At 39.8% G+C, this 72,089-nt stretch overlaps 1 protein-coding gene across 2 annotated transcripts; it reads left to right on the top strand.

The window, feature by feature from the left end:
* The first annotated feature begins 25,320 nt into the window (after positions 1-25,320).
* eya1 (EYA transcriptional coactivator and phosphatase 1) lies at positions 25,321-71,392 on the top strand. Of its 2 annotated transcripts, XM_087788965.1 has the most exons (18): positions 25,321-25,608; positions 31,595-31,722; positions 32,833-32,898; positions 34,078-34,155; positions 36,238-36,304; positions 36,559-36,704; positions 37,753-37,875; positions 42,868-42,950; positions 43,337-43,523; positions 44,741-44,883; positions 45,468-45,551; positions 51,912-52,001; positions 63,783-63,841; positions 63,906-64,066; positions 64,226-64,340; positions 65,245-65,366; positions 66,021-66,121; positions 69,590-71,392. In XM_087788965.1, exons 2-18 carry the CDS (start codon positions 31,599-31,601, stop codon positions 69,668-69,670), a joined length of 1,830 nt encoding a protein of 609 aa, XP_087645091.1. In that variant the 5' UTR covers positions 25,321-25,608; positions 31,595-31,598; the 3' UTR covers positions 69,671-71,392. The 2 variants fall into 2 exon arrangements, with proteins under 2 accessions (XP_087645091.1, XP_087645092.1); XM_087788966.1 differs by lacking the exons at positions 25,321-25,608; positions 32,833-32,898 and adding an exon at positions 30,312-30,463.
* The last annotated feature ends 697 nt before the right edge of the window (positions 71,393-72,089 follow it).

Below are 72,089 nucleotides of genomic sequence, written 5' to 3'. Positions count from 1 at the left end.
CGGAAAATGCACCTGTAAGTATATTAATATATATGCATTTATATATGACGTAACTTTCGTTTAAAACGTCATTAAGATGGCTGCCGTTTAGGGTGGTTAGTGTCCATCGAACCATGCTCAGTTTTGTGGGCGTGTTAGTACGCCAATTTAGTGTGCATGGCGCACTAAATTTCGCATACTAAGAATTGAGACGCACTAACGCACTAACAATACTAACTTTTAGTACGCAAGTATGCGATTTGAGACACAGCACAGGTGTTTGACGACTGAAATCATTTGATTGACAGTCAGGTGCTGCTTGATTTAGCCAACGCTCTGATTCATCAGCTCAGGTGAGCTTGACTGGTTGTAATGAAACACTTAGAAATCTTTGATTGGTTTGACCAAACCCAGGTGGAATATCTGACTGGAGGAGAGACTTGGAAAAAAGGATAATATATAAATCAGATCAGCTGAAGAATATTCCAATTAATATTGATTTTTTTTTTTTCTTAATTTAAAGGGAAAATTCATCCAAAATTAAAATTTCACTCATCTTCTTCTCACTCTAATGTCACAGGGTTCGATTTATTTTTAGAGTAATAGATAAAAATGCATGTTCATTTTTGTGTAGCGACTGGAGCTCAATGGTCATCATTAAAAAATACCAACTTAATAACATCCAAATACCTTGATGGTGATCGTCTGTAATGTTAATGTTTAAAGCGAAGCCTCGACATGAGCAATTGTTCTGGAAAACCTTTTAAAAAGTCTATAATTTAAGCTTGTTTAGAAGGTTTAAGGCTAACATGCGACACAGACGGAAAATATTTAGGGTAAACATTGCGAGTATTTTTAGTGTAGACAGTAGATAATGTGTAAAATGAATGGTTTATTTTAACATATAACTCTAAAAAGGAACGGATTACTCTGAAAATAATCCCAACCCTTAGTCGACATGAGGGTGAGTAGAAAATGAGTGACGTTTGAAACTATCAGCTGTTTGTTTCAACCCTTGTGTTGGTGTGTGACTGACAAATAGAGACTCTCTTCTTCTTTACGATGCCACGGGCAAAGTGCCCCCCCCACCCACCCTCTCCACATAAGGTCACCCGGAGCAGCGTCTGCATCTTTTTCTCATTATTTAAGTCCCAGAATGACGAGCCCAGCCTCATGTGGTCCTGGTTGATATCATTATTGTTATCATTTCCAAACTGCAGCTCCCCTCTAAGAATAGGTGGTTAATTTTAACTGCAAAAATAAGATCCAATTACTCAGGCGGCGGCTTGTGGTCGTCCTGAGACTTGCTGCGGGGAAATAAATCCGCCGGCCCTGATGAAGTACCTGACAATAGAGTTAACACTGCGCTAAAGGTTTATAGGAACATGGCGGACATGGACAATTAGGCCCTGGGAGTAATTTACAGTACGACTTGCAGGTGGCGACCCGGATTGAGCGGCGGACCACCGCTGACACGCATTAGACGGCGTGAGCAACGAGAGCAGCAGCTCTGAAGCTTTTCCAAACAAAGCAAAGCAATCAAAGATCATAAAAAAAAACTCACTTTTTAAAAATGTGTTATGATTCTTGTGCCGCGTGTGAAGCATGACATATGGCTCCGGGGTTTTTTTTTTCATCGTGAGGAATGAAAAATCAGGTTTATGCGATGTTGATCTTTTTACGTCAGCGTGTTCTCGCCACGACCTGTTCATGATGAAATACTGGAGGTGCTGCCCGTTTTCTTTTTTACGGCTTCTTCCTGCTGGACTCGCCGAGGACCGTTCTTTAAACGTGCGCATTAAAGTATGCGATTTGGGGTGAAACGTTCTTCGCCATGATGTCATCAGAAATGCTCAGCCCGAAGGAAAATAAGGGATTTCACACGCTATAATAGCAGCGGCTGTTTTTATTTAAGCGCAAAATGACAAAACAAGTAAGTAAGAAAGTAAGTAATTAGTATTTATTAGAGCGCTTTTCCAGACCAGGGTCACAAAGCGCTTAAACGATCAAAAAATACCCAATAAAATAAATACTTATTTTATTATTATTATTATTATTTTATATTTTATGGGATCAATAAAGTTCTACCTTACCTTACCTTACTTTAAAAGTATAATGACGTTCTATTCTATGTTAGTCTTTGTATCCTTTGTCTTTGTTATTTCTCTTTGATCGATGTTCTTTATCTTTATCTTTAGACTTAGATTGTATCATCTTGTTCTTTCTCTTCATTTCTCTTTTTTCTTGTTCTTATTTTATTTATTTTTTATGAAAAATTTCTGTATTGCTGTGGCTAATTGGAAAAAAAAAACAATTTCCTGAAGGAGACCTCCTGAGGGATCAATAATAAAGTTCTACCGACTAAAGAAACAAACACAATAGTCTCAGAAAGTCCGACATTCATCATTCAAACATTTGATTGTTTCATCCACTGATGATGAGGGGATGTCAATGCTGCTCGTCCTGATGGAGATAAAAAGCAACAATCTTGACAAACTATTTAAAGACTATTCATTTATTTGTTTATGTAAACAAAAGCCGCAGCGTTCCAAGTGGCTGATCTCGGACAATCTTGTACTAACACATGTGTGGTGTGTCTGAAATCACGCACCTCTGCTCTTACACTTAATATTTTGAGTGTTGAACATAAATGTATGTGTATTTTTATCCCTCCTTCCAACGCCCATAATGTCGACTCCAATCATTTATCGTCCGTGTCTAATTAATGGCCCCAAAAAATCTATTTACTGAAACGTCATCTCTGATGCCTTTCGTTGGTCGTCTAGCTTTTCCTCGGGCGAACACCTCGGACACCTCACGGCGCGATGACCGGATCAAGACAACTCGTCTGTCGTCGTGTGAGAGCGGTGGCTCGACGCCCGTGCCACCCAATCCCAAACCAGCCTGAAGATAAAAATAATGTTGGCGGCTTGCGCCCCGCGATCTTGTTCTTCCAGTCACTACCGACACGTTGGAAACTTGTTTTTTTCTAAAAGTCATCTCGTCGTCGGACGAGGTTATCTGGAGCAGTTTTAATGACGAAAGAATCCATCCGTTCCTCTCCAGGACTTGCAGTACCGTCTTCTGCCTGCAGGTCTTTAGTCGTGAGGCTCCACAGATTGAAGGATACGTTTAGGTTTTTTCCTGTAGTTTACAGTGTGGACACTGGAGGTCTCTGCTCCGGGCCTGTCAGCCGACTGTGTTTCAGCTGACCTCTGGAATAACTCTGACCAACATGATCCTCGCTGTCAACACCATTGCCTCGGTATAAGCCAAAATCATCCAGGTCAGCATTGGCTCCTACCCCCCTCCCCTCCCTCCCCCCAACTGTGATGACCACTGCTGGACAGAATGCTCTTGAGTTTTGGTTTTTACAATAAAGCAAAATCATATTTACCCTGTGAAAATTGGAGCAGAGTTTAGTGATGTCACTGATTCGTCTGATGAATGCAAGTTTGAGGAATCAACCCTGCATCATGTCTTAGTGGGGTGGTTGGGGGTCTTGAGTGACAGGCACAGGACAGCACATCCCTTATGTAAACCCACTTCTCCCGCCACCAAATTAGAGTGGCTGTTGCTAGCGCTGCTGCTGCTTCTTTTCGCAAATGAGAAAGTAAGCGCTGCGGTTCAGAAGTTCGCAGTTTGGATCCGTGCCGGAACTACTTAAGGCCGGTGCCGTTTTTTTTTTTTTTTTTTCTTTTTTTAATTCCCCCCTCAGGAGTAACAGGTGGTCCGGGTGACATAATTCTGGCTCGGCAATGGGATGTATAGAAGTTGAAGCTCATTACTGAAGACTATGTTCCACATGTTTGAGCAGTTTTATGAGCCTAATCTGAGCGGGAAGTGTGAGAATATGGTGAGGATGAAATGGCGGCAGCCATTTACCTGCTTCATAGACATAAAGTTACAAGTGTGTGTGTGTGTGTAGAGGTGTGTGTCAGCGAGTGTGTGTGAACTCATCCTCTGGACTTGTCTCAAGGCCTGACGGCGGAAGCTATTTATTCATAACTACTGGCATGTACGTGTTGGCGAGGAATGCCATTCAGAATGCAGAAAATATATTTAGTTCTTGCCAACAGACAGCAGAAGGCACCAGCGGGTCTAGCCCCCCGTGTGAGAACGGTTATTCCTGTCGCTGCATGGACTTTCAATTACTTTAATGTGCTTCTCCACTCCTTCCAGAATATGGAGGCTGATCAAGTAGGTTGGGAAAAGATTTATGTTCGTACACGATTATTCCCTTTGAAACTATCCTGAGTGATAACTTTTTAATTATAGCTTTAAACTAGAAACATGTATTCTTAACTGTGTAATATCAACAATAAATAAAAATTAAAAATTCCCAATAAAGATAATTGTTTGTCTATTTTTTCAAGAAAATAATATTATGGCAACTTTTGATTTAAGTTAGCGATCAGTTTCTTTTTATTTTATTTTTTAATAGCAATTGTAAGAATATTTTTCCATTATTATATTACTTTAATTGTAAATGTAGTTTTTATTAAACTTAGATATACATTGTTTATTTAATTTGAGCTAAATATATTGCTTGTTTTGACGTTTATTTATTGATAATAACATTACTTGTTTTTATCATTGCAATAATATGTTTTATCACAGATGGATATGAATTATGTTTTTTTTTATTATTTAATAACAGTTGTGAAACTCTCTGAAATTCATTGTTTTGGGTTTTTTTCTACTACTGCTTACAAAATATGTCATTTTTAAATCTTCCTCCTCAATAAAAAATACCTAGAATAGAATAATCGAATTAATATATTAATCATTTTAGTAATTTTTTAATTTTTTAATTTGAGTCGTTATACAAACAACTATCAATAATAATAATATTGTTTAGTTTCTTTAAGCAAAAAAAACATGTTAAAATATTTTCATTGATTTAATATTAGATTATATCTTTATGCAAGAATCCATTCAAAGCACTTTTCTTATTATGCAGCTGAAGTCATGTCCAACTGTAATTTAAATAACATTTACTGCATTTTACTACATAAAACATATTCAGCAAAAGTTTTTTGTCGATAATTTTGTTATTAATTTTCATGACGGTAAAAAATAGAATGGATTTATTTACATTAAAATTATTTTGAAAGAATAAATCAATACATTAAATTTCATCAGTGAGTAAGTGTCATTATTCAAGGATCAAACCTAAATATAATAATACTAATAAGCGTGATAAGTATTAAGAGTTGCTGGTGCCACTAATGGGAAGGTGCTTGAGTGGAAATACCCCACAGCTGCAGTCAAACTGTTGCTCCGTGTTTGATCCTCCTGTCAAACGTTCAGACCTCACTACTGTGCAGACGCTTCTCACATGGCTGCAGACCAGACGTCAGCTGAAGTTTACAATCGTGCCAGACGCTCGGAGAATGTGCTTATTGTTCAATTAGCACGTCGTAAATGCACGATGAGCTCTCGCGTCCGCAGTTTAGAAAATTATATAGATTTATTCATTGAGCTGATCCTCGCACGGTGCTCGAAGTACTCTGAGAATATGTTAGTAACGTTTTATTACTTTTTAAAGAGTCTACAGGTCAGATGGTTTTTTCTCAGCGCTGATGAAAACCTGTCGACCAACCCGGTCCACTAGTAGTTCAAGTTAATATGAATGTAACGATAATGATTAGTTATTTGACTTATACTCTTAATTCATGCTTGTTATAGAGTTAGCTCACTATTTCTGTAAATATATTAAATTATTACATTACACTTTCTCCTTTATATTTCAATTTAGTTTTACTATTGTCATGCAATATTTTAAAATTATTATTATTTATTATTATTATTATTATTTATTGAATTTATTCAATAATAATTCTTCAATTTAGCGTCTTGACACCTATTTTAAATGTTCAAACTCGACGTGAAGTCCCTCCTCAGCACAAACTGTGCAGCGAGAATTCTGAGCTGCTCTAGTAGAAGAACTCACATTTCCCTGATCCTTAAAACTCTTCACTGGCTGCCTGTTTCTTTTAAGATCAATTTTAAAATTCTGGTTCTTACTTTCTGATCTGATCCAGCCTTACACCCCAGCTCGGGCTCTGAGGTCTGTGGATCAGAATCCTCTCCCTCTGTGTTTGATGATCTACTGACTCCTTCAAGAAACATCTTAAGACCTTTTTATTTGTGAATGCGTTTCCCTGATTTTCTGGGGCTCCTGTGTTTGTCTTATATGTCTTGATCTTTTAAAGTATATATTTTAACTGTGTATTGTTTTTGATTGTTAAAGCACTTTGTGACTCTGGTCTAGAATTTGCTTTACAGATAACCTTTACTTACTTACCTACAGTCGTGGTGGCAGGTTTACCTTAATCTGGACCGGTCTAATGGAAAAGCTGCTTGTTTCAGCAGGATGATCCGAGAACAATGCGCCGTGATTTACCAGGTAGACACTGAGAGATTGTGTCCACAAGCCGGATTGTTGTTTGCATTAGCAGACGGTCGGCCTCAGCCCCTGCAGACGGGACTCATCCGGTTTAATTTGGTGTTTAATTCCAACAGTATTGTCGTGTGTGTGTGTTTCTGCTGCCTTGTGTAAACAAACTCAGGCCAGTGTGAAAGGTCAGTGTGTGGTTAAGTGGGGACTTCTCTACAATCACAATTGATGTGTGGCTGGATTTTCAACTATGTAGGGACTTGATTACTACGAGCTTCGTTATAATTAATTGTGAATAAAGTACCCTAGAATAAATAGATTATAATCGGTTATAAACTAGTTGAAATTGTTGTCGTGTGACACTGATGTTTGTTTTGATTCCTTATTTGGTAGTTTTGATTTGTCACATATTTTTCATTATTTTCTTTTCAAAAATTCTTATTTTTTAGCTCAAATATGTGATCCATGGAGAAATTAGTGAGCTCCGTAGAAAGATCAGATCAAGATATTGTTGTGTTTGTTGTTTTAAAAATGCCCAGTTATTTATTTATTTTTTATTTTGGAAGAAGTAGCATGAGGCACATCTCAACAATTAACTAAAAAGGTTGCGTATTTGTACATGGAAAACAACTTTTAATACGAGAGAAAACATGTCACACTTTCAGAGATTGTTTTTATATACATATGTAAATGGACTAAATGAAACGCCTATAGAAAACAATAATTTATAATCAATGAAAAAATCATAATGATAATGAAATAAATGCAGTATAAAAGGAGGAAAAAATTGAAAACATTTAGTAGAATAATATTGTGGAACAAAATAATGCCTGAATAAAAATGGAAAAAAGAACAATGTTGTGCAAAACTTTTTGAAAAAAAAAAAACCCCATAAAATATTACAATAAATAGACAGGATAAAAACTGAAATACCAAAATAAAGTAAACTATAAACAAAATAGATAAAATCTGAAATATACAGACTTGTATATAATATACAGAATATACAGAAAGTAAGATAACTAAAAAAAGCGAATAAAAAAAAACCCTTAAGATGGCGAATATAAAATCCGAAATATACAGAGAGTAAGATATGTAAAATAAATGATAAACACAATATAAAATGACAGAAAGCAAAAGTGAAATATACAGATACTCAGACATGTTAAATAAACTGTAGGATATGTATAATTTATAATATTATAATCTGAATAAATGGATTATAAACATCGAAGAAGTATTTAAGTGATCAACAATAATGACAGTAATGTTGTGGTCGACCTAAACCTAAACACATCTTCAACACATTTTCCTCTCAGGAGTCCGACGCTCACGTGGGAACAACAATAATCATTCACGAGAAATGATTAAAGACGAGTTTATTGCAGCCGAGGATCCGGTTTCATTAATGTAATTAAACGTATTTAATAACAGACGTGCGGCTCAACCGTGCATCACCACTCAGGTAAAATAAAAGATGTTGAAGATGCTCTTCGAGACGTTCCACGTCCTGGTCGACTTCCCAAACCTGCCCGAGGTCTCTGACGAAGGCTTTACCTCGCAGTATATTTCTCCAAATGACAGTAATTTACATATGATGCATTTAGAGACGAGGGGGGCAGCTTAATTCTATTTGGAGGTTTTCCTTTGTTTTAGGAGTCATTAGCAGCTGGCTCAAATCTAATTTGGACAATTTCATCAGGCCATCTTGGAGAGCCTCTGTGAGCTCATCAGAGAGGAGCATTTATTGCTAAGTGTTCTCTATTGCATTAGCACACAATAAAGTGGCCGGGGACTGCTACAGACGTTTATGTGGAATCTAGTTAACACTCCGACAATTCCTTTTTTATTGGGACACAATCAATTTTTATTCATTTTAAAGCCAGAATGCGTTCTTTCATTGTGTGCCCACTCCAGATTATTATGCCCTAAACTAATTACTCGGTTGTTTTCACAAAATGCAAATGTTTGTGTTGAAGCTTTCCTTATTGCAGTGAACCGACCAGATGTTTGTGCAGCGATGCTTGATTGTAGGTTTTCTTTTACTCCAATGTAACTTTTATAGAGTCAACGAAAAACACTTGTTAACATTGCCTCTGCCAAGGAGGTTAAGGACTGAATGAATTTCAATGAAGTAGGTTTCAAATTAGATAATTAAAACCAATGTAGGCCTAATACTATTTGGTTAAAAACAAAACATTTTTTAAATGAGCAACACGTTCCAAAATGCACTACATTAGTGAGGTTTTAATTTTTTTAATCGATTAAAAATTACTGAACATACTGAAAATTTCAATATAAAAAGAACTTTCTGTATTTCTACGAGTGGAACTTGGTAACTATTGTCAAATATAACAAGACAAGCTTTTAAACCTGAATACTCTACAGAGAAACTACGGAGGCTCAGAAAGTTTTTCAAATATATTTACAAACTATTGAAACAAATGAAGAAACGGTAGAAATATTCATGAGCAAAAACAAACACAAACTCATAAGCAGATTTACAAACCATCTAATAAATAAACAGTGAAACAAATGTGGAAATTCTGAAGTTTTTTACCAACCATTGATCAAATTTAGAAACCTAAAAATATACTTGCAAGCCAGAATTCAGAATTCAAGCAAAAAAAAATTTGAAACAATTATAAAACTTTGCAAACTATGTGAATTTGCTTCAATGGTTTTAAATGGTCATCATTCAAGCACATTTAGAAATCATTGAAGCAAATTTACAAATTCTGAAAGAAAATGTACAAACCATTGGATTAAATGTATAAATCATTGGAACACATTTACAAACCATTGTGACCAATTGCCATACCATTGGTACACATTTACAAACCATTGGTACACATTTACAAACCATTGGTACACATTTGCAAACCATTGGTACACATTTACAAACCATTGGAACACATTTACATACCATTGGTACACATTTACAAACCATTGGTACACATTTACAAACCATTGTGACAAATGTAGACACGATTGGATCACATTTTTAAACCAATGGAAAAATTTAAAAACCACTGAAACACATTTACAAACCGCTGGAACACATTTACAAACCATTAGAACACATTTACAAACATTTGGAACACATTTATAAACTATTGGAACAAATATAAAAACGATAAGTCACCGTATAATACTGTTTAAAGCACCAAAATTTTAAATAAAATGCTGTATTTAATTTCCTTTCTTGGAGTTTCCTTGACAATATGAAAAAACACAGAGTTCTTCAACTAATTAAGAAGTGATGAGTGGATCCCAGCTGTTGGAAGCGGAAGCGTCTCTGTGTCAACTGGATGGCTGCATCTTCAATGTGGTGTGATAATTACAGCGCTTAAGTGCTCCTGGATCCAAGACCAGCCCAGATACCCTCTTTCCTCTTCCTCTCCTTCTCTAAGTAGCTCTTTAATGGCTCCTATTTAAACATGATATCATGCATTGTTTGGTATCAGATGTTCACCTGCTACCCTTCAGGATCCGCAGCAGCGGCGACAGACCTGTTGTTTCCTGTTGCTGTTTCACCTCCAAATCGTTGTCAGTCCAACAGTCACGTGACGCGGTGTCTGGTTCCACCGTCCACCGACCTGCGATCTTGTATTGGTGACATGGATCATCTCGGCCTTCGTGTTTCTCCGACTCTCCCCTGCCCGGGATCCTAAAACGCTTCCAAGACCTTGACAAGATGACAAGTTAGCATTGATCCATCGTTACTTAGTGGGAAGCTTTAAATAATATATGGACCTGGGAGCACTAACAGTGCACTCGGCTATCAGAGGTGGAGGGCACCGGGCCCTCGTGGCTCCAGACCCTCCGAGGTCCTCTGGGTTCCATTTAATTAAATGATCCCATAATGAAAACTCCATAATGGAATTAATTTTAATTATTAATCAGCGGCCGATTTAAGCTGGAGTCGGCATGAATTATAGATAAGAGTTTTTCAGCGTTAATTAAAGGTGCAAATATATGAAGGATTCTGCAGGTGCTGCTGGTGCAGATCAATGGATCCACAGGGTTCTGTGACAAACACATTGAGACATTATTTAAAAAGTATGTTTATTAAAAATGTACCCAATTGATTTAGAAGTGTGTCTATCTACATGGTGCATCTTGAGCTGTGACAATAAAGACTGCATAAGTAACGTGTTAAAAACAATACAGTCGTATTTATGATTTTTATGAATATATATGTATTATGTGTCATGAATCCGGCATTAGAACTCCAAATGTATTGGTTATGAGCCTTCAAACAATATGAACTTAAAGTTTGTAAATTTACTTCAGTGATTTGTAAAAATGTGTTGTAATGGTGTGTACATTTGTTTTCAAGTTTTTAAATATGCTTTAATAGTTTGAAAGAAATGAACAAGAGATTTGGAAAAAAATATATATATATTTGCTTGTGTAGTTTGTAAATGTGTTTCATGGTTGGTAAATTTGTTTTAGACTTTTTAGGTTTGTTTTCATGGTTTGTAAAATTGTTTCAATGATTGAAAATAATTTTTTTAATGTAAAGCTTGAATAGTTTGTAAATGTGTTTAAGACTTTTTTTTTTAATTAATTTCAATGGTTTGTAAATTTGTTTCCAAGTTTTTTTATTTTCTTGGATAGTTTGTAAATGTGTTCTAGTGGTTTGTACATTTGTTTTAGAGTTTTTTTAATTTGCTTGGATCGTTTGTAAATGTGTTTCAATGGTTTGTACATTTGTTTCTGACTTTTTTAATTTGCTTTGATTGTTTTGTTAATGTTTTTTGTACATTTCTTTCATCCGTTTTACAGCATCTGGAGATGGCGTTTGCATTAATTTCCACAATGGCTGAAGTACTGAGAACTTTTACAATCTCAAATCGCCTTTCTCTCATTTTGTAAACAAAACCAGAGTTCAAGACTGTTCTAACACCAGGGGGAGCCAGAAATAAATTAGTTGAATCCACTTTAATAGTTGATTCAAACCTTAAGCTATTGGTTATTTCCTCTTTGTCATTTTATTGCTAATACAGAGTTTATTGTGACGAATGAGAAAGAGTGAAAAAGTGACGGACCATAAAACTGGAGAAATGTTTTTCTGGATTGGTTTTATATTATGAACATACACATCCCTGATCAGGTTTGTTTGCTAATTATCTTCTGATGTTTGTATTTCTGCAGCGAGGTGCCAACTCAATTCCTAAGGTGTTTCCAGTAGAAGATTTTGGTGGCAGGCCAGTGAATTTAGGGAAGATTGTTGGCGCAAAGTGGATCAAAGTTTGTTCATATTTTGGTTCAAATTGATATTTTTAATTTACTTTTAACTTAATTGCAGTGGAAGTGGCCGGGGGTCAAGAATGTCACGGCGACGCTGAGCCGAGTACATTTATCAGGCTTCATCAATAGCGGATTAATAATTCAGGTGTAGTCTGGGGCTTCTTTAGGGCAGGGTTTCAGCAAGCTTGTAATTTTGTAAATTGCATTGTCATCATGCGATGGATGGGTCGCATTCTTTTAGAGTCACGGCTATTTCCGTTCAGTCTCCGGGGTAATAATGCAGAGTGCTGTAAGGAACATACAGTCGCAGCGTATTGTTTGAAGGTGATCACGGGTCATTGTTGTTGGTCTAATTCTGGGCGGAACACTTGCTTCAAAACATAGTGAGACTCTGTGTTTTTTTTTCTCTTTTATCACACACCTGAGACCATAAATCATGAGACACACTTGTGTATATCAAATATGTACATACAGTATATCCTTGACTATAAAAGTTAGTGCAGATCAATAAAACAGGATCATTTTTTTACTCTTAAAGTTAAAATCATAATGAAACTCAGGGTCAAGGTGACCCAAAGGCCTGAAAATAAGTGTATTTTTTATCCCTTGGGTTGTCTCTGGGTCAAGTCAAGGTCAGGTGAACGACCTCCCTGTCTTCCATAAAAACATATGCAATTGTGGAGGTCGTTCATCTTGATCCAGAGACAACACAAGGGATACCACAAGCACATTCGTTTTCAGACCTTCGGGTCATCTTAACCCTGAGATAACACAAGGGTTAAGAGGCAGACAAAGAAAAATTGTAGAGCAATGAAAGATAATAAAATATGATTGTCACGCAAACTTTAAAACAGAACTTGTTCAAGAGAAAAAACTAGGAATGCACCAAATTAAAGTTCTTGTCTGAAACTGTCTTGAAATGGGGTCCATTGAAACTGCTGCATCACAGAAAGAATCAACAATGCAATTGACGTGTGAATATTTGTGTGGCACTGATATTCATGTTAATGTGTATTAATGTCACGGTGAACTTATATTTATTTCTGTTGTTTCTAATATTTAAGGCCAAAATGTTTGCGTGCACAAGGTCAGGAGTTCTGTTGCAGGCTGGGAATCACTGCCATGAATATATATAAAAAATTCATGTAGAATATTGTTTGTTCTTTTTGTAGAAATGACACTGAAACTGTATGAATGAACCACGATCTGCATCGCTTTTCTGTTCGGTAATGTCACCTGTGCCATTATGGTGGTGAGTAATGGTACTTAAGGGTACACAAGGGCAGCTCACCAACGCATTAAATAAAAGGTTTTTATCACTTAAATGTGAAAAGAGAGATATAACCATTCAAGTTGAAGTTATTTTATTGTCAAATACGCATGTATTAAGACATACAGCATAAATGAAATCGTTGTCCTCTCTGACCCACGATGCAAAACATGAAAACTTAACAACAGACATTAAACACTTAAAACAATTAAAGACTTAACCGTTTAAGACTTAAACAGACATTAATTAATAAAGACATTCAAGAAAATAGGTTAAAAAAAAATAAATGAAATAAATAATCAACAAACTTAATTAATCAACTAATAAACTATAAAGTTGATGCTGTAGTTTTGTCTATAAACTGTTTGGGGGAAAAGTCAAATTGACATTTCAATTCATTTATTGTCTTCACTGAGTCAGAATTCTAAGGAAGTGAAAACATAAATGATTCACACTCGCTCCATACATCTTCTCTCTCCATGCAGGAGCGGATCCTCGTACCGAGGTGTTTATTTTGGATATAGAGGCGATGCCCTGGATGACTGGAATTTCTTTGTTGTGGTTTCCTGTCCTTTTTCTTTTTTTTTGCAAAGATGAGTCGAGCTGCTGGTATTGATGAATCACGCGTTGATCATCAGAGGTCCTCGACAGTTCACTGTCGTTTCCTTCATCTGGAGGTTTTATCACAGAATCTTCCTGAGCTCGGTGATCATTTATCTCTGAGTTGAGGAAATACATTATTCATCAAAAAGTGTCAGGAGTTCTTGAGGAAATTTCCCTTTGAGCATTTGGCAGAAAGTACAAAGTACAAAGAAATACAAATATATTCTTTTTATCTCTAGAAAATAAGAGTTTTCATATAAAAAAAAGGTTCACTTTTTGTATGTTTAATCAGTATTTATATGCTTCTATACTTCGACTTCCAAAGGGTGTTGTTTATCATTACATGTTGTATTTGTATCAAACATGTGGAAATAAAAAAATAGATGTAATGTAATGTACTGTAACTTCAGGCCCAACTCATTTGTAAGCAGCCCATAAGAAATAAAAACACGTTTTACACAATATAGAATTGTTTAAAAATAAATATTATGTACTTACCATCCACTACCTCTTGTTAAACACAGTTTTAGAGGGTTTCTATTAATAAAGTCTGTCAAAAGTATTTTTAAATGTAGCTTTAAAGAGCAACTCATTTGAAAACACAACTTCCCTGACTCTCTGACGTGTTTCAAATGTTTGATTCTTCCTCTTCAAGATACAGTAAGTCTCTCATCAGAACCATGTTTTGAACGTATTACTTTTTAAAGTTCTCCCCCGTCCCAATCTCAGCGAACAAGAGGTTATGAGAGCGGAGTCCATTATGACCTAATAATGGCTTCACTCCTCTTCCAACCAGCTGTAATCACGCCTGCTTTGTTTATACAACGAATCCCTTGGAGGTGGAGACTTCTGGGGGATTGATGACACGGTCATCGGTGACAAACCCCACTGCTTAACCAATCACAGCAGAGTGGGCGTGGTTATTGCAAGCATGATATAATCTCCAGAAAAACAGGTTTTCAGTGGGCGGGGCTTAAAAACCTCTTTTTTTTAATGTAATTATCTCAATGAAAATATATTTTTGTACAAACAATAGAGTCCAAGATCAATTTAAGAGACAATTAAATCAGCACATTAGTTGATCTTTAAGTGTGTGTTGGAGTTCTGGAGTTTTAAGAGGTTGACAAAAAAAAAATTGGGTGAAACTTCTACTGTAGAGATTTTTTAGTTAACGCTCAGATATCAAGTTTAAATTGCAAATGTAAAAACAATGATGGAATAATCTCCTGGAAAACTAGATATTTTCCAATCTGGTGGTGAACGTATCGAACCATCAACGTCAGTGTTAGCTGATCGATATGATTCAACTTGTTTGTTGTGTTTGTTTATATTACCTTTTATTAACAACTGCAGTCATCAAGGACATCGTCAGCCACAGCAGATATGAAGAGATGGAGAAGTCTATGTCCGGTGCAAGAGGTAGAAGTTGTCTTTGAAGTTTGTTTTCGAAGACATGAAATAGGAAATCTGAAACGGAATATAACAATATTCTGCTCATGTCTGCGGTCCTGGTGCAGCCTTGGACACGAGTGTAACAAGGCCATGACAAGCCCAGTGTTAAGAGCTTTTTTGGACTGTCTCGAGACCACGGACACTGTTTTCATACTTAATATCTGTCCAGTAAAAACATACATGGAAAAACAAACAGATGAGACTAACATCTCTAACGAATAACCATTACAAATAATTATTAATAATTAGACATTGATATGAGCTGGATTTGAAGCCTTTAAACCCCTGAACAGATATTTATAACCTGTGATCCTCTCATTACAAATTCAACTTCCTGACTGAGGAAGTCGACTTTTGTTGGTTTCTCTTCTGCTCTGAAAACATAAAGACGACATTAAAAGTTCACTGTGTTTTTTTAACTTCTGCAGTGTATAAAAATGTTCTGCTCATATTCTTAGAGGGTTTGAAAAATAATGAATTCAGGTTTACATCCATCTAATCAGTGTTATAGTTGTTGTTTCCTCCGGATCACTCGGTTCGTTCGCTTTGCTTGTTATTACACATTCTTTGCTTTCGTAGCATGTAGAATCAATTAGACACTCTTCCTGTGCTGCAGTATTGTCCTAGTAAAACAATCAACTCAGCGCTGTCTCCTTCCTACATGCTGATCTCAGTGACAAACACCAGACTCGCGCTGAAGTCACCAGACATTATATTGCACCGAGTCCTGAACTCTGATTATCCCGCGAGCCTCGAGTGCGTTCACCACCAACACCGATGCTGCAGCGACGAGTTTGTCGGAACCTGCTTTAAAGGTTGTTTAGAAGTGAGTCCGTCTGCAACTTGCTGCTCTCTTTGCTCTCAAATGAGCTTCAAATGACACTTGTTAGAACAGCAAAAATATATGTTTTTTTCTTAATAGTTATACACAAAAAAACACAAATAAACCTGATAATGTTATATTCTTATTAGAAAAAGTGCATTAAATAATATTGATAACATCATGACTTTCTACCAAATTCATTTTGATTATTTCCCTTTTAGATCTTTTAGGAAACAAATGCCACTCTTCACATTACTCCAAAATGGGTATTTCATGTCACTTTTTTTGTCAAATAATTTAATATCATTTAAAAAAAATGCATTACATAATTGTTTTTTTTTGTTTTTTTTTAAGTTTTTAAGGCAAACATTTATTTTTAGTTTATTTTATCTTTAGCTGTAAGAAAATGTAGAAAGTTCAAATAATCTGTAATTATATCTTATTTAAAAGAAAGAATTTCCCGAAGTAGACCTCCTAAGGGATCAATAAAGTTCTACCTAACCTAACCTAAAAGTATATTCTGGACGATAGAATCAGGACAAATTATTGACAAACATTATTTGTTTATAATTTTCATTTTGTAAGAAGAAAGCATCAGATTTCTATGTATTTATTCAACAAGTACTCAAGGGATGTGTTAATATGAGTGTTTTTTTTAACCACATCCTCCATTTTTTAATGAATAATCACTTTTTTAAGTTTCTGCTAATATTTCAGTCACTTACAATGGTTCATTTTATTCATAACAATGGTGAGAGGCCACATGATTATTGTATGGATGAATCTTGTCTCTATGCTGGTGCCACACTCTGGTCTGCAGGAGGTGTCACCACTGAGCTTCCTCGACTCCATCACTGGCTCCGACCCAAACTAAGTGGCTTTCATCCGGCCAATTCAAACAGACGTTTGACCCCAGACATTTGCCTAATGTGTTTTTCTTGCCTGGACTCCTGGCTTCACAAATGTCTCGGTGGCTGGCATGGTGGGGGTTTAGCGACTTCAGCGTTGATGATGGGATACACGGGGGGCGGGGGGGTGCAGCAGCCGAGCCCCCAAGAGCTCCTCTGACCCAGGGACCCAACTGGACGGGCAGCTGTGTACGAGACAGGGAGTGCCACATTTCTGAATCAGAGGCCGGACTCAGACAGTTGGAGCTGACAAATGCTGCCATTAGAGCGGTGCTGACAATTTATTACCAAACGTATTGGTATTTCAGGGAGCAGCCCCGTTAGGATTTACGGCGGACGCTTGTTGAGACTCTGTCATTAGAGCAGGGAAACCAACCTGTGGAGACTCTGACACTTGCAGTGTCACTTTCCACACGAGTGTCATTTGAATTTTAAAATAAAGTCAACCACGAACCAATTACGATGAGAAGAGACACAGAAGTGCAAATACTATCTTTACATTAGTATTCATTTTTTTATTAGTATTTTAATTGAATCTGCTGGAGTGTGTTTTTAATCCTTTATTAAGCAAAATAAAATAGTAATATTAATAGTTTCAGTGTCTTACAAGGGGTTGAGAAAACATCCATATAGTTTATTCATTCAAATCGAATTGTTACTTCCCTAAGACCCTGGCTCCTGCAATGGTTAATTGACGTCATTTTCTGTCTGATAGGTGACTTATAGAAACAGTTTCTTTGTAATAGCCAGACATGTAAGCAGTACAGGGTGATATGTAACACTGGGCCTTTTTTATATTGTCCATCCATCCATCCATCCATCCATCCATCCATCCATCCATCCATCCATCCATCCATCCATCCATCCATCCATCCATCCATCCATCCATCCATCCATCCATCCATCCATCCATCCATCCATCCATCCATCCATCCATCCATCCATCCATCCATCCATCCATCCATCCATCCATCCATCCATCCATCCATCCATCCATCCATCCATCCATCCATCCATCCATCCATCCATCCATCCATCCATCCATCCATCCATCCATCCATCCATCCATCCATCCATCCATCCATCCATCCATCCATCCATCCATCCATCCATCCATCCATCCATCCATCCATCCATCCATCCATCCATCCATCCATCCATCCATCCATCCATCCATCCATCCATCCATCCATCCATCCATCCATCCATCCATCCATCCATCCATCCATCCATCCATCCATCCATCCATCCATCCATCCATCCATCCATCCATCCATCCATCCATCCATCCATCCATCCATCCATCCATCCATCCATCCATCCATCCATCCATCCATCCATCCATCCATCCATCCATCCATCCATCCATCCATCCATCCATCCATCCATCCATCCATCCATCCATCCATCCATCCATCCATCCATCCATCCATCCATCCATCCATCCATCCATCCATCCATCCATCCATCCATCCATCCATCCATCCATCCATCCATCCATCCATCCATCCATCCATCCATCCATCCATCCATCCATCCATCCATCCATCCATCCTTTCACGACATTAAAACAAGATGTAGTCGTCACTGTTGTGTGTTTGCAGTGAGTCTTTCAGAGTCGTGTTAGTCAAACAAGTCTCATAATGCAAACGTTTCTTTCAAATCGTCCATGAAAAAGACTTGAAATATGGTGTTTGTTCTTCTCCTCCGTTGTGACTGTTAACCGAGCGTATATTCTGCACCTAATGTCCGCGCTGGTGCTTCCTGCTGTACACACTCTGACTAATAGGTCTCTTAAGTGTGCTTGTTTAGCCTCGCTGGGGCCAATGGAGAGCTGTAAAGCATGGCAGTCAGGATGCTTGAGGTCTTCATAGACTGTCCCCAGGTGTGCCTGTCCGACCGTGAATCAAAACTTCTGCTCGTGACGGAAGTTCCCAGCAGTGATTGTGACATCATGTTTACATTCCTAGTTGACCGCTTTTTTTTTTCTTCTGTCCTTTTGTTCGAGAACATTTTGTCTTTGTTTAGTTTCGGTTGTTCCACTTCCATTTGGGTTAACCATGTGCTTTGTTGCTCGGTCCAAAGAGGAAAAGCTCTGGTGTTGGTCGAGATTCTGTGTTTACTGTGATCACTGCTGCTCCTCGGATCTCATGTTTACGTTCGCTCTTCACTCAGAACTTTCATTCACCACTTGAAAGCACTTGACACGCTACTAATTTACCTTTACTGCTTTCAAATGGTCTGTCTACGCTGTCAGAACATGTGTGTGTGTTTATACATATATTATGTGTGTGTTTTGGAAGCTTCTCATTAAATATCCTCAATGATAGTCAATGATAGAATAGATGAGGAAGTGTTAGATTCTTCAGGTCCTGCATAAATAAATCATCGCTGTTGTCCGTGTGACGGCCTGGTTTAAAGGTCACCACAATAAAACAACAATTAAAAAATGACTCATTCATTAAACTCATTTTCTACTCACCCTCATGGATCTTCTGCTACAAACAAACTTAGATATAGAATTGTTTAATTTTTCTCCTTGTTTCGAAGCTTCAATACAAGATGGACGTTACAGACGAGCCGTATGAAGGTATTTGGATGAATTTAAGCATTTTTTTGGACAAAGACATAGACGGAGACTACTGAGCTCCAGTTGCTACATTAAAATGAACAAACATTTTTGTCTATTACTCTATAAAGTAACAGATTACTATGAAAATAATCCGAACCCTTAGTCATCATGAGGGTGAGTAGAAAATGAGTTAAGTTTAGATTTTGGGTGAACTATCACTTTGGGTTTGTCGCTGATTTTGGACCAGCAAGTGGACGACACACATGTTCTATGTGTTCCCTCAAATTTGACAAAAAATGGATTGATTATCTTTAGCTTTTGTTGTTGTATCTCCTACCTATTATTTATTCATTCACCTTTCATCTATTATATGTTTTTGTCCAACATGTAACTTTTAGGATTCAGTCGAATCGATGACACAGCAGGTGGCAGGAGCATTCTGGGTACTTTTGACAACACCCCTAGTGATAAGTGAGCAAAAAAATTGTCCAGAAAAAACGACGGTTTCTTCATCTCATCTGTTTTTAAAGAATGTTTCTAAAAGACAGACGAACAGAGACGACCACAGACCTTCCTTGAAGAAGATGAATAAATAAATAAACCAAAAGCAACCTCTGGATTGTGAAGGTTAACCAAGATAAATGTAAAACCTTTACTTATTTAAATTATAAAACTATGATGTTTAATAAAGATTAGATAAAGAAAAAGTATTGAATTAAAAACAAAAAAACACATACGACCGACTCTGATATTTCTCACTTACTTTATGTATTTATTGTATTATGACTACTTTCATTCATTTAAATTTGACTATCATCTTATCCTGAGTCTGACTTTTTCTCTTTTAAATCAATCAGTTGAATAAAATGACGTCTTATTAATATTTGCAGTTTATATAGAAATAATAATGTTGATTTTTAACTTAATCTATCACTTATCTTCTATTAACATCACACTTTCTATTGATCGAGATGTTGGGCAAACACGAGGTGAAGTGAGCGACAGCCAGGTTTGTATTTTCCTGGTTGAGACGTGTCACTTACTAACGCCTGTACAAATATATGAAAGCTGTTATTGTACCACGAGTTGTCGCAGCTTCGGTTTCTTAACGCCAAACGAGTAACTCGACCCCTTCGCTGCTCCTGATGTGTGACGCTGTCTAAACAAGCTGCTAGTTTAAAATCCAACCCATTTTTCTCGGGAAAAAACATAAGAAAACAAGTGTTTTGTTTCCACCGGTCGATCCCGATCTCGGCTCCTTCTTCTTCACCAGTTAACGTTAACTCGAACTTGTCGCTGTGGAAACAACAGGCGGAGACGTTTCTGATTTGACAGATTCCACATACTAAGATTCCGGCGGGATGTAGAGCCGCCCTCGTTATCTCAAACGGGAATGAGCCATTTAAGAGCGGGTCTATTTTCACGTGGGCCGGAGTCCGAGCGGATAACCTGTTGGCAGGAGGACGCTGCGGATCTCTCCTCACTCTAAATTGCAGGCCCGGCATCCCTGCCACCCCAGCATGGAGACCATGGAGTCCCGTCCAGATAATCCTTAATAAAGAACGGCTTCGCGGTTAATCTTAGCTCTCGGCTCCGATTTCTCACTTGATATAGTTTTGGGCGAGTGCAGTTTTAGCGCTGATGTCAGTCGAGCATCTTTTGTTGAGCTTCCATTTGGCTCTACGAGGAACTGCGAGTGCTCAGGATTTGATGGACATGGATGATTATTTCTAGACGGATCAAGTATTAACAACTGATTTTCTATGTTAGTCACCTGCGGAACCAACAGTACTTTAAAAAGTATTTATAAACTATTAAGCGGCCTCATCACATTGATTAAAGGGTGATATGTCAATCAAACTAACTGTAATAGTTACTGTACCTCTTTGGGTTCCCAAATAATTCTAAATCTAGTGAGTAGCGATGTTTTTAGGATCATCTACCCCTCCTTTAGAGAACCATGTTGTTCTGGTCTGGTTGGATTACATGTTGTGTAGGTATACTGTATGGACCAATAAGTGTTTGGTTCAAGAGTTCCTCAAGATGTTTAACCATGAAGATCCAATGCAGATTTTGCTTTACTATAACTAACTTTTCGTTAAAAAATCTAGCCATAATTCAGCTTAACCACTGGAGGGATACCACCAACACATCTAGTTTACCTTGACCCAGAGAAAACACAAAGGTTAAAGCAAAAGAAATGTCTTGTTTTTTTTGCTTTCTTTCATGAACAAATAGTGACATTGATGTTACACATGGACAGGAAGGAGAGTCTTACTAAGAAGTTCAAACTATTAAGTAGATCAGTTTGACTAACATGGAATCCATCTTTGTTAGAGACTCAGTAACACGCTTCAGTATTTAGCCGTTACCATAGCGTCGCTCTTCTATTCCATAGAATTTTTGAAACCTTCTTTCTTCAATGTCGCCGGTGAGACGTGAGGCTGTGGGACGTTTCTAAACCCTTGTGTTATCTCAGGGTCAAGGTGACCCGAAGGCCCAAAAGCAAATGTGTTGGTGGTATCCCTTGTTTTGCCTCGGTGTCAAGGTGAAAGACCTCCACCACTGCCTATGTGTTTCTGGAAGTCAGGGAGGTCGTTGACCTTGACCTAGAGGCAATTTTTGTTGGGCCTCCTGGTCACTTTGAACCAGACACAACACAAGGGATACCCCAAACACATTTGTTTTTAAAGGCCCTCGGGTCACTTTGAACCAGACACAACACAAGGGATACCAAAAACACATTTGTTTTAGGGCCATTGGGTCACCTTGACCCAGAGACAGCACGAGGCATACCACAAACAATTATTTTGTTTATTTTTTTGGGGGAGGGACATTCCAGTCACTTTGACCCAGAGAAAACACAAGGGATACCACAAACACATTTGTTTTCAGGCCTTCAGGTCAATTTGACCCAGATACAAGACAATGGATACCAGAAACACATTTGTTTTCGGGCCTTTGTGTCACTTTGACCCAGATAGAACATCAGGGAAACCACAAACACATTTGTTTATTTTTATAACAAATAAAGTACAAACTTTTTAAAATAGAAAATACATGAGATGCAAGGATTGGAGAAAAAAAAAAGAATTTGACTCCAGAAGTAACATTTCTTATCTATCGCCGGGTCCGCCCCGTGGTGCCCTCTTACCTGGACAACACATGTGAGTAATTACAGTTTAGTAACGTGTCACTTGAGCGGTGTGAGTGACTAACTTAACCACTTATTGTGCTGCGTATGTCACGGCCGCGCATTGAAACTGGAGCTCACAGATTTACCTGCCGGATCGTAAACGCTTGTATTTCCAGCCTGTTGGCATCATGGCTGGAGTTCAGTCCGGGCTGAGCAGCTCCTCGCGGGCACAGGACGCCGAAGACCCCGGAGACCCCCCTCCATTCATCTCAGGCCATGTGACGAAAACAATGAAAATTCTATTATGTTTTACAAAGCAAATGCCTTTTTATTGAAAACTCGTCGCTTACTGACTTCACATGTGCAGAGTTTTGTGTTTCTTGTCCATTGTCTTTGTGCTGTCAGCGGCTCCTCACCGGCCTTCTCTTTTGTTTTGACACGTCATATGGAGACTATAAATGTTCCCGAGATCGACGCGTACGATTTCACATTTTAAATAAGATAAAAAATGTCTTAAAAAAACATTTATGAATTAAACTAAAGTTTTGATTTTTTCCATTTAAAGTAATGTATTTATGTGGGATCCTACACCACTTCAAAGCCTCTAAAGCCTTTGTAATATAACAGAAATAGCCAAGGGCTAAATGCTACAGCTAGCAGTGCTAATACTTTAAATATATGTTCTAGGATCTCTGTGTACATTTTCATGGCTGCACTTTTATTATTTATATATTAATAATAATATAATACTACGACTACTATTATTCAAACAGCTTTAAATTAGTTATTTGCGGTCTATCCTATTTAAAAACATAATCGAAGTTGGGTTTATGATGACAAAGGTCCAGAATAACTAGAAGGTATTTCTTATTTCCAGGTTTTGCCTGTTTGCAGTTTTCTATTTTTTCATTCTAATACATACAGTATTGCAATTTTTTTCAATATTTAAAATGTTTCTGCTTTTGATCCCAGTGAGCGTTTTTACAAGTTCTGGACAAATATTTCTCAGCTGAATATATGGTTGGCAGTACATGGAATCGTCTGTTCTTAACCCTGTGAAATACTTGTAAGTACATAAAAAGTATTTCTTGTTCAGTGTCAGTGGTGGACGTGAGTTTCCATCATATTAGAAGCTGGAGGAACAAAACTGAAATATGTCCATGAAAGAGGAGGATACCTTCTTACATTTAGAATACAAACCTTGGCACTTATTTTTCTCTGATAAAACTACACTTTAATTAACATCTATACTTAGCTATAGTTTTAATGATCAACTATTTTAGTTTCTGTCATCTTTATAATTCCCTGAATACATCTTCATATTTTTCTGTCTTATCTTTTTGTCAAGTAGGTTTTCCCTCTTCATGTTTTTATTCCCTTCATGGTGTCACAGAAGGCAGAAGGTTTGACCATCAGTGTTGTGGGACACCCTGGAAAGGTTGCTAGTCCATCACATGCAGATGTACACACTTTGACCCTTGTGTTATCTCAGGGTCAAAGTGACCTGAAGGCAACAAATGTGTTTGTGGTATCCCTTGTGTCACCTCTGGGTCAACGTGACCTGAAGGCAACAAATGTGTTTGTGGTATCCCTTGTGTTACCTCAGGGTCACGTGAAGGCAACAATTGTGTTTGTGGTATCCCTTGTGTCACCTCTGGGTCAACGTGACCTGAAGGCAACAAATGTGTTTGTGGTATCCCTTGTGTTACCTCAGGGTCACGTGAAGGCAACAATTGTGTTTGTGGTATCCCTTGTGTCACCTCTGGGTCAACGTGACCTGAAGGCAACAAATGTGTTTGTGGTATCCCTTGTGTTACCTCATGGTCACGTGAAGGCAACAATTGTGTTTGTGGTATCCCTTGTGTCACCTCTGGGTCAAGGTGACCTGAAGGCAACAAATGTGTTTGTGGTATCCCTTGTGTCACCTCTGGGTCAACGTGACCTGAAGGCAACAAATGTGTTTGTGGTATCCCTTGTGTTACCTCAGGGTCACGTGAAGGCAACAATTGTGTTTGTGGTATCCCTTGTGTCACCTCTGGGTCAAGGTGACCTGAAGGCAACAGATGTGTTTGTGGTATCCCTTGTGTCACCTCTGGGTCAAGGTGACCTGAAGGCAACAAATGTGTTTGTGGTATCCCTTGTGTTGTCTCTGGGTCAAATTGACCTGAAGGCAACACTTGTGTTTTTGGTATCCCTCGTGTTACCCCAGGGTCAAGGTGACCTGAAGGCAACACATTTGTCTGTGGTATCCCTTGTGATGCGATAGGGTCAAGGTGAACGGCCTCCCTGGCTTCACACAGGCAACACAAGGGATACTACAAACACATTTGGATTTGGGGCCTTCAGGTCACCTTGACCCTGAGATAACAACAAGGGTTAAAGTTGCCAAACTACCCTCGTGATTCGTTTATTATTTTCTCCTGGTGCTGAGAGATGTCGAGTCAAGTCTCCACCGGCGTCTCACACTTGGAACGATAACCTGGAGCAGATAAAAGTCATCGACTCGTTGAAGGACGACGACGAGTCCAAACTTTCGTCGGGAAAGTTAAACTCTGCGTTACCTCCGCGGTAACTCTCTCTGACCTGGAGTCACACGAGAGAAGTTGTGGTCTGTGGCGAAGAAGTTGATCGAAAGAAAGAAAGAAAGCAGAGCGCGAGGGCCCCGAGGGGCCGAGGCTGTGTGATCTGCTGCTTCATTGTCTTCGCTGATACGATCTGTTGCCAGGATTGCTTAAAGCTGTGACTGACTGACATATCTGAGCGTGGAGCCGGACTCACCCCCCTGCATCCTCCACCAGCTAAACTCTTCCTGTGAGAGCAACTTCTCAGTCTCTCCCTCCCTCAGCTCACCGACTTTCCCTCCCTCCCTCGCTCCGGCTCCCTCACTCTCTCTCTCTCTCTTTCTCTCTCTCCTTTTTTTCCCTCTTCCTCAGACACACACTGGTCACAGCCTGAAGCAGTAATCGGACAACTCTCTTTCTCACTCGGACCGGGGGTCTCCTGAGATAGCGCGCCCGGCTCCATGGGTTCCACCACATAAAATGAAAAAGAAGAATAGCTTTGATTTGCTGCGCGAGAGAGTCTTCCACCCCTGAAGACCACTTTGACAAAGTTAGCGGTCCATTTGTTTGGACTTCATCTCTGACAAGAAGATATTTTGAGAAGATAAAAGCCGGGATAAACACGGACATTCAGCCATAATTGTAGTGAGTATGACTTTTGTGAGGTTTTTGATGTTTGCTGCGTGAAAGAGCGTTTGTGTCTCTTTGACTTTATTGTGAAATTGAAAAGTAGCAGAAAACCATGTTTTTATGAGGTATTACAACAAGTGACACTTGCTATTAGAATTATGAAATACTCTCTGTTTAAAGTACAATAGCAGGAAATTAGAAACTGAGTATTTACTATTTAGTTTAATGAAAAAAAAAGGTCTTTAGTGAAATATATGTATTTTTAAATGTTATTTAAGTTTTTGTCTTTGGTAAATGTTTTTCATCTGATTGTTGAATTTTAATTATCTTTGCGTATTTGCAACCAAAATGTCAAAATTACTTATTGTGTATTTAGGTCATAATTTAGTTTCTATAATAAATATGCAGTATAATTAAATTATCTCATATATATTTTTATTTTATTTACTAATTTAAAAGCTAAACAAACAAAGTATAATAAACAAGCTTTTCAATTTTAATTTAAAAATCTAAATCTGTTATATCTAAAAAGTAAAATGAATTTAAATTGGACACAAATCTGAATTTCTTAATGTATTTTAAATTGTATTTACTCGTTCTTATTTTATATAATGTATTTGAATTAACGGGCAAATAGCAAAATCAAAAATGGGATTAAAATACAGGAGAAAATGTTTTAATTAATATTTAAATGATTCTCTTAAGATATTTTTTTAGTATGACACGAGAAATACAGAAAGACAATTGAACACGAAATGTAGTTTTAGCATCTTAGCTCACAAACACTTGATCAGAATATTTCCTGATCTGAAAGCGTCAGGAGTTGTTTCTAGTGGCGGAACAAACAAAAACAGTTAAAGCAGTTGACGTCTGCTGCCATCTGCTGCGGTCAGGAATGCCGCGAGGAGACTCCGGGGCTCCCTGAACCCGAGAGAGACAACAGGCCGCGGCGCCCCGGGAACCCCGAGCGTCTCCCCGCTCGCTTTACTTTCACGTGCAAGTGAAGATGAACGACTCCCCTGTAATCACTCGCCCCCTCTCATTTGGAAAAGGCTGTTTAATATCGCCCGCCTGATGACAGACGTCACATGTGCAATGGAGGGAAAAAAAAAGTGTTTTATCCTCTAATTGCTGTCAATTTCCACACACGGCGGTGGATTAAAGCGAGGCAGACTTCTGACGGAGCAGATCTCTAGACAAACACCGGGGGTGTGTGTGTGTGTGTGTGTGTGCGAGCGCCTGCTTCCACCATTCACACACACAATAACCGTATTTATCCAATTAACAGAGAATACTCCGAGCCATTCGAGGGTTGTTTGCCGGCTTTATTTGCTTTCCACAGGGAGAGCACAAGCCCGGTCGCTCTGCATGAGGAGCCATGGCTTGCATTGTTTGCCTAAGGCCTGATGCCTAATGTGAGGAGCCCTCGGCCTCTTCCCCAGTGAAAGACACACTGCTAATTGATCCGGCCTCAATCAGCTATTTGTTCACCGAACAGGGGGGGGGGGGAGGAAATGGGGGACCTACTATTAAGTAGCTTATTAGTGGGCAGGGACTGTTTAGTAAATACCACAGGGTGTTATTTTGTTAACACATCAGTGTTTGGATCTTCAATCTGCAAACCGAGGGAAGACATTTTCAGCACAATCCCTGTTTGTATGTAAATACCTCAAAATCCCTTTCCTCAAAATAAAAATAAATGAAACTTTTGAAAAAAATAAAGTCGTCGTGTTGTCGGACAAGACTCGGGTGGGTTTTTTTTAACCTTAAATCTTTGTGTCTCCGAGGCTTCTGGGAGTCATCGTGAAGGTTGAAGAGCAAGGCATTAACAGGTTTAATGTAGCTGTTGAGGGACTCGCTGGATTATCATGTCATGCGCGGCGGTGGGAGTAGAAACGCCGTCAGGAAGTGTCGAATTAAAGTTTTAATCGATAACATTGACGCGCAGTTTTTAAAAAAGAAAATGTTTTTTTTTTTTTTTTAAACTCACACACTCAACGCTATAATTCCACCAACAAAAGCACCGGTGGACTCTGAGGAGTCACTCACACGCCGCCATCTCCACCGCCAACATGTACTCAGATATAAGAGCAGTATTTTCTAAACTCACATCTGCGTCGAGTTGTTTGTCTCTTTCTGCATTCTTTAGGAGTGGATTTATTTTTCCTGGGCCACCATGTGGATTCAGCTGAGCAGCTTTAAGGATTAGATGTTTTAAAAGAGAGATTGTAATTAAAGATATACATTTTCTGCTATTATCTCCTAAAACAAAGTGTTAATTAAATATATTATCTCTAGTTTCAGGTCCATTAGAGTAAGAAAATATGTGTAATATTCAACTTAGTCTTGGAATAAAAGTTAAATAAATAAAATAAATGTAAATCAAAATAATTAATTATCCACCTTAGAGTCTAATAAAGTAAAAATAAAGCATTTTAAAAGTAGTGTAGAAAAAAATGGTTTAACTTGAACTCTGTCTCGTCTTCACCTGGTTGTGTCACCTGCTGCCGCCTCAACACTTTTCACCAGAGTCGACGCCGGTGACTTCAATCATTTGTAAAGGTCACAAACCAAGTTGAGCTTTAATGTGCTTTAACCTGAAGTCGGCAGAAAAAAAACCAAACAACAACGTAAAATAAAGGATGTAATCCGAGTCACCACAGCGTCGACCACTAGATAACGAGACATTTGTGGAATAAAGAGCTCAACCGTGATATTTAACCCCTCGACATCACTGACATAAGAGCTACATTTAGCTACGTTGGAGAAGCTGCATGATGATAAGATGAATATCTTTATTATTAGAACATAATAACTTAATTTGAGCTCATCAAACAAGATTGTAATTACAAAACAAATCACCTTGTTAGACAGTAAATGTCTGTACACACATATATATTATTATTTTTAATTTAAATAAAGTTAATTCAGTTCTATCAGTCAATGATGTGATGCCTACTGTTTCCTGTCAATTCTTATAATTATTGATTAAATAATAGATTATAAAAATCTAGCATCAATCTTTTTTATAACATCTTTCCCATATATTCAGCCAGTCTAACTTATTTTTCATCACTTTTATGAAGTGTCAAAACGTCACATTGGGTGACTTCTCTTTTGTTCATTTTAAGGAATTGTTTCATGAATGCATGTATATGCTAACAATGCAAAAAAAATGTGCATGCTTAAATTCATTCATTTATTTTTAAACACCTCATTTATGTTATTTGTTCTTTCAAGTTCTAACATTTTTTTTAATTTATGAGACGTCGTTCTGTAGGAGTTTCTTGTTGTATTTCACTGTTTTTGTTCCCGTACACATAATGGAACGAGCGACAGAAGCTAATGCTAACGTTTACTCACTACGATCCATGACCTAAATCTGTGATGATGAACTCATTTAAAAAAAATATATGTATTTAACGGCCTCTGGTGTTGGTGTGCGTCCGAACGCTGCGGCGATGGCCGCCCCGTATCTGTTGGCAATTGCCGTGTTTTGTTTTGGTGTGAAGAGCAAAGCCTTCTGTAGCGTCTCGGGTTACCGTGCGCCGTGTAAACAGTCGGCCATTAAAGGATGGCGTCACTTCTTTCTGATATTCAAATACTGCCTGGAATCGAACCGTCCACGCCTCGCCTTGTGCCGTTGGAGTGCACGAGTGGCGTCCCGGTGCGTGTCGTCAGGATGCATGCTGGGAGATGTGCACGGCAGACTGTCAGCCACAGAGAGTAATAGAGGCATTGGCAGCGTCATAGGAAACATATGTGGCTCCATATGCCGTGTTCTTGTTTCTCCTTCATTGTCTCCGATGCTCCACTGATCTGGGGCCTCTGGAGTGTGTGTGTGTGTGTGTGTGTGTGTGTGTGTGTGTGTGTGTGTGTGTGTGTGTGTGTGTGTGTGTGTGTGTGTGTGTGTGTGTGTGTGTGCACGGCAGATCCAGGGGCCTCTGAAAAAAAAAAAAGGCCTCAGCTATACACGCATGACTTGTATGTAGCAAGAGTTGCCTCAGAGGAGGAACATTTCCGTGTGTGTGTGTGTGTGTGTGTGTGTGTGTTGTTCTCCACCGCTACGCCGTTGTGGCTTTGAAGTTGTGTGTCTGCGCGCCGCGGGCCCTCAGGCCGAGGCAGGCCCGCGGGGAAGCCGCCCTGACGGCCATTAGGAGCTGTCAGTGGGTTTCGGGGGCCCGGGGAGTGCTGATAAATTTCAGATAGTGTCAATTGCACATGAAAGATCGGCTGGAGGATGCTAGGGGTGTCACGCTTGACTCGCCCGCCACTCAACAAGTCCCATCTCCAGCGGCAGGCTCCCTCAAGCAGGGAGAGAGGGGACGGGGTTTTTTTTTTTTCCCACCCTCCACTGCCCCACCAAGACCCCTGCTCAGACCCGGCCCCCTCTGCCCACCTTCGCCCCCCCCCCTTCCCACCACCGCTGCAACAACCCCCTTCCTGCTTACCTTGGCTAAACAGCTTTGCATGTTGATTGGGGGAGGGATAATCCAGTTTGCAGCTGTCGTAGACCAATGATGAATCACCTTTCCGTCATTTGGCAGCGGCTCCTCTCCGCTCTGGCAGGAGGGAGGACCTGGAGGAGAAAACAACGGTCGGGAGCAGCAACTGTGGAGAGAGAGAGAGACAATGTGGACCTCTGTTTAGCGATCCCGCTCTTCCCATTCTGCTCCGGCAAAAAAAAAACAATGTTTTCTCAGAGCGGGCTTTTTGTGTCGTGGACGGCGGCCCCCGGACTGTGACAGGGAGCCGCAATAACAAGGAGGGACATTGTTTTCTTGGTGGGGCAGGTGGAGGCAGAAAAAAAGAAAGCAACAAAAAAAACAAAAAAACGGAGGGAGTGTGAGAGTTTTGAGAGCAGGTTCAGGTAAGAGCTGACGCTACATGTCTTCTTACCTGCCTGGGAAACTTTATTGAACGAGCAATTATTGACAACATTTTGAAGAATTCAGGATTTAAATAAAGTTGCTGGATTTGTAAAATGAAGGAAATTGTAGTAATTTAATAAAATAAAATATAAAAAACAAAAAAATTCGACCTTACCTGTATATTAAATAAAATAAAATATTCTAACCTTCCTTCATTTCATACACACCACTGGTGTTGTGACTGGATTTCATTTGTTTTCAGATTTCTACCATTTCTATTACACAATAAAACACAGTGGATTCATTCATACTTTTTGTAAATTTTTTAAAGTAAACACTGATAACATTGACATATTTTATATATTTGTTTTGGTAAATGTTTTAGAATCCTCACATGGTTTATATCCACTCATTTTATTTATCGTTGAATGAGAACCAAACCAAGAAATAACTTGTCAGCTCGACAGAATCTCACGTTTAATTGTGTGAAAATAATTAGTTTTTATCATTTTATGGTGTTAAATGAGGAAGTATCACATGGAGAGGATGCACACGTTACACCAGTGGCTTCAACTACAAATGTGTTGAAGTATTCATCAAAAACTTAAAAAAAATAACAACTTGTTTGTGTTTTGCCAAAAAGTGAGTCTCTCGCACTCGGATCGAAATCCCGCTGAGGGACTCCAACGAGCAGCAAGAATAATGTTTTCAGTGGCTTGGTCTTTCTGTATAAACACAGAAACAATTAAGGAGGCTGCCAGAGCAAACACATGCCTCGTGAGCTTCTCATCTGCCCGTCACCGAGCCATAATCAAGCCGAGTGCTGCACTTTTAACAGACACATTAACTGTTGCCTCAAACCAGCGCGCACATCTGCTAACAGTCTCGGATGCTGCGCCGCTCCATATACACTTCGGGCCATTTATCCTTCCAGATACATCTCGGCAAATTGGCGGTAAAAAAGTTTGCGTAAACAACCGGAGCGACGGGCGAGATGGTTGGAAATAACAGACGGAGTTTTTATTGATGTTTATCTGCGGAGACAAGAGTCATCGCTCGCTGAGGTCGATCCAGAGACGTTGATTTGTTTAAATCTCTCACACTATTCTCGTGTGCTTGTCTCCGCTCAGGTCTATGGAAATGCAGGATCTAGCCAGTCCTCACAGCCGAGTTAGTGGAAGCAGTGAATCCCCTAATGGTCCCAACCTTGACAACTCTCACATCAATAACAATTCCATGACACCCAATGGCACTGAAGGTATGTGCGTTGCTGCTTCTGCACTGCTTGCTCTGTCATGTCACTTCCTGGAAATATTTAAAAAAAAAACTTTGATAGGAGCGTCATGTCTCATCAACACCAACAATCAATCTTGATGTTAAATATCTGCAAGAAAAAAAACTATTCCAATCCCATGAAGATATTCAGTGTTTCTGGTTACTTAACATACAGCAAAGGTCAGTCAAGCCTCTCAGAAGCACCAGAAAGTATCTTTTAATGGTATCGTTTCGACAGATTTTAAACTTTTATATACAAAACTGGTGTTTGAAATCACTTCTAATAATTGCCATTTTTGTTACGAAGTATTTCAATAAAAACAGAAAGAGTAGCAGCAAACTTGTTACTCAAACTCTGTTAACAATGATATGAAAAAAGCTGATTTTCCATAACATAATCCATTCAAAATGATGAAATTAAGTCCATTACAATTTGAAAAAATACATGTTTAATTCCATATATTTCGATTTAAAGGCTAAACCTTTGTATGTTGGTATTGACCCACCCGGTAATTTGGTTTTTCTATTTGAGCATAAGTTAAAAAGTAAATATTACTGGCCTTGTTAATGTTAACTGAAGTTGTAATACATTACAATACACTGACTTAAAATTAAATTAATTGATTTATGCCTCAAATTGTATTCAAACCGAAAGGATATCCCACTTTTCAGTTTCAATTTCACAGATTTGTAGCTCGACATATTTTCATTAGACAATAAAAAGTATGTATATTAAACTCAACACAACATTTGGTTCCTACACAAGCAGAACCTTCGACATTTACATGCTGCTGAAGTCGGAGCGACTATTAGCTGTTTATTCAAGAGACCATGTAATTATTCAAAACCCGGGACAGGGAAATGATTTTTATTTTTGCATGAGGTTTGGACTCTGCATCATTATTTACTCAGGTGATTCACCTGCAAACACAAACCTTTGTTCAGTGAAGCAGCAGAAGTGTCAGCCCAGCGTGAGCTATTAAAAACAAGCATTCACACATTTATCTCTCAGTTTATCTGCACACTGTGCTCTGTTGTCTTTGGAGCGGCCCCGGCACAGATTGTCATGTCCATATTCTCTCTTTTCCCATAGGTGATAACATCACAATGCTTACCACTGCAGACTGGTTGTTAGGGTCTAACTCACAGTCGGCTGCAGGTTGGTTGTCTATCTCGGTGACAGGATGAAAGGACAATACTTGGTGTTCTCCAGGGAACTTTGATTGTCGATGTTTGCCAGGCAACATAAACGCACAACAGTTGCTTCAACTATTGAGCCTTTCATTCACTGTCACGTCGGTGTTGTTGTTCCACGCATGGTTTGACAGTGAATCAAGTCTTTTTCTCAGATTATTTTTGCTTTTTTTTTTTTCTGGTTCCATTCTTCAAGGATTCACAGATCAATGTATGACTTTTGTGTGTCTTGTGACTGAAGTGTGCTCTGGTTCTTTGCATGTCTGTTTCATGTGTGTTGTTCAGATGTCAGCTTATGTTCCAGCGCCGGCTTTAGCGCAGCAGGAACATGTAGAACATGACAGAGAGTGGCGTCTTCAAGCGTGAGGGACTCCACTGAGCATGACTCCCTTTTGCCCACATTGTCAATGTGTCTTGCCAGCGAGCAGAAAAACTGTCACTCAGAAGTGAAATGTATGTTTTAAGCTGTCAAAAAGCTGTAGAAATATCTGTTATTGAGCTTGGAGGCGGAGTCCACCCGCGTTCCTCACACTTGACGACCATCTTTGCTTGATGTCTTTTGTCTCGGCTGAAAGACACACAGTTGAAGGAGGATTCGTGGTTTTTCTGAATGAGTGTTAAAGATCAATGAAAATAGATTTAAACTTTTCTGAATGTCAGAAAACTGCTTGACCTTTTCGCCAGCATCCATCATTTGTTCATTCAATATTCATCCCACAATCATCAATTAATTGGTTAATTTTCTTTTTTTTAATTAAAATTAAAACGATTTTGGAATTTTATTTAGAACAAAAGTCAATTTAAAACAGCGTTTCCAGTTAAGATCTGTCAATCCAAATATTCCCATTACTTGTTTTAGTGATACATTCATATATAAATTCGCCTGATTTGAATCCAAACTCAAAGTTTACAACACAAAGCTATTTCAAATAGTCATTGGTAATTAGTTTATTTTGTACTTTCAATTATTTTTGTCAGAAAAACAAACAATAGTTACAGATTCTTCCTCCAATATAACACACAAACATATTTAATGAACAAATGACACCTGCACAACTGTCCTTGTGAGTTTTTTCGTACCCTGTTGTTGACAAAAGTACATCCTTTATACATGTGTGTAATGCGGTTGGTTTTGTTTTCACAGTTAAAACCGAGCCAATGAGCAGCAGCGAAATCATCTCCTCAGTAGCAGACACTTCTCTAGATAGCTTCACGGGATCAGGTAAGATCTGCTTTTACTGACACTCACACACACACACACACACACACACACACACACACACACACACACACACACACACACACACACACACACACACACACACACACACACACACACACACACACACACACACACACACACAGATGAGTCCAGACTGATAAACTTGAGTCTCACCATGAACGTGTGTGTGTGTGTGTGAAACTAGCTACGCCGCACCTTTGTCAGCACAAATGTATGCTGTGTATGCTGAAGTTTGTGTGTGAGTGTGTGTATGGTGCGTGTTTACTCTGCCGGTTCCCATGCCAGTGAGTTATGACCCGGAGTTGCACTAAGGCTGTCGGCCCACTGGAATGACAAGGTGTCCTGGTGCCCCCCCCCCCACCCCCAAGTCGCCCTGTCACCCCGTCAGGGCCACGGCTCTCAGACTTAGCATCACACACACACAGAACAAATATAACCGCACAGTCTTGAGCGCACAAAATAACCTGATAATTATTATCTCATTTCTCGCTCATTGTTATCACGACATGATATGACCCCATCCCCCACCACGCCATGCATGTGATACTTGGACGCTAGAAACTCACAAATCACTCAGAAAACTTTAGCGTCTGACAGCGTTAATGAAATAGAGTAATTGAACACCAGACATCCTCCGCGGGGGAAACCCAGAGCTGCAGCTTTTTGTGCGGTGGCAGTTGCTGCCGATGTGAGAGAAAAGTCTTCAATATTAATAACGTGTGCGAGAGAGAGAGAGAGAGAGAGAGAGCGAGAGAGGGAGAGAGAGAGAGAGAGAGAGTTCATGGCGTTCGGTTACACACAGTTGTCAAATCCCTCTTTTTTTTTAACGCCTCGACCAATTAGGTTGACATTTAACAATCATTTCTTATTCCACTTATTATTGTTCACACAATTGATGTGATGTGATGATGATTCAATGTTACTTTTATAATTATTTGAATTCAATTATAATTGTTATTAAATATAATATTGATCAAAGATCCATATGACTATAAAACACAAGCATAAATAAACTTCTAAGATATGTTATTATTTATTGTTGTTTTATGTATATTTTTCGGTGATAACTAGTGACTTTTTATTCAACAACATCAAATCTTCTCCGAAGATATACATGTAGGCGATAGTGGTTCTTAAGGGCCAACAGGGAAAAATTATCCTGCGAATGTATGGCCCCTTCTTGTGGCCCCTGTGAGCCCATTGAAATTTTTAGCATGATTTTTTGGGAAATTTTGTTTGTATAGAACTAAATGGAATATTTTTTGATATCAATTCAATGTTAGTGTCAAATCTTAACATTGTAACCTCCAGACACTTTGGAAATCAAGTAAGACAGTTTAGGAGAAAAGCAGTGAACAAGTGAATCACAAAGAGACTGTGGCGAGGAAATAATTCCTTTTAACAGGCAGAAACCCTCGAGCAGAACCAGACTCAGCGTTGACGGCCCCCTGCTGGGAGGGGGTTTGGGGAAGACAGAGGGATAATTTGTTTTAATATTAAGTACAGTTTATCAGAACCGGCACTGCCTGAACGTCAGATAATTCAATAGATTAAAAAAATATATATGATATTAGATTAGGTAATAAGATAATATATATATTTAAAATGTAATCGTAAATTCCATGTTTTAATACTGTAGGTTGATGTAAAATAAAGTGTTCATTCAATTCTGTAAATCTTGTTCAAAAACATATATTTTGGTATATATTCCTGCCAGTAAACCCTTTTGTTTAACTTCATGTAAAAACGTGTATAAATACTAGGTTCTGATCTTAGGATGACGATAAAACAGTCACTTTGAGTCTGGTCCGCATCCCATCATTATCTCGCAAGCACAACATGTGAGTCAGCAGTAAAACACAATGTTCTTACCTGATTATTGACTTCCATTCTTTGCTCTCTGGCTGTCGACATGAGTGAAGGTTAGCGAAATAAATAGAGCATCACGATGTAATTACTGTCTCCTTGGACTCCAGCGGGTCTGTTGGCGAAAGATAATATTTACCTTACTTCTTAGTGTTTAAATATGTGCTTGCCTCTTTTCTTTTCAACTCTCCTCAGCTATTGGAACCAGTGGCTTCAGCCCAAGACAAACTCACCAGTTCTCTCCACAGATTTACCCTTCCAAGTAAGGCTTCTTTTATTTTTCCCTGAAAAATAAGCAGCATCCGACTTCATTTGGTCCTTTAATTAGATCCGTCTGCCAGATTGCGAGTGGCTTTGTTTGCGTGGATGTCTGCAGCTTGTGTACTCTGAAACGTGTAGTAATTATTATCTCAGCCATTTATTGTTCTTTCACGGCGTATATGAGCTGTGGTTTTTATCTCCATCGCCGTTTTTTCCGCTGGACTTTCTAACTCCTTCCTCTTGTTTCTCAAACAGCAGAACGTATCCGCACATTCTCCCCACCCCTCCATCCCAGAATATGGCTGCGTATGGGCAGACGCAGTACACCACGGGAATGCAGCAGGCCGCGGCCTACGCCAGCTACCCCCAGCCTGGACAGCCCTATGGCATCCCAGCATACGGTACGTACCCCCCGGACCCCCGACTGTCAATCAACAATCAGAGCAAATGATCGGTTGAAACTCCCTGTGTGAAGGTTGAATACTTTATGAACGTTCTATTGTCAACCCTCGATCCTACAAACCTAACAAGCCTCCCTAACAAGAGAATATTTGCCAAGTTATTATTAGACGACCAAAGCATTTATCGGTTTAAATTAATTTAAAATTACTTTAAATGTATAACTTAGTGTCATGAAAGCTTATTAAACAACAAGAACATCAATTTTCCAAGAGGCGAGTTCCTCATTTCTTTATACAAACATCATTTTAATGAATAAAACCACAGATATTGTTAAATAATTCATCAGAATTTTTTTTATTTAGGAATGTCATCGGGTCACTCTGACCCATAGAGCACCAGTGATACCAGGTCTGCTGCATCACTGCTCTACCAATCCAACCAAGGGACACTCGCAACCATCTCAAATGTTCAACACTTTAGTTTTAAAAAAAAGTTGCATTCATTTAAAAAAAACTTTTCCTACACTGAAAAATGTTGGATTTAATTAAATGTCTCTTTATAAGTTGTCGCAAATTGTGAATTATGATCATGTGCAACAACTTACCATACTACATACTATTTATTTTTTCAGTCGATTTATGAACCAAACGCCTGATGTGAAAAACAGCAGTTTGAAGCCATACAAGTGAATAAATGTTTAAAAAAAATGTACAAGTAACTTTGGTAACACACTCTCAAAAAGACAAAACCTTTGAACATAAAAATGAAGATTGTTGTCAAAATACCAAAAGGTTGTGTGTCATTTATCACTTAATTATTTAGCTTTTAATACAACTAGTTAAGAGAATTGATGGAGAACTTTACTATGAATCAGTATTACATCAATTACACAAACTTAAATAAAAAAACAATATCATATGATCGAATGCGTTTTCTTGACATACAGTGTTTACTTTTCTTGTTACATTATTTTTTATATTTTCCTGCGGTTGTCCGTGCATCAAACCGATCTGGTGTCACTAACTGATTTAGGTCCATTGTGGGCAGGCATCAAGACAGAAGGGGGTCTGAGTCAGTCCCAGTCGCCGGGACAGACGGGCTTCTTGAGCTACAGCTCTGGCTTCACCACGCCGCAGACGGGACAAGCTCCCTACAGCTACCAGATGCAAGGTGAGTTCCTATGAACCAACTATGAGCTTTTTTAAATAAAACTAGACACGGTAGCATTTGATAGGCAGGGAAGGATTCCCACTAAAATAATACTTATGTAGACTTGAGCTAAGTAAGTTCAAAAAGTCTCCATATTAGTGTCAGGTCACATGCTTGCCTTATGCTTCAAATAGACTTACATTCAATGGGTGCATTAGACAAAATAAAACATGTTTTTTTTACAATAGAACATTTTATTTCCCCCCCAAAAAGTTTTTTTCTTTATAGAACATATTCATAAACGATTAAGTCTGTTGTCTGTCATCCTGAGAAATGGTTTCCATTTTGATTTACGAAAAGGGCCAAAGATAAATCTGATTTGGAGATTACAAAGTTTTTGTTTATCAAAAAAAAAAAAAATCAAAATGTACTTCTTTCGTCTTGGTGTTCATGAGCAGAACCCGATGTGGACTGTTGTCTCCAGGGAACAAATGATGTGTGGACATAGATGGAGTGTGGATGCAGACCGCTGCACTGATTGACACTGATTATTTAGCCCAAATCACTCGTCACGTTCTCATCTGTTCCCAGTATTCCCGCCACATGTTCCCAATGCTTTCCTGACCTAATTGAGGTTAATTCGCTCTATTTAAGGTCTCTGTCTCTGGTTCGATACTCAGCCAGACTGATTCACAACAGAGCTCTCGCTCCAGAAGAGCCGGCGTTCTCGTCTGTATTTTAAGAAATGGCACCTAAGAGGTTCTGTCGCCCCCCCAGCTCCCCAGTCTTTGTTTTCCCTCTCCCTGATCATATTTGCGTTAGTTTAAGAGTCTGGAACTGCAGATTTACAGCCTTGAATGCCATAAAGATGAGTTGTCGTGCCTTCGCTTTTTTTTTTTTTTTTTTGCCCAGTCATGACGGCGTTCTTTCTTTCTTTTTCTTTTTTTTTCAAGTAGTCCGGGGCCGCTTTCTTTTGAATGTTTCTATTACGGGATCTTTTGAAAAGGTCTCGGCGTCACCTATGGACATGAGTGCCGGCTGTAATGTATGACAGTGGAAACATCTCCACATGTTGCTGAAAAGCCTGCAGAACATCTCACAATAAATAACAGCAGCTCAGCGGCAGATGTGGCATAAGGAAGCCTCTTTTCCACGGCTCTTAACCAAATACAGAGTCGTGCAGCATGCGGCCGGAGTTTAGTCAGCGAGAACAAGGGGGGGGGGCGGAAGAAAGAGGCCGAGCTCATGAGAAGCTGAGTGCACGAGCTGCTACGCTGCCCTCGGTGGTTTAACTCATGATGACAGTATTATGTGGCCATTCATCTTCGGAGTATTATGCTTCTACAGTGTGTTCGGCTTTACCTCTGCCGGGCTCTCCGGCTCACACTGGCGGACGGCGGCCATGTTGGATGACAGATTGACCAGGAGCCGCTGATGAATGCGCTGGCTCTCAGCCACACCCATCATCATTAGACCTATTGATTTGTCTGTGTACGAAGATGCCTCGGGGGCCGGAATGTTCCGACCGAAGCTGCTTGCCTTTCAAAGTGATACCCCCGCCACGATGTCCACGTCGTGCCACCAGCTTGTGTCCAGCTGTCAGGGCAGCCGCCCCTTCCTTTAAGGTTCTTCACCTCCTATTAGACAAATGGTGAGAAGGATGTTCTCCCGGACTCGTGCTGTTTTAATGCCAAGAGTCTAAAATAACGTGTCAGAATAAATGAAGAATGATCAGTTAATTGAAGACATGTTATGATTTGTTTACCAACAACACAGTAAACAGACCATTTTCCCCGAGTGTGAAAAATGACATTATTTTTCTGACATTTAAGCATATATTACATATATTCTCATAATGAGTCTCACATCTTAAATAAACAAAACATTAATTCAGGCGTTTTGAGAGTATATACCACGGTGCAAACCTGTGTTCACAAAATAACATTGAAACTTTTAATTCAATGTAAAGTCAAATGCTAACTATTCCGGTATATGTAAAAACAAGGTTGCCTCTCCGATCCTTCAACTCAATTTTTTTAGATGCAATTTCACTGACGAAATAACTTTTTTGTACTACGAAACCAATGAAAGTTGTCTTCAATTGTTGTGTTTCTGTCATTCCCAGTCCTCTAAGAAAGTTTTGACTCATACACGTTGAGTTAAATGACAATAAAACCAGTTAAATTGTTAAAAAACACCATCTTTGTATTCGCAAGAAAATGTCAGCCTTTAAGTAGGTTCACACCAAACTAAATCACAGACATCACTTAAACCCTTGCAGGAGCCAAGGCTTCAAGCACGTAATGAGTTCCAATGCAATTGATTTTTACATTTATTTTTTCTGTTGGGGCAAAGTTTTCAGTTTTTTTAATAGCTTAACCTCCCCTCCACCTTAAGCATATTATATACATTTAAACTTTTCTTTTCAGCTATAATTTAAAGTGAATTTCTGAAGGGAGTTTTAAAACAAACCCACAGAATATATATATATATTTATTTAAATCAGTTTCATCTTTTAATTCCTTCAAAATGACAAGAAAGAGCAAAACAATTGAAAACTGTAAACCAACTCTTGGCTCACCTTGAATGTCTAAAGTAAACTCATTACAAAAGTTGTAGATTATCCCCCTAACCTAAAAAAGACACCAGCAGTGTCACTTAACCTCTGACACAAGTTCAGGTACCGTGCTCGACAACACAGAGCGGGAGACGGTGCTGAGCGCGAGATGCAACAGATGCTAATTAGGTGAATAATTGGATTCCAGCGTTCTGTCTCCGAGGTCTGCATGAGCCACAAACCGAAGCACTCCGTCGGGTTTTTAAGAAAGTGGAGCCCATCTGGACTTGATCGCCTATTCCCATGTGGGGCATCCAAACTTCTGCTACAAATATTGTGCACTGATGATAGACATAGCCCATGGCGAGGGACTGATCAAGCAAAGCAAATGGACTTCCAATTGTGGAGCCAGAAGGCAGGAGGGACCGTGGGGAGGCGGGAGAGCCGATGTCTGGTCTTGAGTGAGTGAACTAACTGGGGCAAGACAGGGGGAGGGAGAGAAAACATGGCCCTCAGGGAACCACAGTCACCCCCTTCTCTTCCCCCCTTTTTTTTTTTTCGTCCAGCTAGAATCTCCCTCTGCTCGCGGAGAGCCTGAAGCTTTTATGTGGCTCCTCGATCTCCACAGAGAAAACCCTCAAACTGTGTCAGTCCGAACTTTTACGACTGTTTCGAGCTCCATTTTAGGGTAATTTGTTGTGCTTTCCTGGCGCGCTCGTCCTTCGTCGTCTTATTGTTCCGTCAAAACCCAGAATACGACTTGACACTTCATTCAAAAACAAGGGAGTCCGACAGAATCTGCCGGCGAAGAACGGCAACAGATGCCGAGGAATACCAGGGATCCGCGAGGCATTTGTTTCTTTTCTGCAGCGTCCGTCTCAGGCACTTATCTGGCTGACAAAACCAAACATTCGACTAAGTCGTCTCGATTCCCCGCGCCCCTCCGTGCACGGCCCGCTGTGGCCCACCACTTCCTTTTGCTGGAAAACCTGCTTCACGTTTGTCACGGTGTGGGAGGGCCGTCCTGAAGGGGCCGATGGCCAGAGGATGAAAGAAACCTGCTGTTTGTCTTTCAGAACAAAGGTGTAATTAGGACTCCATTTAAAAACACGACATTTGTCTTTCTTTCGTTTCTCACAGGAGTCTGTGGCTTTAAGAAGAAATGTCACGAAGATGTTATGAAGATAGAACCTTTGAAAAGTTCAGCAACAAAAACATGATTTACGTTTTAAACATGTGATATAAAAATAAGATTTAGAAATGTAATATATATTAGTGTGTTTATCGAAAGCGTTTTTTTGTGTAGGAATTATTTAAGAAAGAAAAACAAGTATTAAGTTGAATAAAGTATTTTAGGTAATTATTTTTTAATTATTTACTGATCTTTTACTTGATTTACTTGATCTAAGAAATTGTGTTTCTGATTAATTTTGTTAGTCGTTGAAAAAAACGTCTCACTTATCCCTTATCTTGAACTTAAAGCTTGAGTTTTGTACTGTGTATTTGTTATCAATTTTTGTTTTTTTAAAAGCCCTTAACTTTTTTAAGCCAACAAACAAATGATCTAACTAATACTTTATCTTAAACATTAAAAGAAACAGGCATAAAACATGAAATCAACTATTTTCAGAACAAAGTTTAGGGTCAATTCTTACTTTGTTCAGAAGTTAAAAAACATCTAAAGGAACGAATGAACTTGAAAAAAATGAATCTCAAACAATTATATCTTCAAATAGAAAATAAGAGGTTTACAATATAAACAACAAACAAACATTTATGAAGCAAAATGAGTACAAAATATTAGGGGTTGAAGGGTTTTTTAATGACTTTTTTAAAACTATCTACGACAAGTTAGAGCAGAAGTTCATCTCTGTTCATGCTGGTCCAGCAACTGATTCCATAAATAACCATCAGAATAATTGGAATTGTCCTTCGCTGTGATCGTCGAGCCCGTGGGACAGAAGGCATGTGCCCTGTAGCGAAGCCTCCACTCTCCTCCTCAATAACTCAAGCCATGTATATTATTAAGCCATTAGATGCTATCAGACCCACTGAATGACTTAATTACCCCCGAGGAAGAGCCATTGAGCGAGTGAAAAGAGCGGCATACATATTCATTCAGCCCGTGGAGCAGAACCACCCGAGCCCGACCCAGTGGCCCTCGCACAACAGCCTCTTGTGTTTATTGTGTAACTTTGGTTCCGTCCACCTCTTTGTTGCCTCGCTCCCTCGCTCCTGCCTCCTTGTCACTCATCGGGCCTGATCCAATCACAGATAAAGGAGGAAGAGGAGAAAGATAAGGTCACTGATGGAGGGCTCTCTCCCTCAGGCCTCACCTCTAATTGTCGCCCCCACAAAGGGACTAATCTTATCTCCGCCGAGCTTGAGTCTGTGGTAGAAAATACGCGGTGCTGATATATATCTGAAAAATGTTTTATTATTTTTCTCTCCCTCAGGTGGAAGCTTCACGACGACGTCCGGGTTGTACGCAGGAAACAACTCCCTGACAAACTCCACTGGGTTCAACAGCACACAGCAGGTAGAGTCCGTCAGCTCCTCCCACCTGTGATTCCGATCTGGAAATCTTTAAGCAGCATGTCAATCCAATATGTTGCATTTAATCCGCGAGGCATCCAGCCATAAATCACCCAGGAAGTTAAATGTTTCGTACGCAGGGTTATCTACTGTATCTCCTCCGACACGTATATATAGTTTGCCATGTAGGGGGGGGGGGGCGGGGGGGGATCCAGATGTAGAACAGAAAAGGACATATGTTTGCGTTTATATTTTGGAATCTGTGCCGTAAAGTAGCAACACTGGTGAAGGCTGTATCTCACGTTACTGTGTGCCACAGCGTCCGTCTGTTGTTGACTCTGCAATATCTGCTCTATCGCTAAAGCCTTATCTTCAAATGTAACCTGGCAGGAGTACCCCAGTTATCCAGCCTTTGGCCAGGGTCAGTATGCGCAGTATTACAACAGTTCGCCCTATACGTCACCCTACATGACAAGTAACAACACCAGCCCCAGCACGCCGTCCACCACCACCACCTACACCCTCCAGGAGCCACCTGCCGCCATCACTAGCCAGGCCCTGACCGAAAACCCCGCAGGTAGGAGTCAAACCGAGCGCAGTGGGACTTTTCTCTTTGAGTGATGTTAATCTTTGCAGCTTTGGTCCTGGTTTGAACCGTAACAGCCGCTGCTCATTATACACACATGTGCTACTAAAGAATCAATCACGTTTACGATGTAGGAAGAACTACAATCTTATTTTCTGCTTCGTCTCGCAAATATTTAATACTGTGTATTAAACAGACTTTTCTATGCCCAGAAGCGTAAACGTTGGAACGTTAGCTGTCGTAAATCTGAATCAGGAATTTGTCCCTAATAATAAAATATGTACAAATGTATGGTACATTTAGCAGACACAGCCTGGAAGCTGCGATGTAAGAAGTATGAATTATTACTCAAATGACTATGTTTGTATATCTTTCATTTAGAATGTTTAACTTTTAGATAATTCATTAAAATTCTCATATTTCATTAAGTTTTATGCTTGTATACTTGTCTCTTGTTTATCATAACAGTGACCCAAATGGCTCCCATAATGCTTTGCTGCCCAGTCAATCACATGTGTTGATTACTTTTGACATAGCAACACTGATGTATAATTTAAATATAGTATTGTAGGCTGTTAATAAATAGAGCAGTGTGGGGAAAGGCATCATGGGAGTTCACTGTTTTGTTGGCACCATACGTAAGGTAGTTGTGTGGAAGTTTATCTGCTCAAATAAATTAGCGATTAATTAAAGTTTGAACGAAGCCAATGACTTGAGAAAACGAAAACACACTCACACACAATCATTTATGCTTTCTATATACTTTCTTTACTATTTTAAGGTCTGATATCTTGCATAGTAAAATTCAAATGAGCTCATTGGAACTCTCACACAACCCAGTAGAAACTGAGTAAGTAATTAAATTGATCTTGCTACTGTAGTTTTCTTCCAAAAAATTAATTTGGTAACAGATAAAGAGATTGGTAAACACCAGCGAAACACAACCTCCTTAATAAAAATATATTACGGAAGGGGAAAAATTGCAATATATCTGGTTTTTATTTACTTTTAATTTGTTTAAAAATGATCCAGAAAGTATTTCTATGACAGTATAATTCATAGTTTATGTTATATGTCCACACAGTGTTGCCTAAAAGTAGTGTTACAAGGACCTAAAGCAAGTCAAGCCAGTTCGAATATATCGTAAGAAGAAGGTACATTTTGTAAAAAATGTAAAAAGTTTTTCCTCTCATTTCTGCCTTTAGCAGGAGAGTACAGTACAATCCACAGTCCATCAACCCCTATTAAAGATTCAGAATCGGATCGATTGCGCCGAGCCTCGGATGGAAAGTCACGTGGCCGGGGCAGAAGGAACAACAACCCATCACCGCCGCCCGACTCCGACCTTGAGGTAGGGTGAGCTCGCTACCTTGGCGACAGACGGCCTCGCCCTGTCTGAGGTGCGCCAACACTAATCCACTTATCATGGATGCCGCTCCAGCTCCAACCCCTTGATGAGCATAAATGTTTAACGCTTCGATTCCATAACCAGCCGGTGCAATATTAATGAATGAAGCTGACACCGCTTGGACTTAAAGCTCGACCCTTTGTGATTATGTGAAATATTTTTCTTGCCATCTGTGGCAACTTGAGTTGTGTGTGTCGCACTAACAGCTCAATTACTCATCTTTCTCTTCATGAATATCATATGAACGAGGTCGTCGACACCCCTTATTTCTCTTACATCGTGCTATGTTAACATATCTAGTTAATGAGTTTGTCACTATTGATTAGACTAATGTAAAGGGCAGAGTGTGTGGTGCAGGGGCCCGACTCTGTCAAATGCATCCTCGTCCCTGCGGTGAACAATACACGCTCCGGGGCTATTGACCAGCAGGATCACCTTGCAACTCTACAGAGTGCACCATTGATTTTTGTCTTTTTTCTCTCCCCCTCTTTTTTGTGTCTCCAACCCCCTCGTCCACTATCTCTCAGCGAGTATTCATCTGGGACCTGGATGAAACAATCATCGTTTTCCATTCCTTGCTCACGGGGTCTTACGCCAACAGATATGGACGGGTGAGTGACAGCTCATGTCATGACACTGAACTAACTGATCGTGTTTATGAAGAACCAACCGACGCTCGCACATATTGCTTTCATGTAAAGGTATTCAAAATCCATGTCTTCCTCTTGACCTTTTTTGAAAATGGAGAAAAAAACTTTGAATTAAATAATAATAATGGATCACTAGATGATAGTGTGTTATACTCTAAAGCAGTGGTGACCACTTTCATCACAGAAGCAGTTGAAATTGAATAAATATCAAAGCAAATCATCACTCTCTGGGATGTCTCTTGATCTTTCAGTACTCATGCATTTGTGATCTACTTTTCCCACACAAAAAACACCATCTTCACCAGCAGAAATATATGTATAACAGAGACTGAACAATACATGAGTCCGTTTAAACCAAAGACTACCAAGTTTGGAGTCTAAAACAGTCATGACGGAATATAAAAAATATGTTTCACTGCCCAAGATTGTGTTTTCCTGTACTTTTTTATCAACTCGAATTGAGATTATAAAGATTATCAAGAGCAGAGAAGCAGTCAAACAGGAGAATTGTATCAGGGCAAGAGTAACCCAAACACCTTATCAAGGCAAATCCCTAAAAAACACTTACAATTTCAAGAGCTTTGCCCAGTTTGTTGAGTTGTTTTGACTTTGTTTTATCACTTCCAATCCCAGCCATGTCAGTACCATGTGGGGCAAAATCCACCTTTAAGTGCGAACTCAAGTCTAGGTTAGATGTGAGTTTAATTGAACAATATATGGAAAATATAGGAAACAAGTTAAACATCAGTATCAGAGTAATAAAAACATAAAGAGAACATATTGACTTTGAAGATAAATTGTGTGATTTATAATTATTTTATTAAGGCTTCAAACTAAGGAACCACAACTTGGATAATTCTGAATACATTTCTGTGGTGATAGCTCACATTTAAAAGCAGCGCAACCCAAAGAAAACTCCATGGTTTTATTGATTTAAGTGTATTCTTAAGTATGAAATTGTGTAAATGACCAGAAAATTTCAAGTAAAACGAGTTGGTATTGGGATCAGTATGGACAATACTTGTATTTACTCACTAGCCTTTGTTCAGGTCTTTGACCCGGGTCTGAATCCACAATGTAAAAGCTTCCTCACACACTTAAACTACACAACTCCTAGTTGTTCATGCCCCCCCTACAGTGTTATAAAAACGACTAAAATAACACAACCATTACACACTTTTAACACAGCATATTTACCGAAACAAGATGAGATTAGGCAAACTGTGATTGTTTGTATAATTCCATTTTCTACCTCAATCTACCTAAAAAAAAAAACAGATTCCAGAAGGCGCATGTATTGAAAGGCAGAAAAAGATTGTGGAATTGTAATGGGTGTAGATTTCACTGTTGTCTGTTTGAGACAATCGAGCTGGACCACCGATAATTGTTTCTTTTTCTTTTTTTAATAGGGCCGAATAGGCCTGGCAAAGTATGTGTCTGTGCTCTGCAGCTGTTGAGCCCGTGTTGCTCATGGGCTCAGCTGTAGGGGCTTAGAAGAGTTGCAAAACCAACTATTGACACTTCTCCAGTGTTCTTGTCTCGGGCAGAAATGCCTCATTGTTGGTTTAATTAAGTGCTTCTCAAACTGTCTTCAAGGAAGGATGGGGGGGTGGGGGGGGGTCCCCTGAGGGTTTGACAAAAGGCGTAGGATCAGACTTGAATACTGTTACGAAGCTAAAACAAAAACGATCACTTCAAAGAGTCAACAGCCAATTTATTTGTAAATAAAGTTAAATTCATGCATGGAAATGGATCGATGAATGGATTTCCCCGAGTCTCAGAGTCTCACACGGTCTTGATAAATGTCAAATATTGTTTACAAACACGACGTGTTATTACAGTGGAACAACCTTTTTCCCTGTACATTCTCATAAGTAGAAACGTTTGCTTTTCCAGGCTTTTCTATTTGTTGTCCCATGTAAATTGCTTCTCTAAATTTAAACTTTAAAAACAAACAATTTGGGAAATAATACAGCATCCTACTCTCATGGATGGTTGAGGTCAGGTTTTTTATTATTATTATTATTATTGCTCTTTTTTTCTCATCCGTTCCTGCCACTAACGCAGATAGAGTAGGATAAAAGTAAAAAATCATTTTTATTCTATTTGGTCTGAGCAGCGTCCGGATCACTGCTTGTTTTGGCGGCAGAGTCCGGGGTTTGAAGTCCAGAATGACATATTGCTGCTCATATGTCAGAGGACTTAGCGTTGCAGTCCGTGTTCTGCTCCTTTGTTCTGGAATGAGGGGGTGTTTGATCGGGGCAGTGTTTTGTTTTTGGGGTGAAAGAGAGCTGGCCCGCGACCCTTCACTGTTTATTTACTTTATTCTCAGCTCTGCATGCTGGGTAAAGAGCGAGCTTAAGGCTTAGCTCAAGAAGCCGAGGCTCGGTGATGAGGGACTCTTCAACCACACACACACACACACACGGACAAACACACAATCGGACACACAAGCTCTCCAGTTCAGTCCTCCGAAACAGGAAACGTTCCTGACTCCATAAGCGGCTGTTTCTTCAGACCTCATATGGGTTGTGACAGCAGCTTGAGTCACTCCCTCTGCACTTTTCCTTCTGCTCCATCTTTTCCCTCTAATCTGCTGATTTCATGCTTTTTTTTTCTTTCTTTTCTGCAGAACCTTTTTGTTTTGTTTTGTCATCTATAGTTTTATGTATATTACGATCTTAAGAGGAAGCATGCTGTTCGAAGATGCCCTTTATACTTATATTTATGTATTTAAAAAATAGTTTATTCTGGACGATTTTTCATTCAAAAAACGCACTTTGAAGTTCTTTGGCTTGCAACTTAACTTCAAAATGTCCCTTACTCAAAAATGTCTTGGCAGAGTTTACACTATAAATTATGGGTTGGTTTGGTTAAAAAACCACCAATCAAACCACCAAAAAGTGCAAATAAATCATATCAAATTGTATCTTTCTCACTTGAAACCTTTCCTCCTGCAAAAGAAAACTCCATAGTTTAATTAATTTAAGTGTAATTCATAATGTATGTGAGTATGAAATCGGGTAAATCAAGTAAAATGAGTTTCTATTGGGATCAGTATGGACAATACTTGTATTTATTTACCAGCATCTGTTTGAGTCTTTGACCCAGGTCTGAATCCACAATGTGAAAGCTGTCTCACACACTTACACAAATCCTTGTTGTTCTTGCCCTTTTTACTTATATTTACGTATTTAAAAATTATTTTTTTCTGGAAAAAGATTTTGCTTGAAAAAAACGTACTTTGAAGTTCTTTGGCTTGCAACTAAACTTTAAAATGTCCCTCACTCAAAAACGTCTTGGATATAAATTATGGGTCGGTGTGGTTAAGCTTAAAAATCCCCATTCAAACGACCAAAAAGTGCTACTGAATTATATCAAATTGTAACTTTCTCACTCGAAACCTCGGCTCCTGCAAAGGTTTGAGTTGGATTTTGCATCAGGAAACACAGAGTTTTAAAAAGATAATATTTAAAAAATGAAACTGAACATTTAATAGAAATGTTGAATACGTTTGGTGCTAATTCTACATGGCATGTCCAAGATATTGTTTTTCCTTGGTTTACTTTTTTTGTTCGCTGCGGTTTCGAATCCAAGAACTTGTCGTCCGTGTTCGTATTTCCAAGCCCTTTCCAAGGGGAAGTGAGCATCGCATCCATCCCATCACTCACGCTGTCCGTGTCATCGACGTCTCAAAACAGTTTCCCTCGTGTTGTTCTCAACGGGCTATAAATAAAACGTGTATCTCATCCACATTTTTCGGGCTGCGTCTGACCTCCCACCCACTCTCCCTCCCTCGTGCACACGTAAACACGCTGCTGTTCTTATCAGCTCTTTTAATTGGCATCAAGGCAGCTCACCCCCATAAAGCTGATGGCTAAAGCCAGCTGTGCTGCCATTGGGCCGGCTCAGGCCGGAGCTTAACGTGGGCGGGGTCGGGGGGGGCCCTTGGAGAGGAAGAGTTGGGGGGCGGCGGGGGAGGCTTGGCGCCCAAGTGGATGGCACTGACATCTCGAGACAGGTGGTGCCGGGGCAGCACTTTGGCCTTCTGGCTTCTCGCTTGTATTCTCAACTCACTGACTGATTGTTTAGATTTAATTGGGGACGGATTCACTTTTTCCCACCAAACTGTCCGCCGGCGTCGGAGGAGCACATGCTACGTATGCGTGAGGCTAATTTTGTCCGATGGCTTCAGACCGGGAGGTTAAGACAAAGGACAAAAGCGAGTGCAAGTGGGGGATTGAGCTCTTCTTGTGTGGCTCGTCCACTGTCGTCTTAGCGGAAGAATGAGCATTGTGGGCCGTGACAGGTAATCAGTGGAGAGCTCAGGTGTGTCTTCAGGTGGTTTAACCCAGTAATCCCGGCTTCTGGTTCGGACCCCAGACGTTACACAAACAACCAGCTGCAGCTGGCTGAGCAAGTGCTGTCTTCAGCTGTGACCTGCTAAACGTTTTGTGTCCTGATGTACCAGGAGCCAATCACAGCTGTCTTCAGATAAGAACTGGTTACAGTGGAAAAATGACAGATTGACTCATGTTAACGCAATAAACAAGCATAAATTAACCTTTTTAAAACTGTCAAAAGATAAATCGACCTTTAATGAGGCATCATGGGGATCCAAACCCTGACTAGTACTTACTTAAGTAAATCAAGAAAGAATTTCTCCAGTTGATTTTCCTGTTTTAATGCAGTTGTTTAATGCTTCTATCTGGTATTAATTTGAAATACCATTAAATATTGATCATATTTCTTTTAATTGTTGGAACGGCTTGTTCATATTGTTGTGAAATAACTCTCAAGTTTAAAGAAAGGCTCTTGATCGATGGTTGTGAGTTTGAAAATACTATTCTGATTACTTCAGCCATTATGGAAATGAATGCAATTGCTGCTCCCACTCACTGCTGTAAAGCAGCTTGGTGGCCGGGGGGGGCTAGGTAGTTTCAAACCCCTGTTCCTTGGACCGGTACCAGTGTGTAAGACATTTGTTACGCCGCACAGATAGAAAAAAAAAAGTTATCCTTATTATTAATCCCTTAAAGAAAAAGAAAATTGATTTTGCCTAATTAACAACTAGATAATGCATAAAAATCAAAATCTGGAAACAAAACTTTTGTATCTGAGTCATCAATCCATACAAATAGTACTTTAAATGCAAACTCACACATTGGCACAAAGTCTCTAAAAGCTTGTAGACACACACATACAGAACAACATCATCTACATACAATCAAACATGCATAGATCCAAATACACAAACATATTGTTGTAACCAGTCCAGAACTCTTGATGATTCAGCGTTATGGTGAAATGTTTTTTCCTTGTACTTTTCAATGTAAACGTCGGTCTGTGAGCATAATCCTGACATTAAACCGATCCGCGGTAAAGGTAGTCGACCCCCGGTGTAGAACTAAAGTTGAACTAACTATCTGTTAACTATCTGTTAAATTAGAGGCTAGAAAGTTCGACTCATGACTGTTGATTCTTAAAACCCGCAGCTGTACTGAGCTCGCTCACTTTATTTATATAGTATTGAAGTCATTGGTGTAACGCGAGTGTCCAATATTGCCGTGTGACAACTGTAAGTAAACATAGGCTTTAAAACAAGATAATAAACTCAAAGAGAGTTTATAACAGATTTTAGCGATTCTAAAATGAGCTCAATATTTAAAGATACATGAACATCACGTGCAACAAACTGAAAGCCATTAGCGCGGTCATTATCTTTTCACGAGGGAAATCATTGCAGCAGACGTATTAACTATTTACACTGGACTTTGCTTCTCTTGGGTGTTAACTTACACACAACGTTCAACCACAGCATCAAGACAAATGTGTCGGATTACTGATTACAGTCTCATCACTTATTTATTTTATTTCAGTTTTAACCCTGGATTTATTATTGTATGGTTTCTTTAAGGACATCGTGGATCACTAAAGTTTATTTTCCTCACATGGGTGTTGGTGGTCGGAGAAAATATTCGGACAAATTACAATAAATGTAGTGTATAACCTGCGGAGCCATCCGATGATGACCCTGCAGCGGAACTATGTGAGGAATGAACTTTTTTTACGACGAGCAAGTGACCCCATATCTTCAAAGCCGACCACCCCTCTGAGAAGTGCTGCTTTTACTGCATTCATCCGACTTCTCCGGGTCCTTTCGGAGTCGGTCGTAAACAAAACTTCCAAGTCGAGGCTAATTTTATGAGGAAAAGCTTTTGGAGAAGTTTAAGAAGAATCTGAGTTCATTGTCACGCTCTCTTGTATTTGTACTTTCTATCATACAACCTGCTAAAAAATGTATTTTTTTTCACTTTATAGGATCCGCCCACATCTGTATCGTTAGGTCTGAGGATGGAGGAAATGATCTTCAACTTGGCCGACACTCATTTATTCTTCAACGACTTAGAGGTAAGTCTTGTCCATCTACTTTGAATCTCAGTCTCTCTCTCTTCTTCCCTTGACTTGTGCTTCTACTCACTGTGGCTTATTACACAATGAGTTCAATACCAGTACAGCATACTTACTGGTATTGATGTTCAGCCGCATCAAACTGTGATGCTGCTGCTGGAGATGGTTTTCTTTGCCCACTGTTTTGTTCTCACTCATACGGAGTCAGTATTAGTGCTGTCATGGCTGAATAGCTTCAACTCTTTATCAAAGCAACGAGATCATGTCTCTTAAATAATTGAGAAGAAAAAAAAGAAAACGTAATAAAAAGAGGTTGGTGACAAATTATTATTATTATGAGGCTCAAAAACAGAAAAACGTCAGTATATATTTTTAAAGGAAATAAATCTTTAAATAATATGTATAAAAGAGAGCATGATTTAAACATTTATTTCAACCAACATATTTCAACCAATATGATGACATATAAACACTTAACGTTGATTCTATCTACTCTCCAAGTCATTGATTTTATTGTTCTTGTGTTTTTCTCTTTGTTATGTTTTGACCTTTTTTTCTGGTCACTAAGAATAAAAAAGGAAGCCTTCAAAAAAAGTACTTTAATTAAAACATTCAACCTCATATTTCAACCAACATCATGATATATTAACACTTTTTATGGTTTTCACATCAATTCAAGTGATTTTTTTTCCCTCTTTGTTTCATTCATGTTTAACTTGTTTTTTTCCTTAATATATGCTTTTAATCACAAAAAACATCATCTATTTCTATGACCCAAAGATAGTCCATCTTTTTAAATAAAGGAATAACTGATAAATAAATAAATATTTAAGATAAGAATTGTGATAGTTTACATGACCTGATAGATGTATTTATATTGAAGAACCTTTTTAATAAAAGTGTTTTAATCTATAGTATCAAAAGTAGTTTTATCATCAGGTTTTTTGTTTTGTGCTTCTTCTTCTCCGTTCCTTCAACTCTCCTGGTGAGATCCTTCCCCTCGCTGTCCTGCTTCCCGCTGACCTCACAGGAGAGGAAATGTTTTGTTTGATACTTAAGTGTGAAGAGATCCGCGGCCCGACTGCCAAGTCTCATTACTCACCAGCGTGTTGTGCTGCGTTACCTGAAGCTTCGCTCAGACGCAGGGCGGAAAAAAAGAGTCAGAGAAAGACAAGGAACCCAGACAGACGGGTGACTGAGATTTTAAAAAAAAACCTAGCCGTCGTGATCAAAGTTAATTGGCTGCAATTGGCTGCCTTAAATCTTTCCTTATGCCCCGGCCGTGTAGAATCCCTTGTAGCTCCACTTTATTTAATAGACGTGCCCCAATCATTTGAGGAAAAACAAAAAAAAAAAAAAAAAACGTCAGCGCAGTGACAACACTTAAATGTGGTTTTGCTCAACATCTGTCCCGTGTTTTGATTTCTTTTCATGTGTCATGAAAGCATTCACAGCCACACTGGCAGCTCAGACGTCTCGTGAAATGATTTCAAAATTCTTCTGCTTTATCTCACAAACCAAATTATTTGATTTTGTTTTGACACTTGAAAGTTTTTTTTTTTTTTCTTCTTCCCCCCGGAGCTTCAGCCAGCGCTGCACTAAGACTAAAATAGCCGCCTGTGGTCTGACGGGAGAATCCAACATAAATATCTCGCTCCAGACGTCGCTCCAATAATCATTCCAGAAGGGAAGGAGTGAAATTCTGCTGAAGACTGTATTGATCTCTGCTCTTAAATCCGGGGCCGGGGCCCGGTCCCGGTGTTAAGTGCCAGTTCTGAGTAATGCCCGGCCAGTTGTGTTTCCTCTCCGCTGATTTACAGTCGCGCATCTAAGATCAAGCTAAATGGAGTCCGACTATAAATACCGCGGCCAACGGCAGTTATGTATTTAAGCATGTGCAGAAATGCATATGGTCCATCTAATTTAATCTAAGCCATAAAGGGAGACCCCAGAGGCTGTGCAGAAACACAGGTGCAGAGTTAGAGGCCTAGCAGTGTGTGTGAGTCTTAGCACTGGTGTCCTGCCAGCCCGTGGACAAGAGCCTTAAATATGGACCACGGTCAGTGCGGTGCTGCGAGATTTTAGCTCTTCTGTGGAGAATAATACAAACGCATGTGATTAAATGTAATGGTGGTGTGTGTTGATGTGTGTGTGTCAATGAGGGCCCCGCGCCATGTTGATAGAGCTGCTGAGTGACGATTCAGAGGAAAGTCATAAAAAGAAAGGGGGCATGCCAAAGAGGTCAACGGGGATCAGTTTCACTCTGACGTCTATCTCACTCCTCGGCTCTCGCCCGCCGCTCATCGGCGCATCAGCTTCCTCAAGATAGACTTTGAACTCGTCGTTTGGACCAGGAATATCGTGGTTATTTTGCATGGTAACACAAATGATTTCGGCGCCTCCGTCGACACGGTCGTGAGTGGAATGATAAGGATTCAATAAAAAGTGATTCAAAGTAATGACTCAATGACAAGAGTCGTCTGGCGGAGACTCAGGAAGAGAAGTGCACGGAAATATAGAAAAGAACACATTAAAAAACAGGGTGGAGACAAATATAAAAGATGTTTACAAATGATTTTTACTTTTAAAGCAAATTTTGAAAAACCTATATAAGAAAATATATTACTTAAAAAGTTATACACTACAGTAAATATATTTTAAAAACTATATATATATATGCATTTGTACTACTATTTCTTGTTGTTATATAATGTTTTAGTATTTTTATTTGTTTTTAAAATGTTTATTACATTTGCTTTTCAAAGTGTACATATATATAAATAATGATTAAATAATAATTAAAAGTGTGAATAAATAATACATACATTCTGTATGTCGTTGGAATCATATCATTGATTGATTGAAATAAATCACAGAGTCCAAGTCAAAAAACTCTCTCTATATATATTCAAGATAATTCCTTCATTTTCAGGATTATTTTTCTGCTACATTGCTCATTGTAACTACATAAAGTATAGTAATACTATAAATAAGTTCTTAAAATGTAATCTTTTCCGTGAGCCATTTATTGTGGTTCAAAAAAAAGTGCTCCAACTCTTGGTTCCTCCTGGATCGTGAGCGCAGAGCTGCGACAGCGGTGGAGCGTCAGGTTAAATGATGGTCTAAACTGATGCGAGTAATGAAGCCCGCCGAGGACGGCGCGCGCTGACAAGATTGACAGCTCTGCAGCGACTCGGGGTGTGAGTTTACTGTAGGTGCGCTGCTGCGGCCCCCAATGCTAAAACACTGAGCGGTATGTGGGAACCAGGGGCCTCTTTCTTGCTGGACGAAACCCCCCCCCCTTGCTCTCTGCACAGTGGGGTACAGGGGCTGCCCCCCCCCACCCTCCTTTGGGTGAGAAAACAACCCCCCCCCCAGTCTGAAGGATAAAGGGCACAAGGGCAAACCACTCACAGGGAGGGAGCGAGAGGAAGGGGGGAGTCGGTTGGGGAGGCGGGGGGCGGGGGGGGGTCTCTAAAGGTAAGAACATTCTAAATTAGCCCGCTGATACCTCCGCGCCGCGTCCAACACTTCTCACACACTCACAACACTGTATCTGTGGATCAACCCGGTGACACGGCAAGCTTTTTATAGCTGCCGGTCTGCAGCGGAGCGGCTGCAACCTCCTCTGTCACTCACCCGGGGGCTGCCTGTTAATAAGAGATGCTGTGAAATGCACAGTTACCTTCTCCAAGAGCCTCCAACGGCCCTCCAGAGTCTCTTAGCCGCGAACCCTCGTGTTGGTTTTATGTCTCGGTGCACGTTGTCGGATCCAGTGGCGCGGGATTTGATTGGTGGCTTTATGGAGGTCTCTCCGTTCTCTGCAACTTAGTTACTGCTAGTGTTATTTATTGAATCCATACATTTTTGTGCGACTAAATGTTTAAGAAAAACAGTCAAGGACAAGATATTCTACACAAGAAACATATGATCTGGAAACAATACTGTTTTTTTCAGACACGACGCACATGATTATGTTAAAAAAAAAACATTGTCTTCATGTAAAATATCTTGTTTTGACAAAAGAAAATGAATTTAAATGAATACATGGGAAAACTGTGTTTATTTTAAAAGGTTTTATTGTAAATGTTTTGATTATTCTATTTGTAGTATTTGGTACTTCAGTCAATTAGATTTTAAGCAAAATATGCAAAGTGTTAAACTCAGAATGACACCAGTTATTGACTAGCTAAGCCAGCAATAATAGCATTCATCTTAATATGTATCAGTCACATAGTTTTACCGATGATTTTACCAAATCTATAGAGAAAATCTTACATTTTTTTCACCAATCAATAAGTGAAGAAGAAGTAAAACGATTTGAAAAAGGATTTGTACTCAAAACTAAGTAGCTATATGTGTGATACAATTCAAAATGCTTGAATCATTGTTGTTACTCCTTTAAATACGTGTTTGTGGGACAAACAAAAATGACAGTCTTTAAAAATAAATCGAAACAGGCTATTGGTCAGTGGAGCGGCTCTCTTTATATTCCAACTATTGACTGCACTCGCTTAAAGTTGTGATGAATCTGCACCACGATAAAAGTACATGTGGATTTACTTCATAACAAAAGTGCTCGCTCTGCAAAACTGTACTTTAAAGAAACTGTTAAGATAAATACAAGCTGTTCTATCGAAAACAACACAAGGGACTGGGTTTTGTGGTCGGGTGACAAACAAATAAAAGATCATTATTGCGCTTGAAGGAAAGAAGTAGAAATCCTTCTCGATCAAACCGATAATACACGCACTAAAGAAGAACCTCGAGTGTCACGCTCCTGTTCGGAGTTTCCCTCCATACACAGGCCTGCAACCACCTCGTAAATTCAATCTAAGAAAATATGTTTTAAGTATGTTGGGGGATTGGCACCATCGCATGTTGCTCTTGCTGATGTGGGTTTTTCATCATCCGCCTGGCCGCTAATGCAGCACTTCTGTCAGCCTCCTAAACAGAGGTCCGTCAAGTGGAGGCGGGACAACTGATGTGTTCTGGAAGGACTACAGAGAGAAAGTTGAGGTTTTAGCGAAAACCAGGCTGTCAGTCTTCCCTCCACCCACTGTCCCAACACAAGCGCTCCATGCATCAGCGCAGGCTGTGGTCGCACAGCAAATATAACATTGCTGTCTGGTGACAAATGATGTCTTCAAGAGAAGACGTGGCACCTGCCCAGTCTGGTGGGTGTCGGAGGCGACCCTGGCACTTCTTGAGGGGGGGGTGTGGGGGGGGGGCTCAGGATCTGATCCCACCGAGGTGTGGAGACGCACTTTATCCATCACGCTCACCTCATTTTTTAATCCTGGGAGCCGACTACTGTTCTGTCCTCGTCCACGCTGAGTGACAACAAACACCTCTCTGTTCCAGACCTTCAAGAAGGACCAGCAGGGACTTTTCTACACCAGCACTTTGTTTGGCGCCGCTGTTTGAATTCCGTAACTGTTCATGCACAAATTGTGGATTGGAATGAAGTGGGTTTCGAAGAAGTATTTCTTTGTTGCCCACATCCTGTGTTTGACCCCCGGGTAATCACCCCCCCTCCCCTTACACCCCCTCGCTCCTCGCAGACAGGGGTACCTGCAGTGGGAACGGAGTAGGAAGCCGCTGGGGTTCACAGGGTAGAGGGGGCGGGGGGGTTCTACCTGCAGAGAGTGGAGGTATTGAAAACCTGCGAACCATGGACAAGCTTTTTTCACATGGCATTAGTCTGTGGAGGAAACTCTGTGATGACGGCTGTTGTCACCCACACTTGGTTTGCACCCCCCCCCCCCTTCACCACCACCACCACCAGCTGAAGACATTACACTCGCCATAGGAATGACAAATAACACAATAAGTTGTCAGCAGTGAAAAACTGAATTCAATGGATTTAAATCTTTGTCTGAAATAATACATTGTTCATTAAATATCCAGGATCTTCTTCGACCGAAGCTACTGCATTTACTCAGTTGTCTTAATGTTAATAATAATAATAATCTATTTTATTTAAAGGCGTGTCTTGACACTCGAGGTCACTATACATATGTAACTTAAAAAAACAGCAAATAAAAACATGTAAACGCATAAAAATATCAAAAGCAACAGCAGTGAAAAGTGAATAAATGGCGGAGAAAAAGGTGGAGAAAATTAAAGTGGGTAGAAAAGTGCTGGTTGGCTATTACTACATTTTTTTTAAAGACCTAAAAAGTAGTTAAAATGAAACCGATAAAGCTAAAATATTGTTCGACATGTAAGTCAATAGTGTGATACTTAGAAGTTACTAAAATAAAATGAATGTAAACGTCTGTGATGAATTTAACAGTTATCGTGAAATGACCTGCTCATGCTAGTCATGCTATCTTGTACTGAAGCATTTTAATGCTACTCTCTGATGACTCAGTATTTGTGTTTGTTTATATCGTGTTTTCACAATATTTCTGCAATACTTTTTTTATTCGTATAATTCATACACTTTTTTAGCATTTGAAATATCGTTGTGAGTGATTTGCTTGGGACAGTAGGTTGCATTCCAAAACAAACAACACACACATTTAAAAAAAAAGAAGAAAGGAAAGATCTGCTTTACAAAGCGTGACCAATCCTTCAAAGGATTCAGGGATCCGGATCATAATTTACCACCAAAACTGTATTCTGATTCTTATAGTTGTTAGTTTTGCTTTCTTGAAAACAAATGAAACATCTGAAGTAACGTGGGCGAACTTATGTGTATCATCTAGACAAAACTTTCCAACAGTCAGTTTTCAACGTTATTTATTTGTGTAGTTAAAAAGAGTGGCGATCTCTTTGTTTTGGGAACACACTGTGGAGTTTTCATCTCTGCTCATCCGACCGCTGCACTCAACACTCGGAGCTGTTTCCAGGCTACAGGAAGACTCCGGCCGTCACTGCTGATTGCTCAATGACAGATGCCGGGGAAACAAAGGAGGCTCTGAGAGCTTCACCCGCTGAAAAGTTTTCAGTCGGCATGTGAGAAAAAAAAAAGGGGGGCAGGAAGGGAAAAGGTAGATGATGAGATGTATTCTTTCAAGAGTGTAAACATTGTGTCACAAATAGTTTTGCTCTTTTTGAACTATTTTTTTTTTATTCGTAAGAATCAAAAAAACATCTTAAAGTTTTCATGCACTTAAAAATAACAGAAAACAACATAATAAAAGTCTTCTCATTATGTTCATAACTAACCTGATAATCCATCAAAATTATAAAAAAAAATCCAAACCATAATAGATGATGAAACACGACATAGCCAAGCACTGTGAAACCTTTTGAATGAGACTTCATGAATACTGCAGAGACCAGGAGTTGGAATTGTTGACGTTGAATGAAAAAATAAATGCTGATGAATTCAACAGAAAGTGTTTGAATTGGGAGGACCTTTTGCTAGAGGTTCCTCGCTTCTGCATACAGTAGGAACATCTGGTCCAAGTTAGCGGTGATTGTAGGTTTTAGAAAGACCACTGTTTGCTTGCTGAGGGAGAACAGGGGGATAGGATGGAAAAGAGATGCTACGAAAGTTCTGAAAAATTCTCCAACTGCCATTTGATGTGCCACAACTGCTACTGTTAGACAAATGACTGTAAATATTTATTTCATTTTTACTTGTTATACATATATATATAAATATATTTTATATATATATAAATAATGATTGTGTTAGCATAGCGTGCCTCTGGGTACTCATGGAGGTTGTACTTATTGTACACTCAAGAATAATGGAGGTTTTTAAAAGATGATATGGTTGAACCAGGGTGTAGTTTGGGTGTTAACTTTGAACACTGGTTACCAGTATGTTTTAACAGGTTTATCAAAAATCTTCTGCTAGTTCATGTGTTGATGCCAATATTGTAACTGCTGCTTATGTGATTTTATTTGGTAAAATTGGAGATTGTTTTCGCCATGTTTTGCACTTTGTCATCCCTTGCACTTTGTACTTTTATTTGCCCTTGTTGTAGTTTTTAATGAAACTTGCTGGACCGAACTGTAAACCCAATTACCCGAAGGAGAAATCAATCTATCTATGTATCTATATAAAGTATAGTTAAGGTTAGATTGATATTAATGTGACGTAATCGACAATACGTCGCAAGAAATAATGTACTTCAATTTTGTTCATGTTACAAAGTAGGTGCAACAGATGATATTATTGTTTAAAAGCAGGGAGTAGGATACTTTACTGTGACATTAATAGCTCCAGGTATTAGCCACGAGTCTGGCTTCAGACCAGCAACCCCTAAACCTCCATAAATGCACATGTGAAGCCAACACAAGCACGTTCATTGTTTCCCACTTTAATTCCTGCGATTGTCACTTATTAAGTCAGTTAGTAAAGTTCACACTTTTCTCGTCCTCTCATCCGTTTCGACTATACGACCCGCGCCTAAGTGACTTGAACCTGCGGCAGCCATGGCTGCATGGTGTTTACGAGCTCCTCTGAAGTGGCTCCTAATGAGTGTGTGTCAGGGTTACAGTACAACATTACCCACAACCACCTCCACCATCAACCCCCCCCACCGGTCCTCCCAGGGAGCCAGTGCAGAGGTTTATGCCAACACCAGCTGGGAGCAGTAATACTTGAGTCTGCACTTTCTTCCAAAGGCCGCCACTCTCTTTATTCACTTTAGACACACACACACTGTACGCTTCAAGCTCTTAATTAAGTGTTGCAGTACCCGCAAATTCTAAAAGCTGTCAAAACAGAATGCTTCCAATTTCCCAATTTGAATGTTGACGGGGCCCCAAAACCGCGATATTCTCAGGACTCTTTCCATTTTAAAACATTACATTTGTTTAAATTCGGTTCATTTCATGATTACGACTCAAATTTATATTGAGCGCCACTGTTTATGTTTCCAAATAGACTGTTTAATGTTGTATTTTCTGAATCATTTTTGATCTTCAAAGTTCATATGAATCTGGTTTGATTCTTAGTAATGATAATTATTATAATTATCCTAGAATAAAATTTGTTACCAATTATAGCAAGTTTTCTTAATAATAATATCCGAAATCCTTTAATGGGAATTAAGTCAGTTATAATTGTATAAACTTTACATTAAGATCATCTGGATAATGTCGTAGAAATAAGAATATTCCAACACCACATAAGTTAGTAGTACATTTAAAGGTAAATATTTGCACAAAGAACTTGGAGCTTGTTTTCACTATTAGGTAATTACGGTAATTATAGTTATTGAAGGATTACGCTCTGAATTGGTGTTTATGAGAAACGGAAAACCTTTTTTTGTTTTCCTAAACAAACCAACATGCCTTCTCTTCTGAAGGAGTTACGCTCTAAGACTGCAGGCTTGGGTTTCTTCTGAAGTCATTTCGGGGCTAATTTGTGAACATAAATTATACACAAGTTGTGCAGCGGCAGATCCTCAAAACGAGACTAATTGGAGCTTTCTTCGAGTATTAAACAAGAGCTTAGACCAGGACCCCCCGCCCGCCCCTCATCCCCACCAGTCCATCATCTGGAGGTTCCATGTGAGGTCAGACTGGAACATCTTCGCACATTCTACACCTCCGTCTCCACCTTTTTTTTTCTGCTCCTTCCCCTTATCGGGGTGCCGGAGCCCAAAGAGGAGGGGAAAGGGTCACGGGGTCAAAGTCTTTTCCTCTTTGGATCTGGGCGCTTGCTGGGACAGGCTTGGCGAGAGACTGGCGGTATTAGAGCAGGGGTTGGGGGTCAAGATTTTAATTCTGTTAAAGAACAGCTGGTTTGAGTTTCTTTCCGCGTCGGTCTCCCCTCCTTCTCCCCACAAATCCAAGGAGATGAAAAATTTGTTCAGAGGGGAACCAGTAAAATAAAAAAAAAAAGGTTTACAGTCCAAAGCCCTTACCCTTGCCTGGACCAGCATTAGAGAGGAATGCAATAACGTCAGAGTTTTGGCCTCGCTTACACTGGACCCAAAAAACGAGGAAGTGCTTTCTGTGTTTTCCTGTCTTAACAGCCGGATTAAATTTAATTAAAAAGCTTTAAAATTTGGAAAGGCCATTTTTTGAACCTGATCCCAGGGAAAAAACTTTCTTCATATCCAAATTTATAATTTTTCACTTCACGTCAAACAGGTGAGACTAATATTTTGGCACATTTGGATCCGCATCCTTCCAGTTTTATTTCCACGGCTGTGTTTCCTGTTGGATGTGTTTTACTAACTCGTATTTTTAAAAGCTAAAATGTCATTCCTGCACTTTGTGTAAATATGCCAGAGCCGGACTCCCCCGTAAGCTGGCCGAGGGGAGGACGGGGGGACGGGGGGGAGGCTTTAAGCTCTCCTATAAATGGAAAACTAATAACAGATTTTCAGTCTGCTTTCCCCTGCACTCTTTTGCCGGCTGGCTGACTCGCCCCGGGGCTGTGTTGGTGTGTGGCGCAGCAGCAATCAGAGGTCATAATTTCATTGGCGGTTAGCATCAGGTTCAATTTTTCTAGTAGGTTACATTTACCAGAAAGTCTGGATTGCGTTAGCGTGTACCGGAGCGGTAGAATCCCTCAAGTCGCATAACAAGAGCACCGGGGCGACCTTCAGGGAAGGAGTCTGCACACATGTTGACGCTCACCTACAGAACATCTCGGCTCTTTAAACATCCTTGTATCTGCGGCAGTTGGAGCTCGTTCTTCTGGACCAAGTATCCAAAAACATGTCCGTCCTGGAAAAGCAAACACTGTGTGCTTGGCAGGACGTTAAAAACCTCAACAATGACTCCAACTATGTATTTCCTTCAACTTGTTTCGACCCATCCAAGGGAACCGTAATCAAATCAAGTGTAACATTTAAGGCAGGAAAGTAAATCACCAAAATCTCATCGCAAAATTAGAAGTAAAAATACTAGCTGTTTAAACCGATTTATTTTATTAAACACTTCATTGGGTTTCGATTTGAAACAGCATGACTTCATGGGAGTTGTTCCGAGTCTATATTGATTTTTACATTTCATAAAATAGTGTCACATCAAATAAATGCTCTGGTTTTGTTTTAACTTCATGGCCTTAGAAAAAAATCTATGAGTCAGTGCTTTGGTTCCTTCTTTACAAGAAAAGTTGCCTTTTAAATATCTTGTAAGTTTTTTAACCATGTCTTTTGTTTGTGTAATGTCAATTAAAAAACTGTATCTTCAAATGAACGACATGGCAAGAAATTTAAAATAACACAAACAATATACACAAGACGGCAAACTCTTGAATACAAAACCAAACTTTTACTTATGCTTGTTCATTATTCAGTTGTACTGCAATGTCCAGGATACTTCCCTAGAACTGAAACTTTTATGGATTCTGTCTCTTTTAAAAATAACATTTCCAGTGGTAGAAGCTCAGGGTTAATGAAAATCTACTCCAGCTTGTCGGGAAATATATCAATGGTCCTAAAAGGTTGCCAAAACTCATTTCAACAAACTGCTCAGTTATTGTCTCACTCCCTCACAGTGAACTCATCACTACAGCTGTACGTGTTAAACAGGTTATTGTTTTCACAATCATGAAACCAAGGTCATACCGCACGAGCTGGGAGGACGTAGATTAAACATTGCTGTGCAGAGGTTTTTCTGTGTTTATTACAAGCTAGTTTTTGAAATACACATCACTAAACTCTAGCTGACATGATAGCACTTCATCCTGATGGTGAATCCTAACTGAGTTTGACATTTCAAGAGAGCACAGGGAGAGAATCGCACGGTGATGCTAATTTATGTTGAAAGTCAATGTCTCCGAAGATTAAAACATATCAACAGAACCTGCTTTCATAGTATCCCCCGTTAAACATTTCCTTTCTTTTTTCTTTTCAGGAATGCGACCAGGTGCACATCGACGACGTGTCGTCCGACGACAACGGTCAGGATCTAAGGTAAACGTCGCACTGTCGTCGGGCACGTATCCGACAGTCGCTCACGGTCTCTGCTTGTCCTCAGTACGTACAACTTCGGTGCCGACGGTTTCCACGCAGCGGCCACCAGCGCCAACTTGTGTCTGGCCACAGGTGTGAGGGGAGGCGTGGACTGGATGAGAAAGCTGGCTTTCCGCTACAGACGAGTAAAAGAAATCTACACCACCTACAAAAATAACGTCGGAGGTAATCCCCCGTCACGCAGATCTCTCTGGAAGCACTCGCACCATTGTGAAGTCCTGCTCAGAAAAGTGCACTTCACGTGTTTGTGGTGCATTTTAAAGAGAATTTCTCTGGTATTTCAGAGCGTCCGTCCAACCTAAACATCGTTGCCCTCCATTTCAGGTCTTCTGGGCCCGGCTAAGAGGGAAGCCTGGTTGCAATTGAGAGCAGAAATTGAAGCCTTGACGGACTCCTGGTTAACACTGGCACTGAAAGCACTAACATTAATCCACTCAAGGTAGGACCCCACCAAGGAAAATTGTATCCAGTCCCGCACCACATGTGGTGTAAATAAGTCCTAGTGCTATTAAAGAAAACAGACAAAGCGCATTGAGATTTTCCTAAGAACGAGAATTTGACGTTTTCACGTGGGTTTATTTGAAAAAAGTTACGGTAAATTTTCTAGCTAAATGTTTATTATAAGATTAGCACATGTAGCATTTGTCTGAGATGAAAAAAAAAAGAATTTCCAAATATGTTTTGACAAGAAACCCTATCCTCAAATTTTGGGGAATGGTAATGATTTATAAACGTAGAGACCAAATACAATTGTTAGTTTCTACATGACCTTTGACCTCACGAGGGCCACATAAATACGGTCAAACGTTGCACAGTTGTGGTTTTGGAGCATTCAACCTTAAAACAAGTTTGGAACTCATTTCATTGTGAAATATTTGTCCAGTTCATAAGAAAAGTTTAACTGAATATTTAAGAATTATAAAACAAGAGGGGTGTTTGCAGCATTTGTCAGCTCTTGTTTGGATGCATTTGTCAGCGTCATAAACCATTTGTTTGGATTGTTAGTATGACAAACCTTCAGATTATTAATCTTAGTTTTTAAAATAAAAATAAAAACAACAATTGGCAACAGCGAAATTGAGAATTTACAACATTGCAGTACCACTCTCCTGACACTAGTGGATGCTATTTTTAAAGACTACAGATTGGGGGCTTTTATTAATAATTGTTTTATTTCAAGTATGAAACAAGTAATCACTTAATTAACAACAATAATTGCCAAAATATCTGCAATATTATTTAAAGTATGTTTCAAGAGAAAAAATGTATTTTTTCTTAATCAACTAACATGAACCTGAAATGACCTTGGAGTTAAAACTCGTTTTTTTTTTTTGTTCCTCCAGGTCAAACTGTGTGAACATCCTGGTGACCACCACGCAGCTCATCCCTGCGCTCGCTAAAGTCCTCCTGTACGGCCTCGGCATCGTCTTTCCTATTGAAAATATATACAGTGCAACTAAAATAGGTAAAATGTCATTCACTGGTGTGTGTGTGTGTGTGTGTGTGTGTGTGTGTGTGTGTGTGTGTGTGTGTGTGTGTGTGTGTGTGTGTGTGTGTGTGTGTGTGTGTGTGTGTGTGTGTGTGTGTGTGTGTTTTGAGGGCCGGAGCAGAACTCAAAGAAGGACGAGGTTGAGGTTCTTGTAGATGCTGCTAAGTCTCGGCATGTGAAACCACTTGTACATGTGTGTCATTCCTCAGCCAGAGCGCCCCCTCTTCCTCCTTCCTCCACTTTCTTTCGTGTTTGAAATACAAAATAAACACGCAGCTGCGCCGTTCTCAAGTCCGTCCAGGGCTGGACTCGGAGCAGTTAAGCTCGGGGTCCTTCCAGGCATTAGGTCTGCTGGTCGTTCTAAACAGGTCCATGCAGGACTGATTTGAAGACTAAAGTCCATTTGTCCCAAGTTAGAGGAGCGGAGAGGCCGGGTTAATGCTTTTCAGACCGTCTGTATTTGAAGGCTGATCTTATCGAGTCTCCCTCAAACATGTTTACACTCCGGCCTCTCTTTGTGGTGGGCTGTTTTTAAAGGGGCTCTTGTCACCTCGTGGTTCTGAATCAACCTGATGGTTTTCTGTGTGTGTGTTACGAGCCACTTATGTTTTTCAATGGACTCCTCCGCAGGGAAAGAGAGCTGCTTCGAGAGAGTGATTCAAAGGTTCGGGAGGAAAGTTGTTTACATTGTCGTCGGGGACGGCGTGGAGGAGGAACAAGGCTCGAAAAAGGTACGTTCTTGATGTCCTGGTTCACACCTGCAGCTGCATGATGACAGTTTTTAAGAAGCTTTAATAGATGTCGTATCAAAAGCACGGAGAGTCAACATGGCTCACAGAAGAAGTCTCTGGGTCAAAGTGACCCAGTGGCCTGAAAACTAATATTCTTGATCCATCATCTTATGCCAAGAACACTTTTCCAATAGTGATGTTAGCTTAGCAACATTCACAGTGTTTAAGCCCTTGATAGCTCTGGGTCAAGTTGACCCGAAGGGCTGAAAAAAAATGTGTTTAAGGTATCCCTTGTGTCGTCTCTGGGTCCAACACTGCAAATGTATTTCTGGAAGATTGACTTGACTCAGAGACAACACAATGGATGCCACAAACACATTTGTTTCCAGGCCTTCGGGTCACCTTGACACTGAGATGACAGAAGAGTTAACGCTCTAGAAACCTGACCCGACAACACTAAAACTAGTTAAATAATTAAAACTAATTCTGTCTAAAAAGTCACACAGAAGTTTGTTTATTTATTTTTTTGATTTTCCTTTTGTTTTTTGTTTTTTTGGGTGAGGTTTATTTTGTTAGTTGAGCAGAAGACATTCATGCGAATGGAAAAACCTTCAAAACTTTCCCGGATCCAGATGGTATTTTATAAAACAACATTGGATATGAAACATAGATAAACATTTCCTTAACATTTCCTAAAAACATCAAAGATACATTCATTTTGAGTTTCTTTTCCAACAGGTAATTGATCCGTTTGATCACATAACCTCCTTGGCAGAAGAAATTAAATTAAATGTGGCATAAGGGTTGAATTTTCTTTTTTGCCGCCCACGTTAGGATCATATTTTTGTTCAAATTCATGTCATACTCATCCAAAATTTTCCGCGTATATAGCTTTAAAATGTTGTTTTGATGATGCTCGCTAGTTAATGAAATCATCGCGTGAATGAAAAGTAATGAGGATGAAGCCTGAAGGTCGTGAGTTCACCCTGAATGCCTTCAAACAACAAAACTGCTTCGCATTCCAAGGTCTTGAATCAGCGCTTTTTTTCTCACTTTATCCTCTTATATCCGTCCAAGTACAAGAGAGCGAAAGGCTGTGGTTTGTAATCAGCATCTTCTGCCAACGTCTCAGGTTCTCAGAGGCGATGTGGCATAATTACATATTCCTGCTCGCGGTGAATGCAGCCAGTGAAACGCTAGACAAGCCCTTTCAGGCGAGATGAAGGAGCAGCGTAAATAGAGAGCTCCAGCCATTGTTGTCAATATAAGAATATTTCCTGCTTGTTAGCGCGGATGATGTTCTGGAAAAAAAACACGTCGGGAGTTTGTGTCGGAGGCGACAAATATGAGTTTGTGTATGAACACACAGCCCTGAGGCTGCAGACAGTCATGTCGGTCCTGGAACAGTGTTTCTTTTGAAAAGCCTCCAGCTTCTTTTTTTCTCACCTGTGAACGCGGACTGACGACTAGACAGAAATCTGGAGCGACCTTTTCCCCGGATGGCGGTGAAGAGCAACAGCTCGGTTGTTATGAAAAGCAGGACAAGTCGTGGGAATATGGTCTTGAGGGATGATTGTGGAAAAAAGATGCAAATATTTTCGCTCCGTCTTCAGATGTCTGAGTGTGACATTGATGGGGGAGTTTGGTGTTTTCTTCACGCCTGACTGATGTGAGTCCCAGGAGGAGACGAGCGGTAAAAGGTTTCTGTGTCAACATCAGAGACTGTGTGAAATAACACAACAATTTCCATGTCAGGAGCCGCCGATCAGACGTGACACCGCGAGCAACTACAAACGTAATCTTCTCGCTCCGTCCTCCAAACCGGAGAAACCTCTGTCTGGAGCGATTTGGCGTATTTTTTAACCGAGAGGTCCGAGAGAGATGGCTGGACGATAACGTCGCCGGGCTTTTAAAGTTAAAAGACAATTTACAAAACAAAAAGAAAAAGGCTTTTAAGGGTCAGTGCAGGCGCCTCTAAGCAGAACATATGCCTGGGAGAGGCCATACCTTTGGATGAGGGGGCCACAGAAGGTGGGGGGGGGCTTCACCTGACAAGCTCCTTTCATGGTTGACGACTCAGGTTTCTCTTCCGTTTCTTTTTGTTTTGTGTTCTTGGTTGTTTTTTTCTGGCAACAGCGAAGAAATACAGACTTTGAAAGACATCATGCCAACATGAAAAAAACATCAAGTCACAAAATAGGATTTTTACTTTTCGATTATTGTGGGCTAAATATTTTTTAGATGTTGTCCTGAAATCAATGAAATCTTAAAAAAAAACTACACATCATCTATACCATCAATAACTTGTTAATTATAAACAGAATGATCCATAAGATACATCATCTCTGATAAATATGTGTTACACTGGATAGTATTTATAGCAGACACATTAGTTTGTGTCCTCAAACTTTCTCATTAGCTCAACCTTTAACCAAAAGGATAGATGATGGATGGATGGATGGATGGATGGATGGATGGATGGATGGATGGATGGATGGATGGATGGATGGATGGATGGATGGATGGATGGATGGATGGATGGATGGATGGATGGATGGATGGATGGATGGATGGATGGATGGATGGATGGATGGATGGATGGATGGATGGATGGATGGATGGATGGATGGATGGATGGATGGATGGTTTGTGCGGTGGGTTGATGGACAAACGGACAGATGGACGGATGGATGATTGGATTGGGTGGATAGACGGAGGGAGCTATGGATGGATGGATGGATGGACGGTTGGTTGGTTGGTTGGATGGATGGATGGATGGATGGATGGATGGATGGATGGATGGATGGATGGATGGATGGATGGATGGATGGATGGATGGATGGATGGATGGATGGATGTGGATGGATGGATGGATGGATGGATGGATGGATGGATGGATGGATGGATGGATGGATGGATGGATGGATGGATGGATGGATGGATGGATGGATGGATGGATGGATGGATGGATGGATGGATGAATAGACAGATGGACCAATGGATGGATGGATAGATGAGTGAATGGATGATGGATGGATGGCTGTGTGGATCGTTGGATAGATGATGGATTGATGGATGGATGGATGGATGGATGGATGGATGGATGGATGGATGGATGGATGGATGGATGGATGGATGGATGGATGGATGGATGGATGGATGGATGGATGGATGGATGGATGGATGGATGGATGGATGGATGGATGGATGGATGGATGGATGGCACTTAATTGATACATTGGGAACATTTTGTGTTGCAGTCAAACACAGTACTTGTCAACATGGTATAATGCAACAGCTGTAACTTCATAGCCAGCGTAAAGATGAAGTGACCAACATAAAAAAAGGAATTATTGTGGGTCAGTAAACCGAGAAAATAATGAGCAAGAACAGTAACAACATGTGTTTCGCAGGATTCACATCATTGATGTCCACTAACCACTTCCTCCTTCCTTGCTCCCCCTCCAGCACAACATGCCCTTCTGGAGGATCTCCAGCCACTCGGACCTCATGGCTCTGCACCACGCCCTGGACCTGGAGTACTTGTAGCAGCGCGGCACCGCAGCAAACGCTCGGCCACAGCACATCCTGCGACCTCTGACCTTTTGCCCTGCCGCCCCAGCAAGACTCCACCAGGAGAAGCTCGTCCCGTCCTACCCCCCCCCCCTCCCGCGCTACCTGGCGTCCGTCTTCCGGGAGGGAAACGGAAGCCGAGCAGAAGCGCTGACACACACTTTGTCTTAACTCAAACCTTTACTTTCTTGAAGACAGTCGATTGATTCTGGGCCCCCGCGGCTGCTCGCCAGGTTACTGTGAATTGGCTGCTTTTTTCCTTTTTTTTTGGAGCTGTCAAAGTGTTTAAGGGCCCTGAGCTGGTGCCGGGACCCGTGTCGGGGTTCACAGCTTGGGAGGAGCGCCGAGCTACTGGACTCCAACACTTCAACTACTGGCGGTGACAACTCATCGTCCCTCGCTCCTCCTCCTCCTTAAATGTCCGGCTTCTCTTTTCTTTTTGTCTTCATCCGGTCGGTGACAAAAAAAAAAAAAGCCTCGATGTTTATTGTCTACTTTTCTTATTTAAAAAACGGACTTTGTGAGCGACTATAAGAAGGTACCTCAACCATAAAGACTTGTGCCTTTACAAAGTGATTTCCACCGAGCGAGACGTTTATGGAATAAACAAAACAGTGGGATTTTCTAATAATTTAAGGAAATACAAAAAACTTTATATACGATGCTTAGACAATCATGTACAGAGGAGATTTTTTTTTTTTTTTTCGTGTGTGTAAGTTTGTAATCACTGGACTATTCCTATATTCATTTAGGTAAACGCTCTCGAACAGCAGCTTTTTCTTTTTTTTTTCTTTTTTTTGGTGAAGTAAAAGAAAACAAGGAGGGCGTCCTGTCACTCATGTGACGCCTTCAAGTGTTGATGTGTTCAAGACCTGTTCAGTAAACGTGTAGATAATTGTTTTTGTCAAGACCAAAAGCATGGATGTCACGTGTCAACGAGCTTTCATTTCACCAGCTCACGCCCCCCCCCCCCCCCCCACACCACCCCACCCACAGCTTGAGGAAAATTACACCTTGAATCAAAAAAAACGGCGGCCATTTTAACAACACGCCCGACCCTGGTACTGGCACTATTATTGTACAGCAACATTTTATACGATAGTGTCTCTACTCCAACACCACATTTTTGTTTATTTATTAGCTAGTTGAAGCACATGAAGGTCTTCTGGTGGTGCGTCTACATTTGTGGACGAGGGGGAAACCATGATTGCCGGTGAGAGAAAAGCCACTAACAACACAGGATTTGTGAACATACAGGAACATGTGCTATCGACTGTGAATTTCTTAAACAGAAACCAACTGGTGTTTCTGATTTTCCCTCTCCCTCGCACATGTCAGCCTTTACATTTCAATCGTCCCCGCTGAACCCCCCCATCCTACCCGCCCGTCGCCGCCGCCGCCGCCTCTCACCACAGTGTGTGATCTTCTTAAATCCACATCTCCCCCCTGCTCGCCGGGGTATCTGCGTACTGCTGCTAGATCAAGGTAGGCAACTAGAGGACATTTTTTTATAGATTCATACGGCACGCTTTTTTAAAAGGAAAATGTCGCAATCATAAAATGCAAACTGGAAATACTTTACATTACACGGGCCTCATTGTGAAACAGATTGTTGTGTCTACAAAATATGTGTACAGATGTTTTTGACAATATTATTTGATTGTGTTTAAATTAATAAAACTAATTTGTGAAGTAGTACACGCTGCCCCTCATGTGTATTTATTTTTGTTTTTTTAATCACTGACAACGAGAGGTTGGAATTTGACGTTGAAACATGAACGCTCTGCTTACAAGTGAATATCACTCACTTCATTTTGTTTTTAAACCTTTGAATAACTAATATTCATTCTACTTTTAGTAAAAAGTATCCATTGGTGTTGTTATCCAACGCTTAAAATACTGTGGATGCTGTTTGAATATCACAAGCTCTGAACCATTTATGTCCAGTTGGAGAAAAAAAATGGCGCGACTTCACGTTAAAACCATAGAAAAATAAATATTATAGAACTGATGTTTGGATCAAAGACGAGCCCCCCGGCCTGCTGTCAGGTAAGTACCTCTGGTGTCCCCCCCGGCTAATTGATTCTTAGGTCACCTTTAAATTATTTTTTTAATGGATCAAAACTGTTTTTTAAAGATCTTAAAAGTCCAATAATTGTGATAATACTTCTGTTCAGTTCAAACATTAACAAGTTACCGTTTAGCAAAGCAGCTTTTCTCAGGCAATGTTGATATTGAGACATTTTGGACATGATTACCATCTGGATCCAGAAATATTTCTAAGGTTATTCACACTGGAAGGAAATAACTGAAACACAAGCTCCCTTTCTTGTCTGTACTGTGTGTGTTGGACAAATACTATAAAGACATAAATATTGGTTTAAATAACAACATG

The sequence above is a fragment of the Callionymus lyra genome, chromosome 4 (assembly GCF_982586985.1).
Source record: "Callionymus lyra chromosome 4, fCalLyr1.hap1.1, whole genome shotgun sequence".
Taxonomy (NCBI): Eukaryota; Metazoa; Chordata; class Actinopteri; order Syngnathiformes; family Callionymidae; genus Callionymus; species Callionymus lyra.
Note: the sequence above shows the minus strand (reverse complement) of the source record. Positions and strands in the feature narration are given on the sequence as shown.

Coding starts and splice junctions, on each gene's coding strand:
- eya1 (XM_087788965.1), top strand. CDS start 31,599: ATGGAAATGCAGGATCTAGCCAGTCCTCACAGCCGAGTTAGTGGAAGC. Junction 34,156..36,237: donor AGATAGCTTCACGGGATCAG/GTAAGATCTGCT, acceptor AACTCTCCTCAG/CTATTGGAACCAGTGGCTTC. Junction 36,305..36,558: donor CCACAGATTTACCCTTCCAA/GTAAGGCTTCTT, acceptor TTTCTCAAACAG/CAGAACGTATCCGCACATTC.